The sequence below is a fragment of the Bos grunniens genome, chromosome 26 (genome assembly GCF_055505025.1).
Source record: "Bos grunniens cultivar Pamir isolate PY7600 chromosome 26, Bosgru_T2T1.0, whole genome shotgun sequence".
Classification (NCBI taxonomy): Eukaryota; Metazoa; Chordata; class Mammalia; order Artiodactyla; family Bovidae; genus Bos; species Bos grunniens.
In genome coordinates, this window is record NC_141190.1 from 35133569 (window position 1) to 35201407 (window position 67839).

A 67839-nucleotide genomic window follows, 5' to 3' on the forward strand; every position below is an offset into this window, starting at 1 on the left:
TAAAATCTTCCTCTTACCAGAAGTACCAGGCGAAGTACTTAAAAACAATCACAGAAAAGCTTGTCTTGTAAGTGCAAGAAAAAGAACATTGTGTTATAGATTTCTAGGCAATACTGAAAATGGTGATTCTTTCTCAGGAAGAACAAAATATAGTTTCTCCAGTGACAGCTCTTCCCTACGAAAGAGGGGCAAAGCAAAGGCTGTGGTCTTAAAATGAATCATTGAACACTAATACCCAATTACAGGTTTTATTACTGTAATAGCAAAAGGCCAAAGACCAAGATCATTTCCTATCACAGCTGAAGCCAGTTAACAACCTTTTAGAAAAGAACACACACCAAAATAATTGACGTCATCTGCGAAAAGGACTCATACTCCGAAGCTTCCATCAGCATTGCCGAAACTGCGGCAGGTTATAAATAATCCCACTCAGCCTACACTGCCACTTTTATCTGTGAAGCAAACTCGGCTCCACTAGATCGACCTTCTGAATAATGATACCCAACTTCACTTACATGTTAGCAACCACTGACACACTTTAATTGTTCATCAAAAACTGCTAAGTATGTTTCTTTTTGGAGCTATGGACAATTTCTAATTTTCAAGGTGATATTGAATTATGGAATTGTGTCCCCCCCTTCCCCAATTAAATAGGTGTGTCCCAAGGTCACCCAACCTCATGCTCTATAGGCCTAGAGAGGGCTGGGTACCTTGTTCAATAAATACCACTGACTGATGGATTGTTCCATGACTGCACGTGGATTAACCCGAGTGGACGTCTAATGCCAGATGAAAGATAGTGACCCTACTTTGAACCCTCATTGGCAGCTCACCAAGGAATTTCCGTTTCATCCATTCTGATTTCTGCAAGTTATAATGAAGCACTTTCTGAAACTCATTAAAGGGAAGAAATCTTTGATTTACCATGGCTAGCAATCTCTTCCTCCTTTGCTTTCTTTTCTCTTCCCTTCCTTCTTTTACACCCCCTTCCCTTCCCTTTCCCTTTCTATTTACACCCAGAAGCATTTATTGCTGGCTACTGAGCTAGGAGCTGGGAGACATTCCAAGAGATGCGCTTTTTCCTCCAACCTGCTTCAGAGGAGCTCCCAGGTTAGTGGGCTACGTTATTGTACATCTGCTTCATTTCAGATGCATTTTATCTATTGTCATGTTTTTTCTTTTTCTTTTTTGTAATGCATTTTAATTGGAGGCTAATTACTTTACAATATTGTGGTGGCTTTTGCCATACTTTCACATGAATCAGCCATGGGTGTACATGTGTTCCCCATCCGGACCCTCCCCATCCCATCCCTCGGTCATCCCGGTGCACCAGCCCTGAGCACCCTGTCTCATGCATCAAACCTGGACTGGCAATTGCTATCTTTAACCTTTGTAACAATCTTGAGAGAAAGTCATTTGCCCACTGCATTTTACAGATAGGGAAGAAGCTTAGAGTGGTTCATTAACTTGCCAAAGGTCACATAGCTAGTAAAAGACAGATTTGGGATTCAAATCTTGATTTATGTGGACCCAAAGTCAATGTTTATTCCATGATAATATTCCGTTCCTAGAAAGGGAAAGATAAGCCCCCCATTGCAGGATAGTTACCACCACACTGAAGAGGGATTTCTCCTCTCCTGAGGTTTCTCTGAAAATGTTTACATCTCAGTTTGATTATAATTCATAAAGGCACACATTTAAAACACATTAGGTATTTCAAGCACAAAGGCTATGACTTAGGTCAGTGCCACTGTAAGCCTGATTTACAGACCAGTGGTGATGCTGGGAAAAGATTGAAAGCAGAAGGAGAAGGGGGCAACAGAGAATGAGATAGATAGATAGCATCACCGACTCAGTGGATACGAATTTGGGCAAACTCCAGGAGACAGTGGGAGACCGAGGACCTGACAGGCTGCAGTCCATGGGGTCACAGAGAGTCAGACACGACTTAGTGACTGAACAACAGCAAAAGCAGACCTGTGTTAGGTGACCTATGTCTTATCAGTCCGTGATGAGCTAAACACAGAAATCGAAAGTAAGCATTTAGGAACTTTTATAGCAGTTTGACAGAGTGATAATAATTTTATAATAATATAAAATAACATAATAATACAAAGTAATAAATCACATGGCATATTTGGTGGATTTTTTTAATTTAATTTTTCTTGTAGTTTATTTTTTAAAATATTTTACAAAAGTATAAGTCTCCATGAATTGTGTGTGTATGCTTAGTCCCTCAGTCATATCCAACTGTTTGCAACTCCATGGACCTTAGCCCCCACCAGGCTCCTCTGTCCATGGGATTCTCCACTGGAGTGGGTAACCATTTCCTTCTCCAGGCACTCTTCCTATTTCAGGGATAGAACCCATGTCTCCTGTGTTGCAGGCAGGTTATTTACCATCTGAGCCACCAGGGAAGCCCCCAGTATGATTTTTCTGTAAGCACCTCTAGGATACCCAGAAATAGATCTTTTCTCCTTCCTGTACTGATAGACTGCTGACCAATTCCTGGGTCTGTTTCTGAGGGATTTGGGAGCACTGGGCCACTCCAGGGAGCACATGTATGCCCCTGAGCTCCTCTGGCCTGGTGCCTGGAACAAAGGGAGTTGCAGGAAGTGCTTGATGAATGTTAAATGGAACAATTAGTGACCAGTGACCCATGAGGTAATGTTGCTTCTGAGTTTTAATTCATGGTGCTTGGTGAAAAAAGAATGAAGTGTGGACATAGCAGTGAACCTTCCAGTCATTTTGATCATGGGCCTTAGTGACAGACGTTGAAGATGCTTTTAAGTGGGGCGATTTACACATGGTGTTGATTGAGAGCGGTGCTCTTTACCCTGCCTCGCTGGAGCATTCCAGTGAATAATGCAGGGCTGTAAGATAAGCTCAGCGCTCTTCTGTGGGCAGAAGATAGACATATAATCTGGCACTTGGAAGAGACATCCTGGACAATTTATGTACCCAGCAATCAGAATTGGCTTATTCATGACTTCCAAGGGAAGATATGCATTTAAGGAGTAGGTTATTGCAACTGGTGATAAAATGCTGCTGCTGGCAGAAAAATGTTATTTTTATGAAAGCTTTTAAAAGAAATCTTTTCCCCACACCCTGAAGGATAATGTATTTAAGATTTCAATGGCATGTGTCATTTCCTTATTTTCAGAGCTGTGTTCAGGCCATGAAAACATCTTCTGCTTATAGTGACACCTTAACTGACGTTGATTTTCTGCTAGTTGGTGACAAGCATGAATCCTTCGTGGAAAAATCGCAGGAATCGAGCTGTGTGGCTGGCTCTGCCCCCAGAGACCCGCTGCGTGAGCACAAGACTGCTCTTTTATCTGTGACCGAGGAAGCTAACAGGATGATTCGGAGGCCAGGGGAAAACATGCTCTAGGGATTTCTCCTTTCAGATACTAAAACGGGAGGAAGATTAATGGCTGGCAAAGTCACACTGCAGATTATAATTCTCTTCAGGCAGGTTATAAAGGTGCCCTGACACCCTCTGTGAGGTGGGGGAGATGAGGAAGGGGAGGGCCACACAGCTGCTTTCAAAGCCATTTATCAGCAAAGAATGTATCGCTCAGTAAAATGACACCATGTCTAAAAATCCTTGCCTGGCAACCCTATCTGTTTTATGTTGGAGTGTGAACTAAATGTGTCTTCATGGTAATCAGAAAATAGAATTTATGCATGTGAAATACTTAAATATTAGACACATATGTTTAATAAAACAAGCTGGCTTGTTTTAAACTCTGAAAGGAATCAAGGTTAAAATTTCATATGTGGGTTTGCTCATCTAGTTGATGAATTACACAGACTGGCAGCTTTATGAATGTCATAAGGACCCCAGCTTTCTGATAAAATATGGAATATTTATTTTGTTAGATGGCAGGATCTCCATATTATTTTAAAAACTATATGTATCAGAGAGAAAGAGACTGAGAGAGAGATGTTCTCCTGAAAGAGGTATTTATTCACAAAGATGCATGTATTTGTTGGTTATAATGGGGCTCAGGATATGCTACTCCAAAATTTGTCACCTTGCTATGTTGAATATCTTAAGCTGAAGGAATGTGAGAAAAGGGCAGAAGCGAGAAGGTCGCTCTGACCTTACGCCCTTGTTTTTCTTCCCTGAAAGCGGGAGATAAAGCTCCCACGTGAAAGGTACCCTCTCTGTGCCAGGAGGAAAGAAGGCTTTCTTATCACACTAGAGCCAAGAATTTGGGGCCTAGAAATCTGTACAAAACAAACCTTGTTAAACTAACCCTTATTAGTTATTTCTTCACCATTTACCACTCCAATCCCAAATCCCTTTGCCTTGTCAATTATTCATTGCATCTTTGTTTAACAGGAGTCCCCAGCCTTCAGGATCTAAGGCCTGATGATCTGAGGTGGAGCTGATGTAATAATAATAGAAATAAAGTGTACAATACGTGTAACGTGCTTGAATCATCCCCGAACCATCGCCCCCGCCCCCACCCCCCAGTCCATTGAAAAATTGTTTCCCATGAAATTGGTCCCTAGTGCCAAAAAGGTTGCATAACGCTTGTCTGAAAGGTATAAAAGTCTCCTCTTCCGGTCACTTTTTGGGTCTTCATTGTTTTATGAAGTCTCCCACGTATATATAAAAATTCAGTAAAATGTATATGCTTTTCTCCCATTAATCTGCCAGCTTAATTTTCTGACCCTGTGAGGGAACCTAAGGGAGTGAAGGAAAACTTCTTCCTCCCCTACAGGTAGGATATAACCTTTAGCAGGATAGTTCCACCATTAGCTGAGCCGGCACAATTCATTCACAAACCAAATATAAACTTGAAGTTCCCATCTTACAGCTTAAGAAACACTGAGTTTGAGAGTGATCTTCACTAAACTGAGAGAAATTGTTTTGTTTCCTTCTGTTACTGGCCCTCCAGAGTCAGCCCCAAGCTGCGGTCCTGCTCCCCGCTGTCGTTCAGTTCAGCAGAAAAATATCGAATAGTGTTCAGGAGCAAAGAAAAGCTTTAGTCTTTTTAACAAAACAAAACAAAACGGAGAGGTGCCAGCCATAGTCCCAGGGCACACACTCTCCGGACAGGCCATGGATGTCCATGGGGCCGCTTTATGGGGATCTCATCTGTGAGGGGAGGGATGAAGGTCTTGTGGGCAGGGCAGGCACAGGTGTGTTGCTCAGGGCTCCAGATTGCCCCGCCAGGTGCAGCATCTCTGCACACCGCTCCCTGTTGCCATGGTGACTTAAGGGTCAGGTACATCACCTCTGCAGTCATGTGCCAGGTGCATCAATTCTGCACTAAGAATGCTGATCCCACGTGTGAGAATGCTGATCCCACGTGTTAGGCGCAAGATTACTGCAGGTGCCGCATGTAGGTTAGTGAAACTAGACTAAGCACAAAAGAAGAGGTTAGCCCTTATCCTATCCCCCCACCCCTACGCCAGTGGGCTTTGCCCGTGACACTTTCGGAAACCCTGTGAAGTAGACCCAAATTTTATTTCTGGGGAAAATGACCAGTGTGTTCACAGAGAGTTAGTGCTTATTCAAAGTGGGAGAGTCAAATAGAAAAAAAAAAGAAGGAAAAATTATTATGGGCTAAGGTCTTATTCCGGAGAAGGCAATGGCACCCCACTCCAGCACTTTTGCCTGGAAAATCCCATGGACGGAGGAGCCTGGTAGGCTGCAGTCCATGGGGTCGCTGAGAGTCAGACATGACTGAGCGACTTCACTTTCACTTTTCACTTTCCTGCATTGGAGAAGGAAATGGCAACCCACTCCAGTGTTCTTGTCTGGAGAATCCCAGGGACGGGAGAGCCTGGTGGGCTGCTGTCTCTGGGGTCGCACAGAGTCCGACACGACTGAAGCGACTTAGCAGCAAGGTCTTATTCTTGAGATTCCTATTATGAAGTCTCTAGGGTAATGTCAACAAAAACAATCAATCGATCCAAGAAACAAACAGAAAAAATTTTTTAGGAGTGTAAGTTTTTCCAGTTTTACTAAGAAATAATCAACTTAGATCACTGTATAACTTTAAGGTATACAGCACAATGGTTTGATTTACATATATTGTGAAATGATTATCACAATAGGTTCAGCTAACATCTGTCTTCTCATATAGATGATAATTAAAAAAGAAGAGAAGAAAAAGGACTTTCCTGGTGGTCCAGTGACTAAGTTCCTGAGCTGGGGGCCCGGATTTGATTCCTAGTCCGGGGACTAGATCCAGCGTGTCACAATCAAGACTGGGCACAGCCAAATACACATTTTTTTTAAAAAAAACAAGAAAAGAATAAAGGAAAAAAATTTTCTCCTGTGATAAGAACTCTTAGCGTTTACTCTCTTGTTTATTTACTTATTTTATTGAAGTATAGTTGATTTTACAATGCTGTCTCAGCTTCAGGAGTACAGCAAAGTGTACTATATATATAAATATATATATATATTTCAGATTCTTTTTCCATATAAGTTATTATAAAATATTGAGTATATTTCCCTGTAATTTACAGTAGGTCCTTGTTGGTTACCTATTTTATGTATCATACTGCATATGTGTGTACTGTATATAACATTGTATATATGTTACTCCAAAATTCCTGATTTATCCCTCCCCTCACCTTCCCTCTTTGGTAACCTTAAATTTGTTTCTATGTCTGTGAGTCTCTATTTTTTAAATAAGTTCATGAAATGGAAAGTATTATTTGAGCCAAACTGAGGATTGTAACCTGGGAACAGCCACTCAGAAAGGTCTAAGAACTGTTTCTCAGAACCTAAGAACAAGTTTGGGGCCAAAGAACAGTTGTATAAGGTTTTGAGACAGAGGGCTGTAATTAAGTGATGTATTATTGACAGTTTATACAGTCTAGTGAGTAGTGGGTCATTGGGGCTCCTTACAAGATCAAGAAGAAATGTTATCTTTTAAGGAGTTGTCTTACTAATAATGGAGAAGGGAACGGCTACCCACTCTAGTATTTTGGCTTGGAGAATTCCATGGACTGTGCAGTCCATAGGGTTGCAAAAAGTCACACATGACTTATTAGTAGCTGGCCTGGAAAATGCTATGGACAGAGGAGTTTGGCAGGCTATGGTCCACGGGGTCACAAAGAATTGGATATGACTGAGCAGCTGAGCACACACACACATACTTGCTGATACTAGGGGAATGTTGCTCTTTATGTTGAGCAGGTATTTCTGCTGATGGGGAGATTTGGTCAATGCCTAATATAGATACACAGTGCACAGTAGCGTGGAGAGAGGAGGTCAAAGAGAAGACAAAATTTTTTCACGTTTAAGTTTTTAGGGCCTTCCCCCGTGGCTCAGTGGCTAAGACTTTATGCTCCCAATGCAGGGGGCCCAGGTTCAATCCCTGGTTAGGGAACTAGATCCTGCATGCTGCCACTAAGAGCTCACATCCTGCAGCTAAAGATCTGGCACAGCGAACACATTTTTCTTAAAGTTAATAGTTCTTTAAAAAATTTGTTTCTCATTGACATAAAATATTAATTTTATTTCATAGTGATAAATGTATAACATACTATATGTTATCCAATGTTTAATAGTAAGAAATCATTTTGGGATTTAATACTCAAGCTTTGCTTTTTTTGAAATAGTTTCCCATACTTCAAGCTAACCACAAAAATCAAGAACTTTTTTTCATCTACATAATCAAGAAACTTAGGCAAGTTGTGCTTTGGCTCCAAAATATGAGAACATACTTTTATTTTCCAACTTAACCAAAACATGATAATGTTTTAAAACTGTGGAAGAGATAACAAATCACAGATTAGAAGGAACATATCCAAACCTTCTCCAGGCCAAAAAAAAAAAAAATCCAATTTTACATGCAAAAATATGTAAAATATTTAAAAGGAAGAAACCATAATTTTCTAAATTAAATTAAGTAGTAAAAGAACAGGTTGAATCCTTCAGGAGTTTTGAGATAACAAATGACCGGTTGAAGCTTTCTTGTTCAGCTAGCCTCTAGGCATAGTCCATGCTAAATAAGAGGCTTTTCATTCAACCTGGTAATGGGAATCATCCATCACCTTTGTCTCTGAGTCCAGCCTTAAACCCTTCCTCTAGTGGAGAACATTATTAAACGTTTAAAGAAAACTGAAGTCATAGAAGGACATTTCCCAGCTTATGATAGCATCGTTAATCAATGAAGACAATTTGTACATTATCTTTGGAACGTGAATGTAGAACCGGTTTAAATATTTCAAATCCTCAGAGCCTACTTAAAAACAGATACTGATAACACTTTCTCCAAGCTGTTTATAAATGACTTTATTTGCAGCAGTGGTCAATATGAAAGTTATTTCACATGCCTATCACAGAGCAAGTGCATAATAAACATTTGTTGTACAAATAAGTGTCAAATAACATACAAACAATCAGATCTGCTGTGTCACTTCTGCAGCATTAAAGACAACATTTAACCAACCCCAGAGTAATCCGTTCTTTTGTATTTGTAATTTGCTTAATATAAATGTGAAAGTGAAAGGGCTTCCCTTGTGGCTCAGCTAGTAAAGAATCCACCTGCAAAGCAGGGAACCTGGATTCGATCCTGAGTTGGGAAGATCCCCTGGAGAAGGAAAAGGCTACCCACTCCAGTATTCTGACCTGCAGAATTCCATGAACTGCATAGTCCATGGAGTCTCAAAGAGTCGGACACGACTGAGCAACTTTCACTTTCACTTTAATATCTATATAAAAGCACATGTATTTAGCTTACATTAAACTATCAACTTTATATTATTCATACCATTTAATAAATTTTAATATTTACAATTGTGTATATTGATTTAATTTGAGAGTTTATTAAATGTCCTTAATGTACCTTGATAAGATTGTATACATTGTAGGGAATCAGTTGTGCCCTTTGAATGAAAATTCTGAGAGCTCAGAAGTAGTTACAATCATCTTTTTATAGACCTAAAAACATAACACATTAAGTACTCTTATTTTATACATTGTAAGATATCTGTATAATCCCAGGTCTTTCTGCATTGTCTCATCTTTTCCATTCCTTTGCCCTTTACATTTTTCACATTTGTTTAAATTGAACTACTACATTGGGCAAGAAAGGGTATATTGCTCCTTCTTGCTTATTGCTGTGAAAACATGCCTTTTTTGATAGAGAGGTCATATGAGCCAGCTAATGCATTGGCATATGAACTAGCTTTTACTGCCAAATGAGTCAGCTGAGATAGGAACATTAATTTATTTGAATGGACATGAGTTGACAGGGCCATAAAGAGATATTGGTATAGCTTAATGGAACAAACTGTCAAGAAAACATAGGTTGGGTATGGTGTACTTTGGCAAGCATCAGAATGTTTCCAAGTTCACAAGTATCTGCCTCTCTTGATTTGAAATGTTGTCTCATGGATTTCTACACTAAAATGCAAATACCCCTGGAGAAATGACACATTAAATTATTATTAGGTGTTTATATTAGACTGAAATTGCTGATATTCAAACATTTTGACCTACATAGGTAGTACTTGTATCTGATTCAACATCATACCTTCATAGGAAGAATTTATCAGATTGCCTTGTTATTGAACTAAAACTAAGGAAGGAGAGGGCAGAGATCTTTGCTAAAGGGAAAGGCTTGGAGTATGAAACACTACCTAGAGTCTGCCATATTATCAGGGCCCGATAATACCTCCCTCATTCCAGACATATTAATTCTGTTATTGCTTCCAAGATTACATTAGTTGTTCTGGTGGCCATTTAATATTCATATAAAGTTTATAATGCACTGGTGTAAGGCTCACAGTAGACAGAACTCCCTCCAACTTTTTCATTTAGGTTGATTCCATATTATGTTTTCTATGACTTGCCCTTGAAAATTGATTTTTGGCATCTATATTCTAGGACTTAATGTTCATCTCTGTAAAAATTCATTTGAATTCAGCTATCCATTCTGATCGGAGAAGGCAATGGCACCCCACTCCAGTACTCTAGCCTGGAAAATCCCATGGATGGAGGAGCCTGGTGGGCTGCCGTTCATGGGGTCGCTAAGAGTCGGACACGACTGAGTGACTTCACTTTCACTTTTCACTTGCATGCATTGGAGAAGGAAATGGCAACCCACTCCAGTGTTCTTGCCTGGAGAATCCCAGGGACGGGGGAGCCTGGTGGGCTGCCGTCTATGGGGTCACACAGAGTCGGACACGACTGAAGCAACTTAGCAGCAGCAGCATCCATTCTGATTACAGGTCACTGATAACTGGTTAAGATTATGGATTTTGGAGTCAGGCAAACCTGAATTCTACTAAATCTAACTGCCTTTTATTAGCTGTTGGAACTTCAACAAGTTGCTTAATCTTTTTGAGCCTCAGTTCCTCAAGTCTACCTTGCAATAATACTGCTCAGGGTTGTTTAATGAGTGGGTCAGATTTAATGAGTGTGGGTCAGATGAATTATTGTGCTAATTCTGCACATTCAAAGGAAAGACTAGCCCTTGTCAAGCTACTGGGTGATAACCTCTGAGCCCTTGGTGTATCTTGCCTGACAAGGATGCTTCCCTGTACCTGAGACCTTAGGCTACACTGCCTTTGGAAGGCCAGAGACTGAGCCCCTAAGGTTAGTCATACAGGCATGTGTGTGTTAGATGCTCAGTCATGTCCGACTCTTTGCAACACCAAGGACTGTGAAGCAACCACCAGGCTCCTCTGTCCATGGGATTCTCCAGGCAAGAATACCGGAGTGGGTTTCGATTCCCTTCTCCAGGGGATCTTCTTGACCCAGGGATTGAATCCCTGTCTCCTGCCTTGCAGGCAGGCTCTTAACCGTCTGAGCTCTTAACCAGGGAAGCCCACAGGCACTGTATCCCTACATAATTGATCCTTCTGGTACCGAGTCTCAGATGAGCTTCCCTGATGGGCAACACTGGACACATATTGTCATGTTTCCCTGATGGGAGAGTTAAGAGCTGTCCTCGGGACTGCACTAAGTGAGGACATCTGGAAGCTCACACCCACTTTCTCCTGGTGCCTTCATCCCAGGTGCTTTTTCTTTTTGCTTATTTTAATCTGTATCCTTTGCTATAATAAACCATAATCATGAGCATTAAAGCTCTTCTGAATTCTGCTGGTCCTTCAAGCATATCCAGTGTAAGATTGGTCTTGGGGACCCTGGCCCATTCACTTTATGCAAGCTATACACCCTCAATGAAATTATCTAACCTCATTTAGTTTCACTTTGCTCATCTGTAAAATAATAATACCTGCTTTGCAGTGAAATTCTGGCAGCCAGCCTACACTGTATTTTCTTTGCACGCGTAACTTGAAGAGTTACTATAGAAACTCCAGGAAAATGTAAAGTACCAGCACAAAGCATAGGTATTCAACAAAAGTTAGTTCTCTTAAGCAATCCTGTTTGTGAGTCCTTATATCTCCCCTCTCCCCCGACCCCTGGATGCAACTGTCTGGACTAGGAGATTTAACTTCAATGAGTACAGTGATGTCCTCTTCCAACCTTTCTGTCCCCCATGGACATCCTCCTCCTCCTATCAACTGTTTACTCTTTATTTTCATCCAAAAATCGTTCTCCTCAATAGAGAAGACAGGCAAAGTAGAAGCTTTGCTTGACCTTTATGATTTATTGGCCTCAAGCAGTAGATATATCTTTCTTGATCTTCTTTAAAAGTTCCATTTTATTTTCCTGTCTGTGGTATTTTCTTCCTGTTCCCAATAAAACTTTTCTGGCCTTACTCCTACATATTTGTGGCACTTTCTCATATTCATCTTTTATTATCTAACCTTTTAAAAAAATTCTTTGCCTAATTAAAAAATATTTTATTGCTACATGTTTTTCCCAGTTACAAAGAAATGTATAGTCAAAATTAAAACAATTAAAATACTTATTTAAACTTTCTTAGAAGTTCTGCTCTAGAGAAATCACAATGTATTTCTTTTATCTACTGAAGCTCACAGTAGAGATCCTTGTGCTACTGGTTTCTTTAATTATCTTACCATATTCCTCCCTATTAAGACAATTCTCGATGCAATAAACAGAAGGGTTTCTTTTTGAAGAGTTTCTGGCTCTCTCAAATTTCAGGCAATGAAACACATCCATCTTTTCTCTAAACTTTAAAAATCTACGCTTTTGTCAAGTCCATGGTATAGATTTGAGCTTTCTCTTTTGGGTATCAGGAGCACATTTTAAACTGAAAGACTCAGGTTATATCCTCTGTAAGTCCTCATCAGGTACTATTTTCTATGATTCTATCTCTATAGAAAGTGGCACAGTTGACCAACAACCGGAGAAACTTTTGTAAAGAATAGCTCTCTCAGGCATCTGTGCCTATAGCAAGAACCAGAGAAATGCCCCAGCGATGCAACCACAGCAGAGCCAGGGACAGATTTGGAATAAAACCTGAAAGTCTTGTCAATTTTTAATTGCTGTTAATTAACAATCCTTCAAGACACATGGGTAGGTGAGGACAGCATGGAAGCTTGTCGAGAAAGTTGAAGTTTTATATAGCATTAGGTAATCTTATTTTTTTTTGCTTCAGTTCCACACATATAAAATGGAGATTGAAAAATTGAAGCCACATGAGATAAGCTGCAGTGGGAATATACAAATTTTTGTCTCTAGCACTCTACTTTTCTGGAAACTTGTGCTAATTTTCCTCTATCTACATGGTTTCTGCTGAAGCTGTCATGTTTATTCATTCTTTCCTTCAACTACTATTTATTGAGTGCTACATCTGACACTAGCTCATGTCCTGGAGATAGAGCAATGACTAAAACATACAAACATTTCTCACAGAGCTTACGTTCTGATGGAGGAAATAAGACAGTAAGCAAAATAAGTAAATATTTGGTATGTCAGATAAAACATGCTATGGAGAAAAAGCAAGCAGGAAAAGAAGCAAGGAAAGTGCTGGAGTTGAGGAATGAAATCAGTGAAGTGCTATGTTTGGTAGGTGGCCAGAAGTGGCTTCATCCAGGGTATTTTTGGAACTGGATCAGAACAGGATGGTCTGAACCAAGAATGTAGAGTAAGGAGTAGGGGGGAAAAGTCTGGTAGAAGCAAAAGTTCAGTTTAGTTCAGTCGCTCAGTCGTGTCCGACTCTTTGCGACCCCATGAACCACAGCACGCCAGGCCTCCCTGCCCATCACCAACTCCTGGAGTCCACCCAGACCCATGTCCATTGAGTCGGTGATGCCATCCAACCATCTCATCCTCTGTCATCTCCTTCTCTTCCTGCCCTCAATCTTTCCCAGCATCAGGGTCTTTTCCAATGAATCAGCTCTTCGCATCAGGTGGCTAAAGTATTAGAGTTTCAGCTTCAGCATCAGTCCTTCCAATGAACACCCAGGACTGATCTCCTTCAGAATGGACTGGTTGGATCTCCTTGTAGTCCAAGGGATGCTCAAGAGTCTTTTCCAACACCACAGTTCAAAAGCATCAATTCTTTGGTGCTCAGCTTTCTTTATAGTCCAACTCTCACATCCATACATGACCACTGGAAAAACCATAGCCTCGACTAGATGGATCTTTGTTGGCAAAGTAATGTCTCTGCTTTTTAATATGCTGTCTAGGTTGGCAAAAGAGAAGAACGAAAAAGATACAAGAGAGTATCATGAAAAGAGAATGAGGGGAGAGAGGGACAAAAAGAACCTTCAAGGTTCTGCATAATAGTCTGTAGACTTCTGATAAACTTTTCCAAAACAAATCCTTCTGATAAATTCCAAGCTGAAATGAATCAGTTTTGGTCACTCTCAACCAAAGAATCCTAACTCACACATATATTAGGATAACTTATAAATGCAATGCTCACCCAAAGTGGGAGACGCTGGTTACTTCAGAAAATTAGAAGTTGGTGCTTCTGACGACAAGAATGAAGATGTGATACAGAGTTGAATTAATTATCCTGTTCCCTGCATATACAAAGTCACTTCAGTCGTGTGTAACTCTGTGCGACCCCATGGACTGGAGCCCACCACGCTCCTCTGTCATAGGATTCTCCAGGCAAGAATACTGGAGTGGGTTGCCATGCCCTTCTCCAGGGTGTCTTCCTGACCCAGGGATCAAACCTGCATCTCTTAGGACTCTGGCACTGATAGGCAGGTTCTTTACCACTAGCGCCACCTGGGAAGCCCTCTCCTGTTCCCTAGTGTCCAGGAAATAAAATGTACAAGAAATACTTATTTCTTTGTTTTCTTTGAATCAAATTACCTCTGATCCTGCACTGGGCCTATGGAAAATTCAAATGAAAGTGTTATTTTTCACCCCCAGTTATGACCTCCCTTCACTCCCCCAATCCTAGAGTCACAACAGAGTTAGAGAAGCTTACTGACAGGTATAGGCTCTCTAATCTCCACGTCATCATTGTACAAGCCTGCTCTATATCTTCTCTTAAAGTCCCTGCCTCTCTGCTTCTATGCCAAGAAGAGAGCATAGAAACCTTCCAAAGGTCGAAGGATGCTTTGCTCCCTAGGGTGCAGTCATCTCATCTGAAGTCGAGCCACCTTCCTGAAAAAAGGAACATCCTGAAGGAGGCTCAGATGTTCACTAATTATGGACCTGTCAATCTCAGTTTCTCTCTTCTGATTTTCAAAACAATTCTTTTTTCTTCTGGCATCCAAAGTAGACTGCGTACAATGTTTTCATTTAGCTTAGGTTTTTATAATAGACCACAAGAGTAAGTAAATTCCTTCAAGGAATTTCAGCTTTCCACCCTACGAAAACTCTCCTTCTTTCTCCACCCCTCTTCAGATACTGGTTTTTTTTTCCTCCTTTCTTTTTCTGGTATAATATATATCATAAAATCTCCCATTTAACCATTTAAAAGTGTACAGTTGTGTGGCTAGGTTACATTGTTGGGCACTCCAAAGATTTACTGAGGGTCTGGTGATCTGACTGAAGCAGGGGAGGGTTGGAAATATAGGAAGAAATAACTATTGTATTTAAAACATTTTTTTTCCTGTTCTTTAAGGAATGGGGCAAATTCAAATGGGATCCCATAATGGGTGATTCTGAGTAGCTAAGAGGCATCATTAGGATTCTAGACACTAATGGGAAAAAAGATGATGCAGACAAAGGGTGATTGTAAGGAATTTTCTAAGAACAGTGAACACAAACTTCGTCTGTCTCACAATACTCATAATACCATTTAATGTATCTGGGGAAGGAAAAATGAAGAATTTTTCTTCATTTTGCCTTCTACCAGGATCAGAACAGTGTTCTTGAATCTTGTTTGGGAGTGAATAACTTCGATAGGTCTCAAATCAAAAGGAAAAGTTTAATTTTATGAACTGCAATAATGCCTAAGCAATGTGTTACTAAAGAATGCAATCCATAGAAGAATTACTATTAAATGTCTTAGAATTCTTAAGAATTGCATGTGAGTTGCAGGATTTAAGGGGTGGAAAGGCCTGCATGAAGGGCATCAAAATAAGCCCACAAGATTTAGCACTGGCTTGGCCTACAGGTTTCTTCTAGGAATTCGAAGAATTCGTATCCATTTACGTGTTCCCAAATATTTAAGTGCCTACTCCGTGTGAGGCACTGAAATACAACAGTGAACTAGGTAAAACAGATTCTTTGCTCTAATAGAGCTTACGTTTAGGTGTATTTTAATTCTGAATCATGAATCCAAGCGCACAATACATTGAATAAAGCAGTCAACCATGGGAACCGTAGTTCTTCACAAGCTGCAGCAGAAGTCAGCATTTTATTAGTAAATTTGCTTTTTAGTTCCTCTTCACTTTCTGCCATAAGGGTGGTGTCATCTGCATATCTGAGGTTATTGATATTTCTCCTGGTAATCTTGATTCCAGCTTGTGTTTCTTCCAGTCCAGCGTTTCTCATGATGTACTCTGCATTTAAGTTAAATAAGCAGGGTCACAATATACAGCCTTGACGTACTCCTTTTCCTATTTGGAACCAGTTTATTGTTCCATGTCCAGTTCTAACTGTTGTTTCCTGACCTGCATACAGATTTCTCAAGAGGCAGGTCAGGTGGTCTGGTATTCCCAATCTCTTTCAGAATTTTCCAGTCTTATGGCAGAAAGCAAAGAGGAACTAAAAAGCCTCTTGATGAAAGTGAAAGTGGAGAGTGAAAAAGTTAGCTTAAAGCTCAACCTTCAGAAAACGAAGATAATGGCATCCGGTCCCATCACTTCATGGGAAATAGATGGGGAAACAGTGGAAACAGTGTCAGACTTTATTTTTTTGGACTCCAAAATCACATGAAATTAAAAGACGCTTACTCCTTGGAAGGAAAGTTATGACCAACCTAGGTAGCATATTGAAAAGCAGAGACATTACTTTGCCAACAAAGGTTCGTCCAGTAAAGGCTATGGTTTTTCCTGTGGTCATGTATGGATGTGAGAGTTGGACTGTGAAGAAGGCTGAGCGCCGAAGAATTGATACTTTTGATCTGTGGTGTTGAATAAGACTCTTGAGAGTCCCCTGGACTGCAAGGAGATCCAACCAGTCCGTTCTGAAGGAGATCAGCCCTGGGATTTCTTTGGAAGGAATGATGCTAAAGCTGAAACTCCAGTACTTTGGCCACCTCATGCGAAGAGCTGACTCATTGGAAAAGACTCGGATGCTGGGAGGGATTGGGGGCAGGAGGAGAAGGGGACAACAGAGGATGAGATGGCTGGATGGCATCACCGACTTGATGGATGTGAATCTGAGTGAACTCCGGGAGTTGGTGATGGACAGGGAGGCCTGGCGTGCTGCGATTCATGGGGTCGCAAAGAGCCGGACACGACTGAGCGACTGAACTGAACTGAACTTTCTGTTCTTGGATGCTGGGTCTACTTAATTCTTAAAAGGGATGGGGGAGAGATGTGAAGATATTTCTCGCCGAAAATCTACACAGCCTTGGTGTTTGGGTTCGGAAACTGTGAATTACACGTGCGGCACCGAATTAACCCTACTTAACAAGCGAACAGGATGATAGAAGAAAAACTACTCCATCAGAGCCCTCAGAAGGGTCAGAGACTCTCAGCCAGCACGAGAAAACCAAAGACTACAACTCCCGCAAGCCCTTGCGATTCCACCCACCCGGGTAACTTCGAAGCAAGGGAAAGGCAGGAGGGATGTCGGGCGCGCTCCTTGTTACGTCATTAGCGTGCGACTCCAAGATAAAAAACCGGTCTGGACTACAAAAGCATGGCAGCTGCTGAGGCGGCGGCGGCGGTGGTGTTGTCGTCCTTTCTGAAAGCAGACCCAGCCCCAGTCCCCGAAAGTGCAGGGACAGCTGCAGCAACGGCCGCCACATCCTCAGCGATGGCTGCAGCCGCGGCGGTTGCGGCCGCGGCCAGGACCGGATCCGAGGCCAGGGTCTCCAAGCCCGCGTTGGCTACTAAGCTGTTGTCCCTGAGCGGCGTGTTCGCTGTGCACAAGCCCAAAGGGCCCACTTCAGCCGAGTTGCTGAATCGGCTGAAGGAGAAGCTGCTGGCAGGTACTGCAGCCGGGTGGGGACCAGGCGGAGGCCATGCGGTCGCCGTGAGAGCGGAAGCTGCACGGAGCATGCTAGGCTTTTTGCCCTTTCAAGGCTCAAGTGATAAAAGGAAGGGAAAGGGAGAACGACCACTGTGTAAACTCTGGACAGAAATCTGGAGCATCTCCGGCTAGGACTTGTCCTAACGTGAACTCCTGTAGTCTAGTTGGCAGTTGTCGTTCTCAAGGGGAAAAAAAAAAAAACAAGAAAAAAAAAAACACAAAAAACAAAACCTACACACCCACAAATAAACTTCTGCTCTTGGGCATGCAGACCAATTTTCTGTAATCTAATCCCTCAGAAACCTTTTGTTTGGCTCACATAAGTGAACTGTACCCAAATGAATCACTGGCTCTCTACACTCCAAAGCTGCTTTCTTAAAAATATGTTGGAAATGTAGATATTACTTAACCAAGTCTTAACACTGTTTTTCACAGAGTGGACATAAGAATTATTTAAAGTCCCTTGCACAGATACAGATTCTAATCCTTACCCTTTCAGAGATAGTGATTCTGAGGGTATGGGGTGTTTTTAGGAAAGTCCATCTTTAAACTGTTGCTCCCAATGATTTTGGTGTAAGCAGTCTATGGACCACATTTTGTTGAACACTATAATTTGGTCACTTCTAAGAGCATTCTTTTTGTTTGTTTGTTTCTTTATATACACTGGGAGAATATTAGAAAATTCTAAAGGATCTCTCAGTTTGTCAATCCAGTAGTTCGTTTCATACAGTGAAATCAAGGAACTTTTAGGTTTTTTTTGACACCTGCAGTAAGCCAGATCTGAAAGACACCAACTCCTCCTTAACTGAGCTCATAGCAGTAATTTCTGTAGCCTTTGGTGATAAAACTATTTAACTAGCTTTTCAAGGCCCTCCAGAGTCTGGCCCTTCCTTATTTTTCCATCAAATCAGTACAGGAAATTTCTTCTTTGAATAGTGTCCCCTGGCAAATGTTACTGCTTCCCTTTTTATTGCAAAAACAAAGTATTCTGGTAGGAATTTGTTAATTAAAACTGACACATTACAGGTTCAGATGTTAGTTGGTAAATTCCTGAAGATATTTAATACCTGTGTTATATCTGCTCATTCTTTTGTTAATACTTTCATTATACTTTGTTATCTGTAAGGATGTTGAAGGAGGTAATTACATCAGGGACAAGCTTTGTGGTGTCGTCATGGAGTTGATTCCGTCATAGAATTGGTTTCCTTTGGCCTTATTTGTTAGCTAAGCTATGGCTTTTTTGTTCCTCAAAGTAATAATTTCTGTTCTTTCTTTTAGATGGGTTTCTCATAGGATTTCTCATAGGATTAAAGCCATAGCCTGGCTTTCTGGTTAATCGGTCTCCAGGAAGTGAAATTTCTTGTTGAAACTTACTTAAAATTGATTGTTTCCGTGCTGTTGCTGAACTGTCTTCTGGAAACCACTCACTGAGAAGTAGACATTCTGATTATTCTCCATCTCTATATTGCTTGTGATTGGCCAATTCGATATTTATGTTAGCTAGACCAGGGCTTTCTAAATGCTATTCTGACTCGTTGTCAGAATTTACCTGGAAGGTTCTCTTAAAGATACAGATTCCAGAACACAACATTCTAATGCCAGCCAGGTTTGACAATTGCTGATTTAGGCCACAGTCAGTTGTCATGGCCCTTATTAATATTCCTTGCCTTTAACTGATTCATCTGGCACTAAAATCTCTGCTCTTCTGTCTTTTTGAATCCTTCAAGGCCTAAAACATAGCAGAATTTTATAGCTAGAAAAGATCTTAGTAAATATTCATCCTTGATGCCAGTGGGGTGAACCAGATTCCAACATAGTAGAGGTCAGGTATCGTCAAACTTGGAAAAAGGGAAAAGCACAAAGGGAAGACAGTAAACTTTAGGGCCTCCATTCTCCAAGCACTGTTAAGTTAAAAATACAAAGAGTTCCCAAAATGTTTCTATAAGTACAGTATGAGAGAGTCATAATGGGTTACAGGTCAAGGTGAAGGGTTTGAAGTCTAGGCCTAGCCTTACAGTTCATGTTAAAGCATATCATCATATCTTTCCAAGCATGGTGACGTCATAATCAGAGAGTAACATTAGGATCGTGTTCCAGACACCGGAGTTCTAACTGACTGCTGCTGTTGCTGCTAAGTCGCTTCAGTCGTGTCCGACTCTGTGCGACCCCATAGATGCAGCCCACCAGGCTCCCCCGTCCCTGGGATTCTCCAGGCAAGAACTTTGGAGTGGGTTGCCATTTCCTTCTCCAATGCATGAAAGTGAAAAGTCAAAGGGAAGTCGCTCAGTCGTGTCCGACTCTTAGCGACCCCATGGATTGCAGCCTACCAGGCTCCTCCATCCATGGGAGTTTCCAGGCAAGAGTACTGGAGTGGGGTGCCATCGCCTTCTCCTCTAACTCACTAAGGTGGTAATTAAGTGGTGATTACAGCCCGGCACATCCTTTTGGCCTTTTCACCTGGCTTCTCCATTGTTGCTCTGCCTTCTCTCCTTACCTTGCTCTGTCCTTGCTTTTCAGTTTCTTGTACTCTGTTTCCCATCTTCTCTGTGTCAGTGGTAAGGCATGCATGCTCAGTCGCTTCAGTTGTGTGGGACTCTTTGCAACCCTATGGACTGTAGCCCACCAGGCTCCTCTGTCCATAGGTTCTCCAGGCAAGAATGCTGGAGTGGGTAGCCATTTCCTTCTCTAGTGGATCTTCCCAACCCAGGGATCAAACCCTGGCCTTTTACATCTCCTGCATTGGCAAGCAAGCTCTTTCTCACTAGTGTCACCTGGGAAGTAAGGAAAGTTTTATGGGTTTGGAAGGATACAGATCAATACAGCTCTTCCTGCTTCTCTCTCCATTCTCATCTGAAGTCCAGTAGCTAGTATTCTCTCAATATATTGTTATATACCATGAAGATGATGATAACAGCATATTGGTATAGAGCTTTGAGTTTTTAAAGCACATTCAGGTAGCATTATTTCATTTTATTCTTTACAATAGGAATATGAGATTGGCCAGGCTGGCATCTTTTGTTTTTTTTCCTGGTCTCTATTTAAAATCTAAATGCTTTGGCGTATAAGTGGCATCTTAAACTGTTACCTTCTTCCCATGTAACCTTTTGGTGAGATTAGCTTCTTTAAGCAATTGGTGACTTTTGACTAGGAGAGGAGGGCAGATATACAGATAGTTTGGGGACTTAGTGTTCTCAGAAGTAACCCTGAATGAGATATACTCCAAATGTTTAGGTAGCTGGAGTGACCAGCAGAGAACACCAGGGAACAAGAGAGATTTTAGAGGTGGAATTGAGGACTTTTAAAACTAGCTGCCTGTGTAAAAACTTCTTCTCATCATCCTCCATCTACCAGCCCACTACTGCCAGGACTTTACTGGATCTTTGTGGATTAGTGTGGATATTTACTCAGTTAAAAAAATTTTTTTTTCCCTTGCAAAATGAGTTCTAGGTTTTCGACAACTAATTTGGGAATACTATTTCTTTGTAATTTAGATAGTGTCTGTATAGTTTAAAGTCTGTTCTTTGTCAGTAATGTTGTTATCAGTTCAGTCACTCAGTCGTGTCCAACTCTTTGCGGCCCCATGGACTGCAGCACGCCAGGCCTCCCTGTCCATCACCAACTCCCGGAGCTTACTCAAACTCAAGCCCATCGAGTTGGTGATACCATCCAACCATCTCATCCTCTGTTGTCCCTTTCTTCTCCTGCTTTCAGTCTTTCCCAGCATCAGGGTCTTTTCAAATGAGTTAGTTCCTATAACCTTAATATATTAAGTTTGTACAATACTTTTTATTTGTTTTGGGTACTCCATCCACACTGCCTCATCCTATAGTAATGGAGACTGTACTTCATTTCTCTAAGTAATTACCTTTTTTTTTTTTTAATCCCAATTACTCTTAAAGAAGCTGGAATGCCTTCTCCAGAATGGACCAAGAGGAAAAAGCAGACTTTGAAAATTGGGCATGGAGGGACTCTAGACAGTGCAGCCCGAGGAGTCCTGGGTAAGAGATATGAATGGAAATTTGATGTAACTGCCACTTATATTAGAAAGCAATATTGATTAAGAACAGACAAAATTGACTAAAGCCATGTCATTTTCAGTCTACTTGAAATATTTCAAATCTACTAGATTTATAGTGCCAGCTTCTCAAGAAGCCCTTCTACAAGGTATAGAAGGCTATTAGAAATAGCCACTTTCGTCTGTGGAGTGTGGTTGGACCTTGAGAAAGGATTTGTATCTGCAGAAAAGAATTAACACAGCAGGCCTGAGTTCACTATCTTTCTGAAGGCCTGCCTGCATCTGGGGACCTGGATTTGGGGTTGAACCCACCCTTCCCCATCCGATAAGCGTGGTTTGGTGTGCCTCCGTGGTTTGTGTAAACAGTGTGGTTTATGCTGGACACCTGCTGTCCGTCTTGGAGTCTGAGATTTTTGTCCTACCATGCAGTGAGAGGGTGCATGGATGACCATTCCTCTCATCCCCTCCAATAAAAACTATGGATGCTGGGTTTCCAATGGGCTCCCTTGAGCAGGATCATTGTACACATGTTATTCCTTTTTCAGTTATGGAAGGAAACAGGATCCAGCTGTGTAAACTTAGGATGTCACTGTAGATAAATCTTAGCCATGGGTGAATCTTTCAGCGTGGGAGAGTCTTGGGGACTCCTGACACAGTATATGACTCTTTTTGTTTTTTTGCCTGTATCTTCAGAAAATGAACCTTACAGTTACTCAGAGGAAGTCACTTTCTCTTGGGAACAGTAGTTGATCGTCTTCCTGCGTGTGGGAGAAGATGGATCGAATTGATTGAGGGGAGAAGAGTCATTTGCCCTTTTTCTTCCACCTCTTTAATTTGTATTTTTTTTTTTTTGCATCTAGTAGAGGTTCTGAGGGAACACCCCAGTGGCTCTGTGGTGAAGAATCCGCCTGCAGTGCAGGATCTGCAGGAAATGCAGGTTCAGTCTCTGGGTGGGGAAGACCCTCTGGAGGAGGGAATGGCAGCCCACTCCAGTATTCTGGGCTGGAGAATCCCATGGACAGAGGAGCCTGGCAGGCAACAGTCCAGAGGGTCGCAGAGTCAGACACGACTGAAATGACTTAGCACACATGCAGAGATCCTGAAGTCTTTCTTTTTAGACTGCTAAAGTGTGTATCCGCAGGATGGGGTATGTTTTTAGATACCTTTTTATAACTGTATCCATAGTCACAGAAATACACATTTGGAATTCTCCCTATTTCCCCCTGCCCCACATACTAGAAACAAACTTTTATTAAACAAGCCTACCTTTTTACATGCCCTGGTGTTTTTTATTTTACTCTATTCCATTTTTTTTTTTTACAATGTTGATCATAATCCCCTAAATTGATTTCATGCTGCCCTAATGGAATGTGACTCATGCTTTGAAAAATACTGTGTTACAGCATCCAATCCATTTTATTAGAGCTAAAATTAGATGCAAATAAAAACAAACCTGATCTAAGCCAGCCAAAGGAAATGGATGCTTATTTAGAAGAAAAGGATAAAATTGGTGAATAAAATTATATTTTTCAAGAAAATTGGAAACAGTATATGATTTGCATTTTCTAAAATTTACAGGTTTTATGTGATGCATGTTGGCAGAAACATCTTTACTTGAGGTTAAAACACATGAAAATTCATTTTCCTGAGTTAGAAGACTTGAATAGGCAAATTCGGACACCTTAACTACTGTTTCTGACCATAATAATTGATAGTCATTTATTGAGCACTTATTGTATGTGAGGTCCCATGGTTAGTGAGTGGTGAGATCAAGAGTTGAACTGGATGTGCTGAGTGTTAAAGTCTCTGCCCTAACCTGGGATGGCAAATAGCTGGCACTCCTGCCTTTGTTCCCCATGTCCACAGCAGAGATTACTAATCAACCACAGCATTCTTTACCATTGCTTCCAGAAGTGGGTTCATGCTTCTTATCAGTTCAGCTCTTCTTGAGTTGACGCCTATTACAGCCTTCCATTTCCTAAGGCGTCCATGCATGCTCAGTCGCTCAGTGGTGTCTGACTGTGACCCCATGGACTGTAGCCCACCAGGCTCCTCTGTCCATGGGATTCTCCAAGCAAGAATACTGGAGTGGGTTGTCATTTTCTCCTCCAGGGGATCTTCCCAACCCAGGGATTGAACTCGTGTCTCCTGTGTCTCCTGCACTGGCAGGTGGATTTGTTAGCACTGAGCCACCTGGGAAGTCCCTTTCTAAAGCAAGAATAGAAGTCCAAGAAGAAAGGGGATAAAATGTGCACTTATTTATGAATAGACCAATTGTATTAATTTATGATTGTTGTTAATCATTGGCATGCAGAAAATAGTAATATTCAGGGTACTGAGTAAAGAAGTTTATTTTTTACCCTAAATCTAAGGGATCTTGTTGAAAGCTTCCATTTTAATATTGTGAAAGGGTGGCATTTGTTAGAGATTTGTGTGAGTGGAAGAAATTGCATTGGAAATAATTTTCTATTTGGAGGCTTAATTTATATTTGATCACACGTGTCCTTCAATGATGATATAGTGTGTTCATATGTCAAAATTATTAACTTTTTTCTTAATACCTGTGATTTCTATTGAGAATAGTTTTTTTAAAAAGTAGACATTTAGTCACAGAATAAGGGAAGTTTGTTGTCTAAATTCTACAGACTGTTAAGCAAAGTTGATTTTTGGTGTATGGTAAAATGAACACTGGGCTGTAATCATCATGAGTTGTATACTGGCTACTTTATTTACTAAGTACGTACACCCTGAGCAAATCCTGTAACCTCCCAGAATTTCAGTTTATCTCTTAAAAAGTGATAACATCTACTATAATTCTCAGAAGGTTTATTGAAATATCTTAGGAAATGTCTATAGTATACTGATATATACTCTACCCTGTGAAGAGCTTTGTAAAAGGGGTTTTTTGTATTGTTGTTGTTTTTAACAAAACTGGACCTAGTAGAAAAATATACTTTTACTTTCAACATTTTAGGCTGTTTTTGCTGTTTTTAGGGGGAAATATTGATGGTAAAGATTTAAGAATTTAGCTGACAATTTAAAATATAATATGAAATTCAGGTTTATAATTCTGTTAATCTATATTTTATATAAGTACTAGAAATATTTATAAAATGTTTTCAAATATTAAATAATTATTACATATAATACATATATATTATATAAAGCATATATATTTCTATAAAGAGGGCTTACAAAATTCTGAAAAATGCTGTGGTAAGCAGAATAATGACTTTGCTAAAGATGTCCATGCCCCAGTCTCCAGAACCTATAAATATGTTAGGTTACATAACAAGGATGTGTTGAAGTTGCACATGGAATTAATGTTGTTGATCAGTTGACTTTAAGAGATATCCTGGAATATCCTGGTGGATCCAGCGTAATCACATGGGTCTTTAAATTGGAAGAGAAGGCAGAAGAGTGTCAGAGAAGATGTGGCAATGGAAGCAGAGATTGCAGTGATGCGATTGCTGGCCTTGATGAGGAAGGGGGTCCTGAGCCAAGGAAGATAAAGAGCCTCCAGAAACTGGAAAAGGCAAGGAACTTCCCCTGGGAAGCCTCTAGATAAAGGTTCTCCCCTCGGGCCTCCAGAAAAGAAGGCAGTGTGTTGACCCTGTGATTTTTACCATAGTAAAAGCCACCTCAGATTTCTGACCTCCAAAACTGTAGGGTAAAAAGTTTGTGTTGTTTTAAACCACTCTGTTGGTAATTTGTTGCACAAGCAGTAGGAAGGTGATATTCAGTATAAATTACTTAAAACGGAACTAAGTTTTGATATACTATTTTGAAGTTTAACTTTAAAACTTAGAAAATTATGGTGAAAAAGGTTAGAAAATACAAGAAAACATCAAGTTGAAAGTAAAAAGTATCCACCTTCCAGCAATAATTATTGTCAACATTGTGGTTATATTTCTCCCTAGCTTTTTGTCTGTGTAGATTTTTTTAATTCAGCTTTTTTATATATACTCTGGGCTTTCCCGGTAGCTCAGCGGGTAAAGAATCCAACTACAGTTCAGGAGACACAGGAGACATGGCTTCAGTCCCTGGGTTGGGAAAATCCCCTGGAGGAGGAAATGGCAAGCCACTCCAGCATTCTTGCCTGGGGAATCCCCATGGACAGAGGAGCCTGGCGGGGTCGCAAAGAGTCAGAAGCAGTTGAGCGCTTGACACAGGAGACTGTATATGTGTACGAGCTGGGTTACTCTCAGATGCCTTCTTGTCTACTGTGGATCACTGAGCCAGCAGAGAAATCGTCATCAGTCCAGCCTTTTCACTATGATAGAGTCAGACACATCAGCCTGCTCTTAACCCTGCATTCTGGTTGATAAAGCCACTGTGCTCATCCTTGTGTCTGAGAATTTGTCAATTTGTTCCTTTTTAGAACACGCTTCTCTCTTGTCTGCATGTTCAAATCCTGTACGTCCTTTAAGGCCTAACTCTGAAGGCCTCAACGAAGCATTCTCTGGACTCTGTTGCCATTTAGAGTGACCTCCTACAGTAGTTATCATCCCTGTGTTCATTTTGACACAATCATGTACTGTTGTATTGTTATTTAATGTTATTCTTTCATTAATTCAGGCAACCTTTTTTTTTTTTTTTGAGCACTTGCAGTTTCCCTCGTCTGTATTGTATTTTGCCCACGAGATTATAAGCCCTTTCAAAGTCAGGATATGTGCTATTCCATTAAAAGTGTTCTTGGGATGGAGTGCCTGGTAGCTGCTTGCAAAATATTGATTGGGGTTTCTTGAATGGAATAAAATTGAATCGAATCTTTGTTATTATGATACAAAGTTTTTGCCTCAGCAGCAGGTGCTCTTATTTGAAGAGTGCTCTGCTCAACAGAGGATCCCTAAGGCAGACCCTTTTTATGTTAGTCCTTGAACCACTGTGACTATCAAAGAAGCTGAGAGGGGCTTTGGGATAGACTTTATGAAGGAACGGGGATGTGCGCTGTGTTTCAAAGGACACACTTTGAATACTTTACTAAGAAGTTGGTACTGTAGGCTTTGGGACCCTATTGAGGATGGTTCAGGAGCTTTGTGCAGTGGAGTTTTCAGAAATGGTAATGAAATGGTATGAATTGGGAGAAGAAGAGGTAGGATGTAGAACAGAGAGGTTGATTTAGGCTGGTGGCGGTGAGAGGAAAGCCTGGATGAGTAAGTTGGCAGGGGGATGAAAGGAAGGAGGTCTGCTGTTAGTCTGGTTGGAATTTTAATTCCAGCATTTACTGGTTGTGAGATACTGGGCAAAGTTCTGAGACTCTTATGCCTCAGTTTCCTCAGCTATCATATAGGGATAATCGTATCCTCTTGTTTTAAGGATTAAATGAGCTAATAAATGGAAAGCACTTAGAGTAGAATTTGATACTTGGTAAACTCACTGGATGATATCTGCCATAAACATCCATGATAATTCATTCAACTTGCCAGTCATTTCTCTTTGTTTCTTATAGTTCTGAATTGTGACGGATGTATTGTATGTGTTCTTTTACAAAATTGTATCCGCTAATGAGAAATACTTCAATTCTTATGAAACTTTGCTTGCTGTTAAGTGAAGAAATGATTACATCTTCTCATCTTTGGCTGGTGAAATGTGTTGTCACAAGGATAATGTTTGAAATTAAGGAGACAAGTGGGCCATTGTACTTTTTATTTGGTCCATGCAAACATATACTCTCCAGACTCATATTTTACCCTGTATTATTCTTTGTGTTGGGTTGATGTGTTATGTTTCTATTTTCTTGATTGTATACTGCTGGGCACTAATCATCTTTAAATGGTTCATTAGTTACGATGATAGCTTTTGCTTTGTTTAATAGTGAACTCTGTTAGAGACTTTATCATCCCAAGATTAACTGTAGCATTTTTTTTTCACTGATGCCCATATAATATTCCAGTGAGTCCTTGGAGATTTTTTCAAAACTTTTTGTTATCTAATTGTCTGGATTGAGGTTTCTAATATTATGTTTCACACTTAGAGAAAGAAAGAAGGTCTCCTCCCCACCCCCACTTCAGAATTTCTTACTTGCATGACAGGTTCAACTGATTGGAGTAATAAGAGCCCTGACTTTATGCTAAATAAGTGCCTTTTCTAACTTTACATATGCCAGGAAACTGTGCCCAGTGTATGTCATAAAGCATATTTTTAAAACCTAGTTTTCACAATAGGATATCATAATATCTCTTTCTTTGATTTGTAGTGGTTGGAATTGGAAGGGGAACAAAAATGTTGACCAGTATGTTATCAGGGTCCAAGGTAAGAATACTGGAATGGTTCTGTTTTTCTTGAATGTTTTCTTAATGGCCTATGTGTTGGATTTTATCAGTTAAAAAATAAACTGTATAACTTGCTTGAATGAGTGTCAATCCTGGGTATTAATCACAGTGTCTATAATCATGAAATCTCAGATTCAAAATATTGAGACTGTAAATTCATAATTGAAAAATAAATTTGACTTATAGAAGCAAAACTTTGTGGTACCTATAATTCTTAAATATATGTGTTTAGTTTTTGTGAGGGTGTTTTTTGTATGTTTCTTTTTGTTTGTATAGTTATATTTCTTAAAGAAAACTTAAAGATCATAAATTCTATTAGTTTTTTTTAAACCTTAGAATTTTTGTAGAAACAATATCATTTGGTAAGCCATGCAGTTTCCAGCAAAAGACATGTTTTGTTCAGTGTTTACAAAATGTTTACTAACTAAAAGAATGGGGCTTCTTAAAGATGATGTTACATCATTCCTTGACTGCATGTAAAAGCATCTTTAAGGCTTTGAATAGGAGAGGGAGGAGGGATTAAGTGGGGACAGGAGGGGTTCTAAACCTGGGCTTTAGGCCTTGAGTGAGAACCCTCACTGAACTGGCAAGGTGGAAGGAGCCCTGAGATGAGTCTAGATGTCAGTGTTTCTCCTCTCTGGGCCTCTTCCAGCTTTAAAAGAGGTAATAATATCTGTATTCTAATTAGCAGCTAGATGCTGGTTATAATAGCTTGGACTTGGGACCAGTGAAAATGGGGAAGATAGGAAATGTGGAAAATGTGGAAGGAAGATTAATAATCCATTAGGAAGGGAAGAATTTCAGCAAGTTCCTGGACTAAACTTTTTACTTGTTTTAAAACCCTTGTTGCAAGCGGGTTATAAATAGTTGGTAAAGTGCTTTCTCGGAGAAGGCAATGGCACCCCACTCAGGTACTCTTGCCTGGAAAATCCCATGGACGGAGGAGCCTGGTAGGCTGCAGTCCATGGGGTCGCTAAGAGTCGGACACGACTGAGCGACTTCACTTTCACTTTTGACTTTCCTGCATTGGAGAAGGAAATGGCAACCCACTCCAGTGTTCTTGCCTGGAGAATCCCAGGGACAGCGGAGCCTGGTGGGCTGCTGTCTGTGGGGTTGCAGAGAGTCAGACATGACTGAAGCGACTTAGCAGCAGCAAGCAGCAAGGTGCTTTCTAAATTTTTTCTTAGAAAAGAAAATGTGGTCAAAGACCATTTAAAAAATTTACCATTTCACTGCAGACTTTTATAAAAATATAATTAATATCAAATTGCTAAATAAGTTTCTAAGCACCTTCATTTTCTGAACATATTCATGGTGGGTACTGGCCCTTGGGCCAGACTCTCAGGGCCAGAGGTCTAAGTAAGTGTTTCTTAAAATGAAAAGCCCTGGAAAACCTATTGCCTTTAACATCCCATTTTAGTTACTAATTGGCATAAAAAGCCTGTTTTTCAGTTGGGAAGGATCTTCATACCTTAGATAAATGGAAGAATCTCCAAAATCATAGAATATAGCAATTGTGTCAAAATGGAGGAATTTGACAGTTGTACAGTAATTTGAACAGTGTATTTAAATCCTGACATGTGGAGGTTAGAATCTGTTTCTGGTACAGAATTTTCCAATTGCTTAATATATGTTTAATTTTAAAATATAAACCGTGGTTATTTTGATACAAGATTATGGATGATTTTATTTTCTTTTTTCATACTATTTGGTATTCTTCAACATCTTTACAATGAAAAGTCACTTTTTAATAAAAACATAAGATATATTTTACATTAAGGCATTTGTTTGTTTGTTTTCCCCACCAAGATAAAATGTGTTAAGTTCACTGAAATATTCATTATCCACCCACCTAAAAAAAAACCCGTAAGTACATGTAACACATTATATGTTTTTGAAAGGTTTTACATGTAAATTCCAGACACATTTCCAGAAGTATGATGACTGGAAAAATACATACATCATTGGCTCTTGTTTAAATTTTATTTATCACAAATCGTTTTGGTATTCAGCTAGGACAGCTGAATGTCATACAGTGAAATCACTGATCTTCAGATGACTGTAATATAAGTAGAAAACTCCAGGTGCATCTTATTATAGAGACCTAGTTCTTGGGTACTTCACCATTGCAAAATAAGAGTTATTATTATCTTGGTAGCTGTTCGTATTTCTTATACTTTTAATTTTAGATTACATGCTTGTGGCTCAGCTGGTAAAGAATCTGCCTGCAATGCAGGAGACCTGGGTTCGATCCCTGGTTTGGGAAGATCCCCTGGAGAAGGGAAAGGCTACCCACTCCAGTATTCTGGCCTAGAGAATTCCATGGACTGTATAATCCGTGGGGTCGCAAAGAGTTGGACACGACTAAGTGATTTTTACTCACTTGTTTAAAAAATTAAATCTTTTACATTTTACCTTTAAGTATCAACGCTCCTGGTGGCTCAGAGGGTAAAGCGTCTGCCTGCTATGCGGGAAACTCAGGTTCGATCCCTGGCTTGGGAAGATCCCCTGGAGAAGGAAATGGCAAACCATTCCAGTACTGTTGCCTGGAAAATCCCATGGACGGAGGAGCCTGGTAGGCTACAGTCCATGTGGTCGCAAAGAGTCGGACACAACTGAGCGACTTCACTTTCACTTTCATGTTGAAGGTGACACTTTTATCAAAGTAGTTAGAAGCTGTAATGAATTTTTAAAAATAGCCTTTGTTTTTCACACTGGCCAGAATCTTGGAGATCTTTTTTCTTAAGCAGTGACTTAAAAAATTTTTTTGACCAGGACCCATAATATGTCTTGGTATATTTAGAGGGGAGTTACCACAAGGGTAGAGATATCTAGTTCCAGGATGGCAGATACTCATTGTTCGGCTAACAATCGTATCATATACCCCATTGCCTTACCATCCAGTCCTAATGAAAGAGGTTGCTAACGGAACAGGGCCTAACACTCTTTCCTGCTGAACCAAGAGACGTCCTTAGAATCCTGTTCAGTGTGCTAAATACCAGTTCATGCAACACTATCAATTAATAAGTAGAGAACTAACCTCTTCATTAAAATCTTTAGGCCATTGGATTAATTCGCCTTCATTTTGTAAAGGCAATTATTTAGAGCACCCTGGTGGCTGGGAGGTAAAGAATCCGCCTGCAAGGAGACTCGGGTTTGATCCCTGGGTCTGGAAGATCCCCTGGAGAAGGAAATGGCAACCCACTCCAGTATTCTTGCTTGGGAAATCCCATGGACAAAGGAGGCTGGTGGGCTACAGTCCATGGGGTGGCAAGAGTCAGATGCAACTTGGCAACTAAACCACCACCACCACCACTCCTTATATGCATTCCTACCCAGTCAGATCAGAGCAAGGTTTAAGAAAAGAGCCTTTCCTGTCTTTATCATTAGCTTTCTCTCCTGTCTGTCAGGCTTTGCTGTGCCGATGATCAACTTTCTCTTGAGTCATTTTTTTCTCACTGCATTCTCTTTTGGGGTTCTGAGTGTATTATGTAAAAAAAGCACATAGGTTTTCTGTACAGGGCCTGTTACACAAAAGTTGCTCAGTAAATATTGTTATTACTGTTTCCATGTGTTTCATCTATCCCCAAATCTCTCTCTCCTGAGTTATAGGCTGTTGGGTCACTCTGATTACAGATGCCATAGACATTAATTTTATTCAAACACTTTCTATTGGAAATCTTGAATGCAGTTAATTTCATTCCTTTTATTTCTACCTCTGACTTTTTGATGGCCTAGGCAAAAATATGACATTGATGAGAAAGAGGAAGCATGCCAGTTATTTAAGGAAGAAACTTTACTCTGGGTATTAAAGTCAAAAAGAAATTTTTTACAGTACGGGAGATTGAATGATAGATAGTGGTTCTCAAAAATAGTTCTACAACATGTGCAGAAGTGGCTCTGCATGAAACACAACAGGTAAAATGATTCTAGGGGTTAGGTGAACACATCCCTTTGACTTAACTTGATCTAAGTATGGAATATAGCTCACCCAGAAGAAGGCAATAGATTCACAGTCCCTTTACTGTCTTCCATAAATTACACTTTCTTTGAGCCAGTCATTCAGGAGAAGCTGGATGGCAGATGGACCCTGAAGTAACAGGCTTTGATGAGGTTTTGGAGTGTTATCTTTATTAGCTTCCTATATTGCTGATTAAAAGTTGGTTATTTATATGTGCTTTTGAAACCAGATGAGCCATGGAAGGGTTGATGTTCTGTTACGAGATTGCTGGTGCCATGAAAATGCTCTTAACTAGCATTTCCCAGGTATAAGGCTGCTCTCATGTCTACGTGGAGAAAAACCATAGCGCCTGTAGGCAAAGCCAGCATTTCAGCAGAAAGCAGCCTTTGTATCCCCTTCAACCATTGAACGGGTATTATCACTGGGTCTACAGATGTTACCCCCCAGATGTGTTCAGAGGAGAGTAATTTCCCCCAGGTGTACACAAGCATTTTTAGGTTAACTAATGAGTGTCAACTGCGAAGTGTGACTTGAATAAAGCTCCTCCTGTGAAACTTAGCAACTCTCTAAGATTGGAGCATCTCTAATCCACTTACTCCAGAGGTTCGTCCAATTTGCACCTTTTCTTCACACTCTATTAATATTCATTATATTTCATAAGTACTATATTGAAAATTTTGAAGGACTTACATTTTATGCACTGTATAGAGCTGTTCCTTGTTAATGAAGACATTCAAAACCATGTTTCAGCGTGGTAGCATAATAAGCTTATCATTAATAAACTCATATTTCTGCAAAGTACTCCAGCTTAAACTGCTCACATAACTGCCGATTCTTTTCAGTGAGAATTCTGTTCCTTGCGTTTTTCTCGCTAATTCCTGTGATCCTCGAAATGAAATTTGAATTTGACCAAACGAGAGGAGAATAAAGAATATGTAGTACCAGTGTGATCCAAGACAGAAAGCAGAACAATCCTCAGTTAACTAGGAGTGATCTAATTCTTCACTTGTGAGTAATGAGCAGTTCTGAGAAGTGACTTTTATCCTTTCAGAGAGCTTAAGACATAGCCATTTCTCCTTACAAGAAACACATATGTACATTATCTCTGCTGTACTAGTTTTTACATATTTAGCTTTTGTTTAAATGCATAATCAAGTTCCTAAGACTGAGCTTGGTATTTCATATAAGAAATAATAATTAAAAATTAATTTTAGTTGCATGTGGAGTAATATTATTGCAGTCCATGAGGTCACAGAGTCAGACACAACTTAGCGACTGAATAACAACATAATATTGAATCTTGTGATGACTAAGTAGGGGATTATTGTACCATTATCTCTACTCCTAGGTACATTTAAAATTTTTCCTTCACAGTCTACACTACCCAGTAGAAAACTGATTTTTAAAACTTTTTGTACAATGTTGGATGGCATCACCAGCTCAATGGACATGAGTTTGAGCAAACTCCGGGAGATAGTGAAGGACAGGGAAGCCTGGCATGCTGCAGTCCATGGGGTAGCAAACAACTTAGTGACTGAACAACAACTGTATATTTATAAGCGATGATTATCAATAAAATCAGATTTTTCCTTGTCATGTTGGCTGGTTTGGAAAGTTTGTGAATGTTCCTCACTCTATACAGTGCTTCCCACATATCAACAACTAACCAAGCAGTTACAGTCTATTGGTTTTGCCTTTATTTTGTATCAGTTAGGTTTATTAGTAAGGTTCTGTATAAGCTTTAAGACGTGCATAACAGTTCTTTACCTTATGGCCTGTTTCCCTCTCTTGTGTCTCTTCCTCTAGAGATATGTTGCCATTGGGGAACTGGGGAAGGCTACCGACACGCTAGATTCTACAGGGAACGTAACAGAAGAGAAACCGTATGGTATGAAGCTCATAATATGTAGTCCTTATTTCTAATATTTAAAGGAAGTTTCTCTGAATTTGGAATTTAAAAATAAGCCTCTTATGTTTCCGGTGATTTTAATTGTCAGTACATTTCTTTAGGTTAAAAAGGTTGGAAATTGTTTATCATATTGTTGCTTATATGGTATGCCTATTAGTAAAGAATTGCAGTAATTGCCTTTTCCTATAATCAATATTTTTTTTAACATGCAGAATTCTTCCGAATAACTCCCTTGGCAAAAACCACTTATATAATAGATAGGATTTAGGACATTTTTCCTGGTCTTTGGTGAAACAAAGCAGAGAAATTCTCTTTCTGGATTTTACCTGCATCTTGTCGTTGTTGTTGTTGTTTTGGTTTTGGTATATATAATTATCTCGTAGCTGTTGAAATAAACGTACTAGGTTTCACACTTTAAAACTGATCCTATTCCTGTGCTTTTCGAGCATGCAAAAAGATATAGCAAAAGGAAAGCTATTTCTCTGGAAATAAAGAGAACTCACTGGGGTGCACTTTAATTTTTCTACCATCCCTTCTTTTACTTCTTTAAGAAAGGATAGATAAATGAAGTGGTTTCCTAGCAACTCTCATCGTGCTTATGCTATTTATAATGCAGCAGTTGTGGTTTTTGTACAGTCAGTTCACCTACATTATTATGTCATCAACTGAATTATTTGTAAGCCTTCTGTTTTGTTTTGTTCTTTGCCTGTGCTTAATGTTACCTTTTTTAATGTAGCTTTAGGCAGTCTAACATCTGCTTCCCTATGTTTTTGTGTTGAGTGGTCTTACTGTATATTACATATTCCCCCAGTAGAGAGACCAACCTTCTCCTTGTTCATAATGGCTTCTCTTGTCCTGTTAACATTTATATGTGGCTTAGCATCTTGCATGATTAATCAAGCACCATAATGAAGAGAAAAATCACCAATTTATTTTGAGTCTTTTAAAAAATAAATGTTGAATTAACCTTGAAATCATTATTATTATGATGATGGAATAACAGCATATGCCCACTTAATGGAAAGCCAACCATAATCTTCAGCCAGAATGCTCGTAAGATTAAAGAGGCCTAGGAGGATGTCAGAGATTTCCAGAGTATCCTACATTATATGTCAGTTTATATATAGTTAGAAGAATGGTGAGGCGGTAAAATTGGTGAGACTCGTTGGTTGGATGGGGACAGAGAGGAAGTTGTTAAAAAAGATGTAGGTTTCTGGGTTTTAAAACTGTTATGTGATGGTGCAGTTCTTTGAGTAGGGATATTACAAGAGGACCAGGGGGATGAACTACTTCAATACACACTGGTAGGAAGGACTACCCTGAAGCATTTTGGAATTTTTAAAAACTCTCCTTTGTATTGTATCATTTACGACCTTACTTACCTTAAGGAAAGTATGTTAGTGTGTTGAAATCATCTCATTATAGTCTTGAAATCTGAGAATATAAGAAACGAAACAACTTTCTTTAGGCCCTCAAAAGGAGAGCTCCCTATAGTTGACTGAACACTGTTTGTAGTCCCAGAAAATGAGAGCTCAGAGAGTTTTGCTGATTGACATGATTTTTCTGTATAATTTTGGTAAGGCAGCATAGTTTGTCATCTGTTTAAGCTGCACAGCAGGTACCAAGGGGGAAATAAATATAAAACCTACCTTGTAAAGAAACTTGTGTCATATGGAGAACTAGGACCTGTGTTTTCAACCCTCTGAGACTTAATCCTAAGACCTGTAACTGGTATTTTGTAATGCCTTCTTTATTATGCTGAAATAAAACTCAGAGGTTTTCTTCCCTACCTACACATTAAAAGAAAAAAATCAATGTACTATAGTAAATGGACTATAAAGAAGAAATAAAGGTAATTTATAGTAAAATAGTCACATCAGTGTGTAAATGCACAGATATTACTACACCGAAAGTCTTCATGGAGTAATCAGATACATATATGTAACAGATACTTACACATCAGTCACTGTGAATGCCACAAGTCAAATGCAGGCAGACAGGTGTGTTGTGTTCATGACTCAGTACTGAAAAGTTCAGTATCCCCTTGTGGGAGCAACTGAAGAAGAGAATGATTTGGGGGCTTCCCCAGTGGCTCAGTGGTAAAGAATCCGCCTGCAGTGCAGGAGACGCAGGTTCCATCCCTGGGTCTGGAAGATTCCCTGGAGAAGGAAAGGCAACTCTCTTCAGTATTCTTGCTTGGGAAACCCCATGGACAGAGGAGGCAGGTGGGCTACAGTCCATGGGGTCGCAAAGGAGTCAGACGCAACTTGGCAACTAAACAAGACTGTACAAAAAATTCTGTATTTAAGTGGAAAATGGACTTAGATTCTAGCCTAAATGAAGTGAAAGTCGCTCAGTCGTGTCTGACTCCTTGCGACCCCATGGACTGTACAAGCCATGGAATTCTCCAGGCCAGAATACTGGAGTGGGCAGCCTTTCCCTTCCCCAGGGGATCTTCCCAACCCAGGGATCGAACCCCAGTCTCCTGCATTGCAGGTGGATTTTCTTTACCAGCTGAGCCACAAGGGAAGCCCGGTTCTAGCCTAAAGTAATTCTAAACAGAAGGTCGCCCACTTGAGCATCTGGCAGCTGTCCGGCACTCGTGCAGAGCATGGACAGCTCCTCGCTGTGCCGCCCTGTGCACGCCACAGGCCGTCTGGCATCCCTGGGCCTCCTATTAAGTGCTGCTGCTGATGCCACCCACCAGTCATCACAGCAATGAAAAATACAGCTTTTAATTGACCTGTTGAAAACAGCCACCATCTGGGTAAAACAAGGGGTTATGCAGTAAATGGCACGTGAATGACCTCAGGTCACTTTATCCTATCTAGACAAATTACTATTTTTAGCCATACAAAATGAGTCCCTAGCTCAGACTCAATGTTCAAACCCTATTAATAGGGCCCTTTTATTCTCTATCCTGACACCTTCTGTTATTTCTAAATAGTATTTTTTGCCACTTATTTAATATATTTTTATACGTTAATTCCTAAGCTGGGCTGAGACCATGTCTCTCTTGGTTTTTGGTGCTTAGAGCTATGGATGGCATATAGAATAAAGTATTTAGCGGGTGCGAATAAACCAGGCTGGTGATAGAGGCGTTGAAAAGACTGCAGGGAAGTCCCAGGAAAGGCAAAGCATCTTCCTACCTTCTGCTGCTCTTTTCTCATCCACAGTGAGGTATTTCGTTTCAGGTACAGCTGCCCGTGTCTCTGAGGATACACAGCTCCAGCGTGCTCATCTGTTCTTCAGGGAGCTCAGGACACTGAGGCCGTGGCTTCCCAGGCTGTCTTGGATATGCAAGCTTCTGGGACGGCCTTACTGCTCTGGTGATGGGAATAGCTTTTTTCTGTGCCTCCTGTGGCTTTGTTACTGGGAGGCAAGATATGTAAACTGTAAGCGCCATCTCTTGCTAATCCTCTGTTCTAAACACCACCACCTCTTGGTCCCGTAAGAGAATGTTGCCAAGTCTTCTCGAATGGATGCCGCTAATGTTGTATCTGATGCAAGTGGCTCCTCCTAGATTGTGGTCTGGCTTGCCCACATATCCTAGAGGAAGCTGAAAAGTTGAATTGGGTCTCCAGTTGTCATTTAAACAAATAAGGCACACACTATATTGGGGCTAGGGTGTAGCTGGGCATCAGTCATCCCATGGTACCTTTTATTTATACTGAAACTTTTTTCTTATAAAGTATTGTGCAAATAAAGGAAAGTGAAGAAAGTGTAAGTTTACAACTTAATGAACTATCACAAAACAAATATCCATGCAGCTCCCAGTCTAGTCAAGAAATAGAGGGGCTGCCCTGATGGTCCAGTTGTTAAGAACCCGCCTTGTGGTGAGGGATGACCTGTTTGATCCCTGGTCTGGGAAGATTCCACATGGCATGGGGCAGCTAAGCCCTTGTGACACAACTACTGAGCCCACACTCCAGAGCCCATGAGCCACAACTACTGAACCTACGTGCCTCAGCTCCTGAAGCCCACTCGCCCTAGAGCCCATGGAACAAGAGAAGCCGCCACAGTAAGAAATCCGTGCGCTGCAACTAGGGAGTAGCCTCCATTTGCCACAATTAAAGAAAGCCTGTGTGCAGCAATGAAGACCCGGCACAGCAAAAATATAAATAAATATTTTTAAATCCTTAAAAAAAAAGAAAAATTCTTAGCAGCCCCCTTCCTGCCCCATCCCAATGACTGTAACATCTCTCTTTTCTAAATATAACTACTATTCTAATGTCCAACGCTTTGCTGATAATCCTAAAACTATAGTATAGCTTTGCCTATGCTCCTGTGTGAAAAAAAGTATGTATATGTACATGTGCTAAGTTGCTTCAGTCGTGTCTGACTCTCTGACCCTTTGGACAGTAGTCCAGCAAAGCCTCTGTCCATGGGATTCTCCAGGCAAGAATACTAGAGTGGGTTGCCATGCCCTCCTCCAGGGGATCTTTCTAGCCCAGGGATCGAACCTGCCTCTCTTACATCTCCTGCATTGGCGGGTGAGTTCTTGTACCACTAGCGCCACCTGGGAAGCCCGTATATGTACATAGACACTTATGTGGGTTTCCAGGTAGCATTAGTGGTAAAGAAGCCACCTGTGAATTCAGGAGATGTAAGAGACGCAGGTTCGATCCCTGGGTTGGGAAGATCCCCTGGAGGAGGGCTTGGCAACCCACTCCAATATTCTTGCCTGGAGGATCCCCGTGGACAGAAAACGCTGACAAGCTACAGTCCATAGGGTTGCAAAGAGTCGGACCTGACTAAAGTGACTTAGCACTCACACACTCATACATTTATGTGCATCTGTATAAAATACGTAGAGAGATGTGTGTGTGTATACATACATATTCTTCTGTCCTGAGATATTTGTGTTGACTCCAGGTTGAGACTTTATGAATAAAGCTGCAATGTGTATTTTATGCCTGTCTTTTGATAGACATGTGCAATAATTTCTCCCTGATACATACCCAAGTGGAATTGCTGGGTCATGGGGTACGTGCATATTTTACTGTACCAGAAATTGCCAAGTAACTCTTAAAGTGGTTGTACAACCTTGCATTTCTACCAGCAGTGTATAAGCGTTCTACTTGTACCACATCCTTGGCAACACATGGTAATGAGTAGTGTTTTTCGTTTTGGCCATTCTGGTCAGTAGGTCATGGTGTTTCATTGTGGTTTTAAATTTCATTACTAATGAGATTCAGCTCAAACAGTAAAGAATCTGCCTGCAATGCAGGAGACCAGGGTTTGATTCCTGGGTCAGAAAGATTCTCTGGAGAAGGAATGGCAACCCACTCCAGTATTCTTGCCTGGAGAATCCCATGGACAGAGAAGCCTGGCAGGCTACAGTCCGTGGGGTTGCAAAGAGTCAGACGCGACTGAGCAACACACACACACAGTGAGATACAGCAGTATTATCATATGTCTTTTGGGTACTAAGCCGTCTTTGTTTATTGTCCAGGTCTCTTGCCCACTTCTTTGTTTTGTTTCTTCTTTCCCTTGCTATTGAGTCACTTTTTTTTTTTTTAAGATTGATTTGTATGAGTTTTATGGGGGAAAAAACCCAAAACTCTGGATATGTGCTCTTCTGTTTGATCACGTGTGTTACAGATATTATCTTCTCTGTAGCTTGTCTTTTACAAAACTCTCTTAGCTGTGTCTTTTGGAAAACAAGTTGCTGGTTTTACTTTAGTCTATGGTTAGTTTTTTAGCGTCCTGTTTAAGAAAACTTTTCCCATGCCAAAAGCATTAAGATATTTTTCTACATTCTGGCAGCTTCATTGCGTTGCCTTTCACATTACATCTACAGTCTACCGTTTTTCTCTGTATGGATATCCAGTTCACTCAGCACTTTTCCCGCTACCTTGTTTCTTGGATCACAAATCAAGCATCTTATAAGCGTGGGTTTGTTTGGAATCTATCTTGTTGCATTTGGTCTGTTTACCCTTGTGTTAACACTAAACTATGTTAATTGCTGTAGTTTTAGAATAAGTCTTGTTATCTGAAAGCGCAAATTTTGTACCTTATTTTTATAGATTTTTTTCTATAGGCTTTTTAGTTTTCTTATCAAAGTAAGGAAATTGCTTTCTATTCCTAATTTGCCATTTGTTTGTTTTTTTTAATCATGAGCAACCATTGAATTTTATAAGAAAATTTTTTTGCTGCATAGGCTTTCTGTCTGGTGATTCAAGCATCAAATAAATGATTCCTAGGTGACTAGGAATGCTCTTTTGACCTTGAGATTCTATTATTCCTCAGCAAATTTAATTCAACAAGAATGTCTCGAGCACCATCTTAATTGTATGCATTATATAAGAAGAAAAGCTATCTTTGCTTTTTAGGAGATTAGAATTCCATTGGTGAGATAATACCTACATATATATATGTGTGTGTGTATATGTATATGTGTGTGTGTGTGTGTGTGTATATATATATATATATATATATAATAGCTGTTAAAAATTGTGAATGATTAATTGCAGGAACAGCAAAACCATACCTGCCTAGGATGTTAAGTCAGAGAAGGCGACACCATGGCAGAAGTAGAATGAGAAAGAATACATCTCATCACCTTGTGTGGGAAAATATCAGTAAAAGAGTCACCCAGGCAGGACAGGGGAATTGGCCTTGGCAGAAATGTCAGTAAAGAGACCAGCTTGGTGGAACTCGAAAGCTGTTTGGTCTTATTTTTAAAATGTATGGATGACTAAATTATGAACTGTAGCAATTTTATCAGCAGTGGCATTTCTTTCAGCAACTGCCAGCATGGTGGTAGCATTGGCTCTCTAGATTTGCAAGTCTTGCATAACTAAAATATCAACAATAATTATGTCTTAATGTTTCAAGAGAGTAAACATTTTTCATGGATCCTCATTCATATCATGAGATACATCTGTTTGTAAAACAATTTGAACAAAATGGGCATTTCAGCTCTACCTTTTTGGAGCTTCTAGGTGCTATTCTTTTGAGTTTTGTAGGTGTTTTCTATTTGAGTCTCGTAGATTCTGGTCTTTCGTTCATATTTAGCTCATAAGGATCAAGGTCACACAGAGATTAAAGCTTTCTTGCTGCACTGATATTAAAATCTGGACAGTGTTCCTTGCTGTCTTTTAATTTTTATTCTGGTGTTAGTACAGTTAATTCAAAACACAATAATTAGTTTTTGTTTAATATTGTTCAAATAAGAAGATCAAATGCAACACGTATATATCAGGATAAAAAGTTCAAGTAAATTTCCTACAGAGTGAAAATAGAAGACTAATTTCTTTCCATTGACTATAATTTATAGAAGTTATAGAATATTTCTGTAACCTAGTTTTTTTTACTGAATATGAAATTTGTATAGTTATATGTGAAAACCCCAAATGTTGAATTTCAGTTGTTAGTTTCCAGTTGTTAAAATTAGAGAACCGTATTTTAATAGTGCATCATTTTGTTTGAAAGAGTATCAAACAAAAGCTGGAAACATGACTTAAGACAGATAAAATCTTTGTTATGTATTGGGATGGCCAAAAAGTTCATTCAGATTTTCCATAACATCAAAACCCGAACCCACCCAGTGTATTTCCTTTCTTACACTGGCTTATTTTTGAGACCAGACTCCTGACTGAAGTTCTAAGAGCAGTGAAGGGAGGGAAGGAGACAGATAAATACAGCTTTATTTGGGGACAGAGTTAACATGTGAGTGTAGAAAATTCATACTATGCCAATCATACAGCAGTTTTGAAATCTATCAGGTAAAATTTTAAATGTGATTGGTATTTGATAGCTTTCAATAACTTGTTTAGTTATTTATAATATCTGAACTCTGGAGAACCTTAGATATAACTTTGTGGGTATTTTTCTACTTACTTTGTCATCACATTATTTTTGATCACTTCAGGACCATTTCTGTAGCTAATGCAGCATTTTTCTAAGGTCTGCTGAAGGCCCTAGTGACTATGTAGTAAATGCACGTAAAATGATTGGATTCTTTTTAATGGAAAAAAAAAAGAAACATAGGAAGTTGAATTTAGTCTCAATATTGGACAGTATAAGACTTTCCCCCTTGTATCTCATTATTGTGTATTTTATCCATCTCAACAAGGTAGAATATGACCTACAAAATGTATACTGTAATAAGTGCTTTGTTGAAAAATTTTTTTTAATTTTCAGAGTTGTCAGTACTGTGAAAATAGCATATGTACTTCTATGATTGTTTTAGTGTCACTTTTTTGGGTTCATTTTTGGCAGATAAAATAACACAAGAAGATATTGAAAGCATTCTACAGAAATTCACTGGGAATATAATGCAAGTACCTCCCCTGTAAGTTCAATTGTTGAATTTGAATAAATGTTTAATTTTATTTTCCAGTGGCTAACATCGTATTAATGAAGAAAAAGGAGAGGGGCTTGCTTTTACTTTATGGCAAGGCACGTTTTAGACCTAGCAACTGATCAAGTGAGGTGACCCTGATTCAGATAGGATACAGAGCCTCTGATGTCTTTAAGAGGAGCCTGGTGGGCTCCAGACCATGGGGTCACAAAGAGTCAGACACGACAGAGCACAGCGCATACACACACAGGATGTAGTCTCCTTTGTCCCTGGGTATTGCCCCAGCCTAACATCTGTGCTCTTCCAGGGTTTGTTGGTTTTTCTGATTCTACCTGTAGTCATCAGGGCAGTTATGGAGAGCAGAAGACATGTTGCTTTTCCCAGAATAGCAGGAAAAGAGACCAGTCCCATCTGGTACAGGCATCAGAGTTATGCTTTAGAGTCCAGTTGACACTTCCTGTCAGGTGTTGGGACCATTCTTTTTGGGCCCAGAATCTTATATTTCACAATTCTCTGCAACAAATGAAACAGATGAGAATTATAACTTATTAAAAGTATAAGTATATTGATTTACCACTTAAGCCATATTTTTGTGCACATTATAATTTCAAGCAAATTGCTTCCTTTTTTTAAAAAATGGCATATAGAATGTGTCAGGATATGTTACTAAAAATTCTTTTAGAATTTTTTTTTTTTTTTAATCTTAGTTTTTTTTTAAGAACATGAAATATCTGTGGGGAAATGTTTCTTTATAATTTTGCCTCAAATGGGAAGACTTAAAAATTGTAGCAGGATCTGAACAAACATTATTTTGGATCATTATTGTTAAGATATAGTAAACATTTGTATATTTAAGAATTGTCTTAGGATTTTCTTCCCTGTGATTGTTCCAAGGATTTTTGTGGACTAATCACACTTAATCACACAAAGTTAAGTGCTGTTAAGTAGATTATTTGCTTATTTTTTCTTTGGAAACATTTTGGTAACTTTTATGTGAAAATGAATATTACAATGGAAATGCATTGTTTCAAGGAAATACAGCTGAGATCATTGTTACTGGATGCCTCGTACCCTTTACCCAGAATGAGGACTAGTGAAGACGTGAATAGACCATCTCCAGGAAGATGGTTAAAGAGGAATATTGACATCATTGCTCACTGAGTGCCAGAGTGAACTGTATTGGCCTCAAAGATATTTAGGAACTCTATCCCTGACACCAGTGTGGAGTAGATTAGAAGAAAAAAAAAGTTCATTCTTAGAAGGATTTTCAGTTGAAAGGGCTGCTAATCATCTTTTCTTTCCAAGCTGTAATCTAGAATTATTCTCTCTCGCTTTCTCAATCTCTCTTTATTCTTGCTCCCTTCTTCTCTCTTTGTCTCCCTCTTCTACTTTGCAAGCTATTCTGCATTAAAGAAAGATGGCCAGAGACTTTCAACTTTGATGAAGAGAGGTGAAGTAGTAGAAGCAAAGCCTGCCAGGCCAGTTACTGTATACAGTCTCTCCCTTCAGAAATTCCAGCCACCATTTTTCACACTAGGTAAGATGGAGAAATCTGAAATCATTTGTATTTACTGTGCCTTTATTTTATAGTTGGCTACTTTTCTGTAATTTTAATGGATCCCGAGGATATTGGAAATTTTTAAAAATTTGAATTTAAACAAGGTTAGAATTTGTTAATAATTTTTTGACACCTATTGACTATGCCAAAGCCTTTGACTGTGTGGATCACAATAAACTATGGAAAATTCTAAAAGAGATGGGACTACCAGACCACCTGATCTGCCTCTTGAGAAATTTGTATGCAAGTCAGGAAGCAACAGTTAGAACTGGACATGGAAAAACAGACTGGTTCCAAATAGGAAAAGGAGTATGTCAAGGCTGTATATTGTCACCCTGTTTATTTAACTTATATGCGGAGTACATCATGAGAAACGCTGGACTGGAAGAAACACAAGCTGGAATCAAGATTGCCGGGAGAAATATCAATAACCTCAGATATGCAGATGATACCACCCTTATCACAGAAAGTGAAGAGGAACTAAAAAGCCTCTTGATGAAAGTGAAAGTGGAGAGTGAAAAAGTGGGCTTAAAGCTCAACATTCAGAAAATGAAGATCATGGCATCCGGTCCCATCACTTCATGGGAAATAGATGGGGAAACAGTGGAAACAGTGTCAGACTTTATTTTTCTGGGCTCCAAAATCACTACAGATGGTGACTGCAGCCATGAAATTAAAAGATGCTTACTCCTTGGAAGGAAAGTTATGACCAACCTAGATAGCATATTCAAAAGCAGAGACATTACTTTGCCAACAAAGGTTCGTCTAGTCAAGGCTATGGTTTTTCCTGTGGTCATGTATGGATGTGAGAGTTGGACTGTGAAGAAGGCTGAGCGCCGAAGAATTGATGCTTTTGAACTGTGGTGTTGAAGAAGACTCTTGAGAGTCCCTTGGACTGCAAGGAGATCCAACCAGTCCATTCTGAAGGAGATCAGCCCTGGGGTTTCTTTGGAAGGAATGATGCTAAAGCTGAAACTCCAGTACTTTGGCCACCTCATGTGAAGAGTTGACTCATTGGAAAAGACCCTGATGCTGGGAGGGATTGGGGGCAAGAGGAGAAGGGGACGACAGAGGATGAGATGGCTGGATGGCATCACTGACTCGATGCACATGAGTCTGAGTGAACTCCGGGAGTTGGTGATGGACAGGGAGGCCTGGCGTGCTGCGATTCATGGGGTCACAGAGAGTTGGACACGACTGAGTGACTGATCTGATCTGATCTGATCTGATGGCTATATAGGGGTTCAGAGTTGTCCTAAATCATCTGAGTTTCTTATATTATCTTGCTATAAAATTGTAAGTAACATACTTTGGATCTCTATAGAGAAGAGTAGGTAAGGAATACATATTTTCAAAATTTTGTATTTTCTATTTTATTGTCTTATGAATACTTGTTTCCCATTTTGGCTAGTACCTGATAGTCTATTCTCAGTTTTTTTATTAATATTTATTTGTCCTTTTAAAACAATGCTTTTTCAGTTTTTGAACAAGAAATTCTAAAAGTTGAGTGATTTTTCTTTCTCTTTGTCACCAACAAATTACTGCTAAAGATCATGAAAATATAGGAATAATGGGTAATGCAGAAATGTATTCTTGGACATATGGTAAAGTTTAATTCAAATGAACAATTTGAATTTATCTATAATCCATATTTGAAATAAATTTACAACCCACAAAGGCTTTCTCTATTGTTTGAAAATTTTATGATCTCCTAGCTAAAGCCCTGAATGTGTAAGAGTTGTGAAAAATCAAAAGCTGTAGTTCTTCTTAATCTTCAGTCTCCCTGAAATTGACCCTGCTCTTAATTTCATGGTGCATTCTGAATAGGTTGACTTTTAGAAATAATTTCCCAAATCTTTTTTTCTAAACTTTGTTGCTCTTTTTTTCTCCTTTTGAGATTATTATTTAGTGTAAGTTCCTGTAGATTGTGGGTTTTGTACAGTTTTTTTAGGAAGTCACTCCTTAAGTTTCCTGATTCTAAAACATTAGACAAACAATGAAACAAATATGCTAAAAAGTGTTTTACTATGTTCCATGAAAAAGCAGCAGCTGTGTTGGCAAAGCAGATATTATCTATGAAAGTAAAAAAAAACCCTCAAGTTTTTCCAGTTGCATTTGTTCATTGGAGTTATAGTAGGCCACATTTGACTCTTTCATCAAAGAGTCACCTTTGATAGCACACCTCCATTTGGTCCTAGTGCTCTTTATTTTTTCTTTAATCTCAGCAGTGGCTCCCAACCTTGAGCTGATAGGGAAAAAAAGAAATTGAAATACTTAGGTGGGGAGTTTTGATTAATTCCCTCAAATAACTTTAGTGTATGCTAAGCTAGAAACAGGTGGAATGTGGTCTTTTCGTGTGGAAATACAGTTCTTTTCAGGATGTCTTGTGGATGAATAAAAATAATCCAGAGCCTTGCTCTTAACCAATAAACTTGTATTAGGCTAAGCTAAGAAGCTGTTTAGACATGCAGTCAGTTCTGGTACATTGTGTAATTGTAAGTTATTTCATGATTTTTTTCAGGAATATTTCCAAAAGAACATTTAAATATGCTGAGTTCTCTCTGTAATATATTACCCCAAACATAATTCCTGCCACTGAAAAGGGAATTTTTGTTTGTTTGTTGTATTTTTCGAGTATGTAAATCTGGAAGTATTTTAAAAATCTACAGCTTATGATAGCAAGGCTGAGATGTCTAACCATTTGAAACCTATTAAATGAACAAGATGTGCAAATCTGAAAAAAATTTTTTTAAGTCTGTAGCTCATGATAGCAAAGCTGAGATTTCTAACTATTTAAAACCTATTAAATGAACGAGGCTGAAGTATTAAAGTGGTATGACTTGCCATGTAATTTAAAACATGCTCATGAGTTTCTGCTATTTGCTTTCTCTACACTCTGACTTTTCAGTCTCACACATATGCTACTAGATGAATAATTTATGTTATGGCACATAAATATTTTATCACTCGATTGTTTGCATAGTGCATTTTTACATTTGTTTAGGGGCATCATTTCTATGTAAAGTGGATTTCATAGGAGCTTAGCAATTCACCATGTCACTATTAACATTCCAGATGTCGAATGTGGAGGAGGTTTTTATATCAGAAGCTTGGTCAGTGACATTGGCAAAGGTAAGCATAAAGATGAATTATGAATTACCATTTAGAGAGTAATATTCCTTTTTGATGGGAAGAAGGAATTTTCCGTTTTTCATGTCTCTGAGTACTGGCCTTAGGAACTGTGCCAGTACTGAAGGCTGTGCTTTCAGCCTTAAAAGCATTCTAGGTTTATGGCAGACAGTTAGCAGCATCCACAGCTGCAGTGAAATGCTTGTAATGGGAGAGAGGAGAAAAAGAGGAACAGAAAATGAAGATGTGAATAGTGAATCTAAGGCCAACATTTTTTTTCAAGCATAAAATGTTTTAACTCAAAAGTAGGGACAAAAAGAAAAGATTACTCCTTTAAAAAAAAATTGTTTTCATTGCTACACGTCAAATTTTTTAAAGCAACCTAGAAGCCATCGTCTTCCTAACAACCGGGAAGTTGGAGATCTGGCCCTGCCATTGGCTGGCTGTGGTGACACGGGACAGGCCTCGTTACCTCATCTGCAAAGTGAGAGTAATATTACCTCAGGAGGTTGCTTCATGGGTTAAGTAAGAAAAGTGAATGCCCGTTCCTTCTAGACTTTAAACCAGTTTATTAGATGAGCTATTAAATATTATTTGGCTACTTAATCATTTCATAATCTCAAGGCTTCTGGTTATTATTTTGGATGATTACAACTTTACATTTAGGGTAGTTTTGAATGGTTTGAATTGAGTCCCTCAGACATTTGAAAAATGATAGACTATGAAATACTAAATCATTTATCATGCATTTTCTTTTCCCCTTTTGTTACCACAGAACTCTCTTCCTGTGCCAATGTGCTAGAGCTGACACGAACCAAACAGGGACCATTCACCCTGGAGGAGCATGCCCTGCCCGAAGACAAATGGACGATTGATGACATTGCACAGTCTCTCCAGCGGTGCTCATCTCTTCTCCCAGCAGAGCTGGCACTTAAAAAATCAAAACCTGAGGAGTCTAATGAGCAAGTTTTGAGCTGTGAGTGTATAACTCTGAATGAGACAAAGGGAGAAGACGATGTAATTAAGACACTTTAAGACTGGCTTGGGATTGTTATCATTTCCTCATTGACATTTGAATCCTGTGTGCAGAATGACAGGCTTCGTGCAAAAGACAAATGATACCTATGGGTTTTTTTTCTTTTTTTGCATGAAGAAAAATGTCCATCATTTATGGTTTCTATGGTGCACAATTTATCTGCTGTACATTATAAATAGCCCTGCAGTTGTTCATTTCTTGTTGTACTATAGAATATTGTCATGCTATTAGATCAGATTCAGGAAAAGCAACTTTCTGATTTTGATCTCTCTTAAAAGTCTTCTCCTATGAAAAAGTTGACCATATTTTCTAATCAGAGGGGAAAAACAATGAGCTACATGTTTCTTTGGTGTCATGAAGTGAATGTGTATTTGTTTCTTTGACTTTATTTTGGCTTCCTGGTGGCTCTGGTTATTGAAACTCCTTAACTATGTTTGAAAAAGCCATTATTTAACTCTTATGTTTTATAGAGTTTATGATTATTAAGAACATTTCTTTAATAATGTTATACTTATCTTGGTAATAGCTGTGTTTGTTTAGATCTTGGAAACTAATAAACTTTTATAACAAATATTTCTAAATGAACCAAATTATTGCTGCTACCACTAATGGAAAGTAAAGAGAAGACTAAATGTTTAATTAAATTCACCTCTACTCCACCATTAGCATAGGACAGCTCCTATGGCTTATGTTTTGGCAGCTATGAGATGTTTTCCTGGTAATCAATACAGTTGACCACCCTGTGCCAATATACTAAATAACCTAATTTTTAAAAATTAAGCTAAAGAATGTGTCTTCAATTAAAAACTTCTTTTCTTTATTTTTTAGTATTTATTTATACCTTTTTCTAGGGTATCAAGCCCCTGGTATTTTTTCAGTTTGCTTTTTCAAATGATGTTTACAAATGCTGAGGTTTGCCGTGTATTTGCAGTTAATCCCTTCTCTTTAAATGTTGAAAAACAGTTGTTCTCAAACATTTGCATTCAAGTGGCCTACTGACAGGTCCCTGTCCCTCTTCACCATAGTTTTGAAAACAGTCACATTCCAAAAGAATAAATTTCATGTATAATGAGTGCTTCATATTTTTGTTATGGGAAAGCAGTATATAATGCAGCCAGTCTGTTCAAATCCCACTGCATTTATTCAAATAAATATAGTTTCAAAGGGAAGAGTTGTTAAATTTTCATCAAATAAGAATTTTTAGATTTTTATGGATTGTCTTTCTTGCAAAGGTAGTTGTTTTGTAACCTCTAACCTCGAAATTTTAAATATGTTAAAGAAAAATGGTCGTATTTGTGGTGAACCTCATATAAACTCAGTCTAAAAAGTTACATGCTTCAGTAGAGCACTTTCAGCGTATTGTCAACATTTTAAAAACGGAACTTTCTTAAATGACACAGAAAATGATAAGGAAAAGAGCTAGTTATCATAATGCCTTAAATAAAACTTCAGACATACAAAGTTGTAAGCTGAGACTTTTACAGCTTTGCTTGTGTCCAGTGCCCTGCAGTTTGCGTAACCAAAGGTGTCGGTGGTTGCCTCTTCCTGTTGGAAAGGGATAAGTCACAGTACGCCTTCGTACATCGCCTGGTACGGAATAGCAAGCACCTGGGGCATCTTGGCTGTTTCTCAACTTAAATTTTGGCATGCATAGTTTGCTAATGGTAAAGAGCATAAATGTTTTGAAAAGACAAGTGACTTTCTGAAATGGTAATCGATCTTTTTCTTTTACTGAAAACACTGAAGAAAATTTTGCCAAATGGAAAAATTACCCGTAATCGTCGCCACCTCGCTGAAGTGACTTCAGAACTTTATTTTGTATTACTCTTTTTTTAACTATTTTTTATTTCATATTATTTGACTATTGGTATTTAGTTTTGATAATGATTACTTAATCTTTTTACTTTATTTAAACCATTTCCCGATTGCTAAATTCTTAAGTTTATTTTCAGTTTTATTAGGATAAGTTCCTGGAAGTGGAATTATTAAATGAAGTAATATAAACAGTTTTATGGTTCTTAGTAAGTTTGCCTTATTGCTTTCCCAGAGAGTTGTAACATTTTACAGTGTTACTATTTGAGTATATCAGTTCACCAGAAGTTTACAGCTTTGAGTGGGGGTTTTATATGTTATTGTTGCTAATTTAGTAAGTTAAAAGAGTTCAAAATTGCCAGTTTACCTCTGTGTGACTTTTTCATATACTTTGTCACTTGTATAAATAAATGTCTTAATGGTTTCTTTATACATTTGTGTGTTATTTGTGCAGTAAATACTTGGTAGAAGTATTTTCATGGTCTGTTGTCTTTTTTTATTTTAGTTTCATTTTTCATTTTTACTGACTAAATTTGCTAACTGATTTTAAGAATTCCTTTATAGTTGCCAGATTTATGAGTATGAATAGTTAAAATTTATTGAAAATTAAAAACATTATTAACTTTCATAAGCAGCTGTAACTGATCAAGATGCTCTAAAAAGTTTGACTCGTCCATAAAACAAATTAGTTTTCTCCTGAGTCTGGTATTTATGTACCAATTGCTTCGTTTTTTTCACTTTAGTCAAAATATTAAATACCTGTGCCTATGTATTTCATGTCATAATAAAGTTGTCTTATTTGTAAGAAAACATGTGTTAGAAATTTCTGAAAATGCTTCTACCTGGAATATACAGATCATTTCGACATTTAATTTTTTTATATTTCTGGAAAATATTGTCTGAAAAGTCAGCAGACTTGGCCATAGAATTATTTTATTATAGATTTAAGACCCATGATCATTAAAATAATATAATTTTTTCTCTGATTATTCAAAATTATAAAATTTGAATAAGAACTAAACTTAACACTTTCCTATCCTAACTAGATCTTTTCTTCTTTAATACTTGAATTAATACCTATTCCAGATCCACCATCAGAAATTACTCATTGTACTACATAAGAAAAGAATGCTTTATAACAGGTCTTTAGTACATTTTCTATCTTTCAGACCAGTTTGAAATTTGTATCAGACTTATAGTGGGCATTTAGAGGTTTAATCAGTTCTGTTTCAAAGGAAGAAAATAATTTACCTTATATGTTGATGCATATAACAGAAAAATTGTAATTCAAAAGCACTCTAAAATGTTGAAACATTTAAATAGGGGAATATGAAAAATGTAGGTTTTTTGGGTTGAAATGATTTTAATGGTCTTGTAGTTAAATTGAAATAGGAAATTTATCTTGAAACTATTTCTTTAAGGTATATGTGGGCAGCAGTAGCCTGGCCTAATCACTTACTGAGTATCCCTTGTTAAACACTTGCTGCATGCACTTGAATCCATAATCTCTTCATAGTTTCAACTTGAGTTAAATTCTCTCTGTGAACAGTAATGTCTCATATTGCTATTATAAATGATGATACCAGTAGGAAAGTTGAAGTCAGAAATTACTATTTTGCTCCTCTTATCTGTAAGTAAGCCTTAAACTGTAACATATTAAGATTATTTCCATCTCTACTATTAGCTTTTTGATTGAGGCAAATCACTTAATCTTTTTAGGCCTCAATATTCTTTTTTTTTTAATTTAAATTTATTTATTTTAATTGGAGGCTAATTACTTTAAAATATTGTATTGTTTTTGCCATACATCAACATGAATCTGCCACGGCTGTACACGTGCTCCCCATTCTGAACCCCTCCTCCCACCTCCCTCCCCGTACCATCCCTCTAGGTCATCCCAGTGCACCAGCCCCAATCATCCTGTATCCTGCATCAGACCTGGACTGGCGATTCGTTTCTTTTATGGTATTATACGTGTTTCAATGCCATTCTCCCAAATCATTCCCCCGCTCCCTCTCCCACAGAGTCCAAAAGACTTTAAAACAAAGGAGACAGCTAGTCTATCTTTAAGAATTTTTGCAGCACTACCATAGCCTTCTGAATATAGATGATTTGTGTTTATTCTGTTCAGAGCACATTCTTTTTGAGCCTGAACTTTCATGCTGTTCATCAATTTTGGAAAGTTCTCATCCTTTATCTCTTTGAATATCACATCTGTTGCATCTAGCAGTCCTGTTAGATTTATGTCTTTTCATTTTATTCTGTATCTAATTACTCTTTCATATTTTCCAGCTCTTTATCTCAGTGCTGCTTCTTAGAGAATTTCCTTTAATCTTTCTCCCAGATAATGAATTCATTCTTCTGCTATTTTAATTTACTGTTTACTTATATATTTATTTCAAAATTACTGTGACTTTTTAAAGTTTATAGAACATCAGCTTTTTTTCAAAATCCCTCTTTTGGTGTGTGTTGTCATATTCTTTTATCAGGGTTTTAGTTTAAGTATATATCAATCCCAGGGACGGAGAGCCTGGTAGGCTGCCGTCTGTGGGGTCACACAGAGTTGGACATGACTGAAGTGACTTAGCAGCAGCAGCATATCATATATATTTATATAAGTATCAGTAAAAGTTAATATATGTATATTTATAATTTTTACAGATATTTAATATCCATACAGAAAATTGCATATATCATAAATGTATCACCCAACAAATTTTCATAAAGCAAGCATGTGTAACCAACAACTAAATTAAAAAAACAGAAGGTTACTAATTCACTGGAGGTCCTCCAGAGAGTTCTTTCCAGTCACTAGCCCTCTAACCCCACCCCACTGCCAAGGGTAACCACATCTAACATTATAGATTGTTATTTTGTCTGCCTTTGTGCTTTCTATAAATAAAGTGAACAGTATATACTCTTTTTTGTCTGGCTTCTTTTGCTCACAATTACGTTTGTGAGGTTCTTCCATTGTCTTGTATACAGGCATAAATCATTCTCATTATTGTTTAGTATTCCGTTGTGTGAATATACCTACATTTATCCATTTTTCTGAATGATGGGCACTTGATTAGCTTTCAGTTTTAAATATTTTTAGTATTCCATTATAATCTCCCTATTGACTTGTTAATATTACCTCTTTAAAATTTTTTTATGTTTATGATACATGTCCTTATCACAGATTACCTTCAAATATCTCCTATATTTGGGGCTGTTTTCATACTTTTACATTATAAGCTTTTACATTACATACTTTACATGATAAACTTTATAATATATTGGGTTTTTTAAATTGTTCTTTACTTTGGTGCTTTAGACCAGGGGTCGTAGCTCTTGACACTACACATAAATGAATGGATGTGGTTATGTTTCAATAAAACTATATTTACCTTCATATTGTAGCTTGCCGACCCCTGACTGTTAGTTATCTTCTGCTGCTGCTGCTGCTAAGTCGCTTCAGTTGTGTCCGACTCTTTGCGACCACAGAGATGGCAGCCCACCAGGCTCCCCCGTCCCTGGGATTCTCCAGGCAAGGACACTGAAGTGGGTTGCCATTTCCTTCTAAACACTTCTAAATCTAAAAAGGTTTTTAAAACTTTTATATTTATCTACATCCTGGTGTTTTTCATTTGTTTAATGTAGATCTAAATTTCTATCTGGTATCATACTCCTTTCTGAATAATTTCCTTGAATATTTCTTATAACACAAGTCTGAGAGCAGTGAATTTTCTTTACTCTTGTTTGTCTGAACAGTGTTTATTTTACCTTTTGTTTTGAATTACAGTTTTTCTGGATATATAAATCTAGATTCATTAACTTTTTTTTCTTTCCATTCAGCACTTTCGTGTCATTCAATTGTCTTCTGGCTTGTATAGTTTTCTGTAGCTGCCTTCAGGGTTTTATCTTTGATTTGCAGCAGTTTGTCTCTGATGTGTCCAGGTATTTTCCTTTGCATTTATCCTTTTGAGGGCATCTGAATTTCTTGCATTTTCAGTTTATTTTCATCAGCTCTAAATTAATGCCTTAGTAAGGCTAAGACTTAGAGGCCAGATATCTTAAGTCGTGACTGTTCTTTTAGCCTGCCGAACTGGCTATATTATCTAAACATGTTGACTAGGTGATTTTATTCCATATTGTTTAAGTATTTGTTGTTGTTTAGTCACTAAGTTGTGTCTGACTCTTTGCAGTCCCATGGACTGCAGCACGCCAGGCTTCCCTGTTCTTCACCATCTCCTGGAGTTTGCTCAAACTCACATTCATTGAGTCGGTGATGCCATCCAACCAGCTCATCCTCTGTTGCCCGCTTCTTCTCCTGCCTTTAATCTTTCCCAGCATCAGAGTCAGTTAAACTGTATGTCAGTTTAAGTATACAGTGCCTTTGCCTGGGGAACAGTATATGGCATACAAAAGAAGTCTTGAAGACCCGGTTCAGGCCTTTAAGAAGCTTTCACTTTACTTCAAATAGGAACTCAAGAAATGTACATATAGAAAGTTAAGTAGCACCACTGAGCTTCCCAGGTGGCTCAGTGGGAAAGAATCCGCCTATCAGTGCAGGAGCCCGGCTACGATCCCTGGGTTGGGAAGATCCTCTGGAGAAGAAAATGGCAACCCACTCCAGTATTCTTGACTGGAAAATTCCATGGAGAGAAGGGACTGGCATGCTACAACCCACGGGGTTACAAACAGGCAGACATGACTGGGCGACGGAGCACACATGATGTGGTGCCATACGTACATACGTACATAATTTTGTATCAGTGAGTGATATGGCCCAAAAAAATGCTATTGATGTTCAATGGAGCTATAATTAATTTCTGCAAACACTTGCTGAGCTCCTACTGAGAACAGAGGAAGGAGAACATGGATGTTCAGTGACCAGGACAGCTACCTCAAGAAGGAAGACCTGAGTTGGGCCTTGAACAATAGATACTATTCAAAGAGGAGACAAGTCAGATGGAGGGGAGAAGAGTTCCGGCAAAGACGGTGGTACACAAGGCACATTCAGTCAGCAAAGAAGAGGATGGTCTGGGTGGAGAGGAGAATTTATGTTGTGGTTGGAAAAGCAAATTGTCATGATATCATTTGGAGCCTTGAAAGGCAGAACTGAGTAAAGCTTCAGAGGAGGGACTGGTTCATACGGAAGCTTTATTTTAAGGAAATTTACCTGGCAGTGGTGTCTGGCAGGAACTAAAAAGGTAGAAATGTTGTTTAATTGCTAAGTCGTGTCCACCTCTTTTGAAACCCATGGACTGTAGCCCTCCAGGCACATCTGTCCATGGGATTTCCTAAGCAAGAATACTGGAGTGTGTTGGCATTTCCTTCTCCAGCAGATCTTTTCGACCCAGAGATTGAACCTGTATCTCCTGCATTGGCAGGGGAATTCTTTACCACTGAGCCACCAGGGAAGCCCACAGTAGGTAGAAATAGGCAGAAAGTCAGTGGGAACTGAGTCTAATGCAGTAATCCAGGACTGAGGTAATAAAAAGTCCGAACTAGAGCCTTCTCAGATAATACATCTTTGAATGGACAGTTTAAAGAAAAAGAGATTGTATTCAGTGATTTATTAGATAACTGACAGCCAGAGAATTGGAGGAAAAATGATTAGCAATAGTCATCAAATAGATTTTCTTAAACTAATCTGATTTTTTGCATAAGAGTGTGGCTCAGATGGTAATGAATCTGCCTGTAGTGCAGGAGACCCATGTTCAATCCTGGATCAGAAAGATCCCTTGGAGAAGGGAATGGCTACCCACTTCAGTATTCTTGCCTGGAGAATCCCATGAACAGAGGAGCTTGCAGGTTACAGCCCATGGGTTGGCAAAGAGTTGGACATGACTGAGGGACTAACACTTTCACTTTCAAGCATTTTCTTAGGCAGTGGATAGTTGGTACAGTTGCCTCTGATAACAATGGCCATGAGTCATCATTATAACAGCCATGATTACTTGTTCCTTTTAACAGCCGTGAGTTCAGTGATCAAACAATAAGCCACCTGAAAAGAATTACTCCTTTTCACTTCTCTAAGTGTCTGGCATATAGTAGGTTTGTTGAATTTTATCTGTAGTTAGGGGTTCCTAATTATTTGAAATATTAACTCATGCCCATTGTTGAAGCAAGGGCTCTGGAGGTGTTAGGTTTACCGAGCTCTACTGCTTATCTTCAGCTATTCACCTTAAGAAAGTTACTTAACTTTCCTGAGCCCCAGTTTCCTCATATGTAAATTGGGGATATCAGTGGTGACTATTTTATGAAATTATGAGGTCTAAATTAGGTCATTTTTCAGGTAAAGTGTTTAGCATACTTTCCTAGAACTCAGTAAACAGAAGCCAATGTCCTGTACCTGATTTACATGTAAGTGAAGCATAAACCTGAAATTCTCATGCTTGTGTAGTCCAGGCATATGAGATGCTTTATATGATTCTGTTTTGATGAGAAGAACAGGGCTGAAAGAAAAAATTTCCTGATACCAGAGATTATTAAATGATACAATAGGGTATTGATACAAGTAGAAAAAGTCTTTAGCGAATGTCAATGTTCACCTTTTCTGTATTTCATGTACTAATATAGGTACACACACATAAACACATATGGCATTAAAGTTATTAATAGTAAACCTTGGACTTCCCTGGTGGCACAGTGGATAGAAATCTGCCTGCCAATGCAGGGGATGTGGGTTCAATCCCTGGAAGATTCCACATGCTGCAGAGCAGCTGAGCCCGCGCACAGCAGCTGCTGAAGCCTGCATGCTCTAGGGCCCATGAGCCGCAACTAATGTGCTCCTGTGCTGCAACTGATGACGCCCATGCTTTGCAGCCAACAAGCTGCAGCTGCTGACCCTGGGTACTGTCGAAGCCCACGCGCCTAGAACCTGCCCTCTACAATAAGAGAAGCCACCGCAGTGAGAAGCCAATGCGCTGCAGGTGGAAAGTAGCCTCTGCTCCACAACTAAAGAAAGCCTGCATGCAGCAACGAAGACCCAACACAGCTATAAATAAATTAGTTAATTTTTTAAAAACCTTAAAAAAATGGTTAGTAAACATTTTTCATTTACATCATCTCATTTGACCCTCCAGCAATCCTGTGAATTAGGAAGAATGTCTTTATCTGTTATTTAGGTGAAGGACCTGAAGTGGCCCTGAGTGACTTGCCAGAGTTGCATCACTAGAGTGGCAGGGCTGGGTCTCTGTACTCTCTTGATTCCCAGATGCTGTTTGTGTTACATCTGGAGGAAAGTGAGCTGAAGCACAGATGTTTAGCGGGAGGAATGAAACACATGCTGTAATGCCAAAAAATAACTGGAAATAAAAGCAGAAAATAAAACATTTGTTTCTGTTACAATATGACAGAGCACGGCTCTTGTGCTTTGGGATTGAACATTCAGGGGGAAAAATGGGGAGCAGTTTCATCGGGGTGCAAACACTCTTGGAACACTGCATCTGGTTCTGGGGTACTCATCACCGGGCTTATGGAAACCAGGTGGACGAGGTTCAAAGCAAAACACTGAAATGATTAAGGGGCTGAGGGCATCAATGAATAAGAGAAGATTAGAATTAAATATGTATAGCTCAGTTAAGTACAGACTAAGGAAAAACCAGCTAACTATATACAAATACTCGAAATGTGTAGACATTAAAAGGGTAGATTAATTAACATGATACATGAGGATATATAGTGATTGGATACAAATTTAAGCTGAGTATAAAGGGAAATATCCTGATAATCTAAGAAAGCTCTGTGGCATAGTCTTTCCCTTAGAGAAGCAACAGAGATTGCAAGGCTTCTTCTAAAACTTTCCTGTGAACTAGATCCTAGATGGTTTTAAAGACTGATCATTAATTTGGTCAGGTGTAATAGTGAATTTGGCCAGTGTGTTTATATAAGACAATGTCCTTTTTTTTTTTTTGGCTGTGGGATGTGGGATCTTAGTTCTCTGATGAGGGATCAAACCTGTGCCCAGAGGCTTAACCACTGGACAGCCAGGGAAGTCCCTAGAAAGTATGTTTTAGAGTTACTCTGACATAGGGATAGAACAACATAAGGTGAGAGATTTGCTTAACAATACTATACAAAAGGAAGGAGGGAGGAAGAAAGGAAGGGAGGTAAAGAAAAAAGGAAGTCAAAAAAGAGGGGGAAAGAAAAAGGATGAAAAGGATAAATGAAGCAAGAGGGGCAGATGTTGGTAATGTTGAATCTGAAGGAAGGTCATATGTGAGTTTGTTTTATATATATTTGAAAACTTTCATAATAAAAAAATCACTGTTTCCCTGAACAAAACTCAGTAGTATATTAATCCCTGGCCTCCCTGAATAGAAAACCTTACCGATGACACACATAGAGACCTGCTTGACCAGGGCCGCTGCTCACCATCTTGCTCTGGGAGGTAGATTGGGCTGGGCTGAAGGACTCTTTCTAAAACTGTGGAGGGAAATCCAGGACAATTCTTAGAATTGTAGGCTTCTAGTGGTAGCTTCAGCACGTTGAATTTCTGCAGTGAAAGTGCAGAGAGCAGGGTTGTAGAACCATGAATGACCTCTCCTGCTCTCCTGTCCCTCATTCATGTAAAGTACTGGCCATTGATCAGAGAAGCAGGTGCCTTCAGAATGGCCATATCCTATTCTCTTGAATGAAGAACCTCATTTGTAGAGTCTACGAAGCAAGGAGAGGGGTAACTCGTAAGGTGAATGAGTTCAAAACCCAGCAAACATCTATGAAGTGGAAGTTTGTTGGGATTTTTTTTAAAAAGATTTAAAAAAACCAATTGCTCTACTTTGTCTCAGAGCAGATCTCAGCTTACCTTGAAGGTGAATGTTTAGGGCAGGAGATTTAGAACACATTTGAAATGTATGTCCCGACTCTGCTGTTTTGTTAGTTAGAAGAATATAAATATTTTATCTGAATTTCACTGATGGCAATCAAGCATGAACACAGAGCCAGCATTTGAGGATCTGTCATGTCTGAATTTCTCCAGAGTGCACGACTAGGCCAGCAAATGGTAGCTGGAGTGAGATTGATTCCAGCTCAGTGTAAGAGTGGATCCTGTAGCCGCTGGTGCTCTCTGGAAATGTGGCTGAGGCTCAGTGGTGGACACATTTGGTTGATCTTGTGTCTAGACATCCTTTCTCCAGGCCCAGCATCATTCTATTCGCTCACACCCTTGTCATCTCTTACCTGGGCTATGTAGCTACCATAATTAGACTTCTTCACCACTAGCCTCTTCCCTATGCTACTCTACTCCACTTTGCCTCCAGAGTGGCTGTTTTGTAACACAACCGATCATGTCATTTCTCTGTTTAAACTCTTAGGAAATACACTCAGCAGTTTTTCAAATCTCGAAGCATATAGTCCGTGAATGCTCAGTTGCTCAGTTATGTCTGACTCTTTGTGTCCCCGTAAACTGTAGCCCACCAGGCTCCTCTACCCAAGAATACTGGAGTGAGTTGCCATTTCCTACTTCAAGGGGGTCTTCTGACCCAGGGATCAGACTCACGTCTCTTGCATCTCCTGCATTGGCAGGTGGATTCTTTACCACTGCACCACCCAAAAACGCCCAAGTGTATAGTAATAAAGTCTTTTTTCATGTCCCAGTCAGAATCAATCCATCCTCATCTCATTTGCTATGGTACCTCATATACATTCATTACCATACTTAGCACCCCATTTAAATCATGTATTTATTTACTTGTCTTCCCCATGAGACTGAGGGCAATTACTATGTTTTCATCATATTTCCTCAGTGCCTGGTACGTTCTAGGCACTCAATATCATCAAATAAGCCCTGGGAGCCATTATATTCCAAGTGTAGGAAGACAGTAAGCACTCAACAACTTTGAGTGAATAAAGTAAGATGGCATTCATTCAGCCCTTATTTGTTGACCAGAGATCTAGCTGATCTCTGACCTTTAGACTCTAAGTGGTCCTTGAATGGGGAAGCATTTCCCCCCATTTCTGTGTTTTAGGGACAGGAAGATGAGTAATGCAGTGAATGATACAGTCGGGAAATATTTATTCCTCTACCCTAAGCTGCCTTTCAGCTTTTGGGTTCTATAAAAGAAACAAGATGACATAAAGCTTATTCTAATTTGTGGTAGCATTGTTTATTTGTTTCCTTTTTAAGGAGGAGGTGGAATTGGATTGTTTGTTTGGTTTCTTCTTCAATAAACAACATCTTAATATAACTAGTCTGGACATCTGTCCCATTTTCAAAAATTACAAGTTTCGATCATTGCTAAATTGTACAGATCCCAATCTGTCTGCTCTGCATATATTTGCATTTATAAAAGCAGAAGCAGGCTAAGACTCTTTCTAATGCAGTCCCCTAAATGCATGAAGTATTAGATTGCTTTTCCCCATTGGTTCATGCATTGCTAAGGGCTTAAAAGGATCATTGATTTGAATTATTTAATGTGTACAGCAGGTTGAGTTTCTTTTCTTTTTTTTTTTTAAGGACCTTAAGGGGCATTGCCTTATTTTTTTGTGTGTTAAATCTCATTTTTCTTTGAAAATAAGAAGTTAAAGCTGTATTCACGTAAGGTTTCAAAGTGCCAAATTTTCACTGTGTTTTTAAACCATCTAGGAAATCTTTGATTCTGGTGAAACATTGCTGCTGAAAATTGAGCTGAAATTGCTAGGCTTAAAATATAGTTATAACTACATTTTACTCTAATGTTGTATGATTTTTCCTTTTTTGAAGTTGATGCAGATGAAATAAAAGAGAGAGATCATTTTTCTAATAAAAAGCCATCCTGGATCTTTGTTGTTGTTTTTGAAACAACAACAATTTAAGCTGGTTTTGACTTAAATTCTGTAACCACAGTCCTAGACTTTAAATGTTGGACATTTTTACTGTGTAATTTAAGTTTTAGTTCCTACTGTTTTTTGACGCTTTGCTCTTTCTCTGTGGAAAGGCAGTTGTGCCGTGTCGGCACAATTTGTGATGGAAACATCTGGGTGAACGGATTTATTTCAGTTTGTGTTCTGTTCAGAAAGCTTGCCAAAAATAGGCTTGTTTGTGATGTCTAGTGTGGCTTCCTAAAACAAAGCAAAAAGTCTTATTTAATCCATTTGTCAGGACAGTGCAGAAATTTAAAAAATGGAAGCCTCAGTCACATATGGCAGTCATGCGATGTAAAAAGTTTAGGGAAAAATTGATAGGGTGACCAGATAATTTATTTTCTCAACCCAGATGCTTTTGAGAGTGACATGGGATTCCTAATAATAATTGAGACATTACTGATCTACAGCAGGTCTAAACTGAGATTATCCAGGACAACCAGATGCCATTGTCACCCTAACTACTTGCCACGGCTATTAAAAGTCTCATTTTCCGTGGTATATAGCAAGTTTTTCCAGGAATTCTGGTAAGTCACTGATGTAGCTCTGTGTCAAGGAGCGCAATGGAAGGTTCTAATGTATCAGTCAGTACCACACTTTTCCTGAATGTGTAGGAGGTAAAAGACATATTAGGGCAGAACACACAGCCACTGGGACTTGACAAAACCTTTAACATTGCCTAACGGTAAACCCGCCATAGCTGATAGTCAATTGTTGCCATATTACACTCCTAAACATCTTTCTTAATAAGTCAAATATACTTAGCATTTGTAGGAGGGCACAGATATTGAAAGCCTACAGGGGAAAGTTGAAATTTGGGTTACCTGTGCCTTTGATTCCAGAGTCAGAAATGTTAGCCAAGGATGTCAGCAAATGAAATACATTTTCTTAGTTTTATGTCATGAGATGCAGCTACTGCCCTATTTTCTCTTACAGCCTTCCTTCTGAATTAATATCTCTTAAAAATAGCTGCAGGTTCTCAAACCTGTAAGAATAGTACACGCTGCTTGCCACAATTTCTTTTTTCCTGAAGATCCCTTCGAGGTCTTTCAAGAATTCAGTTTAACTGAGCAAAGATTAGAAGACCTACTGTGTGTGTGAGGCATCATGTAAGATGCCTCTGAGATACAAAGAGGAGGATGAGCCTCTGCCCTCAAGGCATTTTCTATAATTCAAGAAAATAAAGTGAATGCATAACAGCACAATAATACTACAGAGGCAACTGCCATTAAAAAGACACTTAGCCCTTCAGTTGTGTCTGACTCTGTGACCCTACAGACTGCAGCCCCTCAGGTTCCTCTGTCCATGGGATTTTTCAGGCAAGAATACCGGAGTGGGTTGCCATTTCCTTCTCCAGGGGATCTTCCCAGGGGTCAAACTAGCATCTCTTATGTCTTCTGCATTGGCAGGTGGGTTCTTTACCACTAGCACCACCCTGGGAAGCCCCAAAAGATATATAGGTTACATCTTACATCTGGTAGTGTATATTTGTTGATAGCTGGCGAGAAGTTGCAGTGTTGCACAGGGATCCCAGTCTGGCACTGGAGAGGGGATGTGGAGAAGGAAGGGGATGTATGTATAATTAAGGCTGATTTGCATTATTGTTTGGCAGAAACCAATACAACACTGTAAAAAAAATTTTAATATATTTAAATTAAAAAATTGAAAAATGTATATATACATCACAACAGAGTGGTGGGTATAAGGATATTTATAACACAAGTCTATAGTTTCCTGCATGTTTGAAATGTCATTTAAAAGTTGTGTGTGTTTTTTTTTAATGTATATAACATTGTATATAGTACTGGGAGAATTAATTTAGGGAACTGGGCAATTATATCTGGTTATAAGGATCTGTTGGAGAAGGCAATGGAACCCCATTCCAGTACTCTTGCCTGGAAAATCCCATGGACGGAGGAGCCTAGTAGGCTGCAGTCCATGGGGTCGCTAAGAGTCGGACATGACTGAATGACTTCGCTTTCACTTTCATGCATTGGAGAAGGAAATGGCAACCCACTCCAGTGTTCTCGCCTGGAGAATCCCCGGGGTGGGGGAGCCTGGTGGGCTGCCGTCTATGGGGTCGAACAGAGTCGGACACTACTGAAGTGACTTAGCAGCATAAGGATCTGTGTTGCCTTTATCTACCCTTTTCTGCAACATTCCGTTCCCTTTAACTGTACCTTAGCGTCCCTAAAAATTCTCTCATGAAACGAGTCTCCTTTCTCCCGCACCTATCCAACGGTAGGCAGCACAGCGCACGTTCTTTCCCGTGCCCAGAAGGTGCCTTGTCCTTTGCCTCGAACTGTCTTTGATGTGAAGTTCACTCTCTCTCGACCTTGCCCGTCTCACATACACTGCGTGTTGGCATCTGCCTCCAAGGCTTCTCCTCTCCTCACTCCATCCTTTGCCAAGGCAAGCTGGTACATGCCCACCGCTCACCTCCTCCATAGCACAGCTCCAGTCCAAGCCACACGCCGCTCTTGCCTGGATTCCGCAGTGGGTTCCTTTCTCTCCCTATGCAGGTCTCCTCTCTGAGCGTCCGGGAGAGGTGAGAGTGAGGGATAAGCAAGTGTGGAAGTCTGGAGGACAGTGAGACCCCACTGCGCTGCTTTGAGAAACGTCTGATATTCAGGAGCTGGTAGGTGGCTTGGTCTCAAAGAAGAGACGGAGGCTGAGGAGCTGAGTTTCTTCAGCGTATGACAGGTGCTCAAAACCATGGGGTAGGACCAGTCATCCTTCTAAGGAGAGTGCAGAGGGAGAAGCTAAATGACTCCTGGGTCCTTAGGCATCCCAAATCAGGCCAGTGTGGTAGGAGGAAGCCCGGGGAGACTGAAGATGGGACTGGTTGGTGCTGCTGAGGGAACTAGTCAGATCAGGACCAGTGATCACTGAACCCGGAGCCCCTGAGTTTGTTGGTGATCTTGAAAAGAGTAGGTTCAGAGGCCATTCAAAATCATATGTAAGACTTATTGGGTGTGTGCTTTACTCCAGACCAAGGGGCCAGAAAAACAACCAGTAGTCACTGCAGGCCCTCCTGCCAGCAGCCCTCTAAGTTAATACCACGTGCCCATCTTACAGATGACAACGTTGAGGCATAGAGAAATTAAGTAGCTTGCCTGTTATACCAGTTGATTAGTGCAGAGCAAAGATTTTGATTCAGGCACTGTGACCCCAGAGCCCCTGCTCTTAGTTACTAGGCTGATACTCATAGAAGATTGTGAGAGAGAGAGGGAGAGAAAGAGAAAAGAGAAAGGAAGGGAAGGGAAGGAAGCAGGGGAGGGGGAGAGAAGGACCTATGGACTAGAGAATCAGGAGTTGTTTACACAGAAATAAAAATTAAAGCTGTAACAGTAAATGAGGTCAGTGAGGAGAGTGAAATTAAGTATATGGAAGAGAGAGAGACACTCCAGTAACAGGGGCAGGGACGGTGAGCTGATCACTGGCTGGTGCTTAGACCCTTGAAAATATCTACCGATGGAGTCAGGTTTCTTAGACTCTCAAAAATTCACATCCCCCTGTGATGAGCATAAGAACTCCATATCCACCCGTGATGTTATTTATAATGCCCTGTGTTAGTTGCTGCAGTCCTGTCTGACTCTTTGCAACCCCATGGACTGTAGCCTGCCAGGCTCCTTTGTCTATGGAATTCTCTAGGCAAGAATATTGGAGTGCATTGCCATTTCCTTCTCCAGGGGATCTTCCCAACCCAGGGATCGAACCCAGGTCTCCTGTGTTGCAGGCAGATTCTTTACCATCTAAGCCAGCAAGTCCCATTAAATATGGTGAACGAAATCAAAACAACAGGACAAAAATGCCACTTTATTTTCAAACTCAGCCCTTACTCCCAGACTCTGAAACGTGTCTTTACACGGGCTGACAACACACACACACACGTGTGCATCCCTGACTTGGCAGATGGGAAGAGAAAGGTGAACAGAATGAGCCATCTGAGAGAGGATCAGTCAGCGCCAAGGGAGGAGAGTTGGACCGGACTTCGTAGTGAAGCCTGGGGACGGGGTGAGACGTCTCATCTAAGAAGGTGGTGGCAGTCCTGGCGGAGCTGCGGAAACGAGGTTCCTTCCGGGACTGCTGAGACCTGTTCACTTTCGTAAAAACACTAGTGCACCTGCAGTAGTGTGTTTACAAGCAGACACTTGGTGGGAAAACATGTTTTCAGTCCTATTATGGATAATAAAACAACGAACCGAACTCCCCCTTCCCCAATCCATTTTCTTGCTTTCTTGAGAGAACTGATCATTAGAACTGGGGGAACCTTGAAAAAGGAAGAAAAACAGCTCCACTAAAGCTAGGCTCACTTTCAGCTGTCAGCAGAAAAGTACAGTCCCACACCAGCCTCCACCAGAGCTCTCAGGCTTGGCCAGCAATTGTTTCCCAACTTCTCTCTGTTACCTCTAAAATCCAAACATTTCCCTATCCATTCTTTTCTGCTGTGCCAGCACTGATCAAGCTAAGTGCGAGTCTGCACCATCAAGATGCCATGATTACTCACTGTGCAACTGGCCGTGCAGATGTGGACAGCACAGCTCCTGAATCAGGCTGTGGGTTTTTGGTTTCTTTCTCCTTTTTTGTAGGAGTTCTCTATGTATTTGGGAGGCTAGCCCCTTGTCAAATATATGGTTTGCAATTGTTTTTTTCCATTCCGTAGGTTTTCTTTTCTTTCTTCAAAAAAATTTTTATTGAATTAATTTACCATGTAACATTGTATAGTGTTAGTCGCTCAGTCGAGTCCGAATCTTTGTGACCCGAGGACTGTAGCCCCCCAGACTCCCTCCTCTGTCCACGGAATTCTCTAGGCAAGAATACTGGAGTGTGTTGCCGTTCCCTTCTCCAGGGGATCTTCCTGACCCAGGGATCAAGCCTGGGTCTCCTGCGTTGCAGGCAGACTCTTATCATCTGAGCCACCAGGGACGCCTAATATTGTGTATGCTGAAGGTATACCATGTGCTAACTTGATACATTTATGTATTGTAATATAATGTTGAGTGATATTTATCACATTGCATAATTACAGCACATTATTGTCTGCATCCGTTGTACTGTGCATTAGATCTCTATGCTACTTGTTGTTATAAGTTTGTACCTTTAAATACCGTAAATCTTATCCACTCCCCATCTCCCTAGTAACCAGCATTTTACTCTATTTTCTTTTTACAGGTTTGACTTTTTTAGATTCCATGTACAAGTAATACCATACAACACTTGTCTTTTGATTTATCTTACTTAGCATAATATACTCAAGGTCCATCCACGTCATCACAACTGGCAGGATATCCTCCTTTCTCATGACTAAACTGTTATGTATGTGTACCACATGTGTTTTTTCCATGCATCTGTTGATGGGCATTTGAGCTGTTTCCATTTTCGGCCAATGTGAATATGCACTCCCATATTTGCTGAAGCATTATTCACAGGCTGTGCTTTTGAAGGGATGCTATAGCAGCCACATTCAGTCAATCCTGCCTTGAACTAATGGAAAAAAAAGAGGCAGCTGACCTTCCACTGAAAGGGATAGCAACACTATAAGAAATCTTTTTTCCTTTTTTCTCTGTGTCAGTTTCCTACCTTGCCCTAATTTCATAGATGAAACCACGTGTAGAACCAACTTTGCAATTTAGCTCCGAGGTCCAGAAATGGCTACACAGGAGCTCCATGTCTTTTCAGATACTTATTCACGATGTGTTAAATCACCCAGAAAGCTGGAGGAAAACGCTTTCCTTCCTGAGCAGGGGCAATAAGGATGCCGTCTGAAGGATATTCCGATGTTTTACAGTTGAAAGGATGTGGGAGGTCTGAGAGTATTAATAATAACTATTATCATCTTTTTTATTTTTAACCTCAGATGCAGGGAATAGAGTCAATTATACTGCTCAGTTCACAGCACACTTTCTTTTTTTTAAATTTATTTTTGGCTGTGCTGGGTCTTCGTTGCTTCACAGGCTTTTCTCTAGTTGCAGTGAGTGGGAACTACTCTCTAGCTGTGCGTGGGCTTCTCATTGAGGTGGCTGCTCTTGTTGCAGAGCACGGGCTCTAGGGCGCGCAGGCTCAGTAGTTGTGGCACACAGGCTTAGCTGCCCTGCGGCACTTGGAATCTTCCCAGACCAGGGATCGAACCCATGTCCCCTGAATTGACAAGCAGATCCTTAACCACTGGACCACCGGAGAAGTCCCATGGCACGTTTAGTGCCAATTTTCCAGCACCTGCTCTTCCTTCATGTATTTGTTCCATCTTCCTGTTCTCTCCTAACCACTCCCTGCTTGCTCCCATTGCTCTAATGTATTTGCTGTGTATTTGTTTATTTGTGTGCATTCTTACAAATGTTGTAAACCTGTACTCTCAATCTACATAATGATACTTACTGCGTTATGTATCTTTTTCTTTTTTTACTTCACTAGGTTTCTAAGATTTATCCTTGTTGCTGTGTGCATATCACATTTATTGATTCTAATTGCTGCAGAATATTCCACAGTTCTTATCTCTCCATTTGGTTCTTATTATATACCAGGTTCTATATTAAGTGTTTTAAGTGCATGATCTCGTTTGATCTTACCAACAGCCCAGGAGCAGGGTACTGTAATTTTGACCAGATCGTCAACTGAGTGGAACAAATCAGAATCACGATAGGGGATTCAATAGAGTGAGGCCAGTGTGCCTGGAGCCGGTAGCATTTGCTCAGCATAACTCAGGGGCTGCAAACTCTAGCAGCCTCAACTTGCTTCATCTCTTCTATTGGCCTCAAAATACTGCTGATTTCAACTCATGATTTCAGCAAATAATTCTTGGGAACCACCTAATACCCGGGACATACACTATATTCCATTAAAAGGAAAAACAGCTTGGTCCCTTTTATCTAAATAGGGATCCACACAGGCATAGCAGAAGAGACTGGAAATGCCAATAACCATCTCTGGGAGAGAAAACTACAGGTAAGTTTTCTTGTCTTCCTTCTGTTTATTTGAAGATTTGCCCTTGAAAGTCACTTCAATTTCAAGATGTCCAATTTAAAGATGGGAACTTTAAAGAGATGCATGGCTTTGTGGTTCTCTAGCTGATGGGTGCGGGGCTGTGACTCTGGACCATGTGACAGATATGGTGGTACCATGTGACAGATATGGTGGTACCTCCATGAGTCAGTCCACCATCCACCTCCCTGACAGGTGATGCACTGACCCTAGCTGAGTTCTCAGACAGGACACTCTTGGGGAACCTGTGGGGATCCTACAGACCCTGGGCCGACCCAAGGGAAGGGGAGCTGTAGGGGCAGGGCTGGGCCTGCCAGGCAGCCAGGACATGAATGGTCAGCATCCATGGGGTAGGGCCCTCGCGTGCCCAGCCCTGCATCACAGCTCACCTCACACAGCCTTCCTTTGTGTCCCCAGCAACCTAATCTGGAGGATACTGTTGTCCCCACTTTACAGATGTGGAAACTGAGGTTCAAAGGAGCTATAACAAGCACTGAAATCCGTGTAAGTTCTCTGGGAAGAATAAGTTTATGGAAGCTGAGGGTGGCTTTCATGTCCCTT

General features: G+C 39.7%; 1 protein-coding gene across 6 annotated transcripts; it reads left to right on the top strand.

The window, feature by feature from the left end:
* The first annotated feature begins 430 nt into the window (after window positions 1–430).
* On the top strand, window positions 431–50277 carry TRUB1 (TruB pseudouridine synthase family member 1). 6 transcript variants are annotated; one of them, XM_086378093.1, is made up of 9 exons: window positions 431–563; window positions 1021–1110; window positions 21364–21462; window positions 27679–27734; window positions 33522–33603; window positions 41851–41923; window positions 43330–43469; window positions 46566–46622; window positions 47395–50277. In XM_086378093.1, the coding sequence occupies exons 2-9, from the start codon at window positions 1071–1073 to the stop codon at window positions 47652–47654; spliced, it is 807 nt and encodes a 268-aa protein (XP_086234219.1). In that variant the 5' UTR covers window positions 431–563; window positions 1021–1070; the 3' UTR covers window positions 47655–50277. The 6 variants fall into 6 exon arrangements, with proteins under 6 accessions (XP_086234219.1, XP_086234222.1, XP_086234217.1 ...); XM_086378096.1 differs by lacking the exon at window positions 431–563 and adding an exon at window positions 22173–25014 and having other exon boundaries at window positions 926–1110; XM_086378091.1 differs by lacking the exons at window positions 431–563; window positions 1021–1110 and adding an exon at window positions 17035–17423.
* The last annotated feature ends 17562 nt before the right edge of the window (window positions 50278–67839 follow it).

What these genes read in the sequence shown, in the direction of transcription:
- TRUB1 (XM_086378091.1), top strand. Translation starts at nt 17,132, where the DNA reads ATGGCAGCTGCTGAGGCGGCGGCGGCGGTGGTGTTGTCGTCCTTTCTG. An exon ending in AACAGAAGAGAAACCGTATG is followed by an intron (nt 33,604 to 41,850) that starts GTATGAAGCTCA and finishes CATTTTTGGCAG; the next exon opens with ATAAAATAACACAAGAAGAT. An exon ending in GGTCAGTGACATTGGCAAAG is followed by an intron (nt 46,623 to 47,394) that starts GTAAGCATAAAG and finishes TTGTTACCACAG; the next exon opens with AACTCTCTTCCTGTGCCAAT.